General features: G+C 34.2%; 5 protein-coding genes across 6 annotated transcripts in view; 3 read left to right on the top strand and 2 right to left on the bottom strand.

The window, feature by feature from the left end:
* Nucleotides 1–22285: 22285 nt before the first annotated feature.
* On the top strand, nt 22286–36831 carry LOC101888175 (probable citrate synthase, mitochondrial). The gene is made up of 5 exons (XM_005177283.4): nt 22286–22425; nt 22681–22752; nt 34130–34288; nt 35280–35639; nt 35709–36831. The coding sequence occupies exons 2-5, from the start codon at nt 22708–22710 to the stop codon at nt 36537–36539; spliced, it is 1395 nt and encodes a 464-aa protein (XP_005177340.1). The 5' UTR covers nt 22286–22425; nt 22681–22707; the 3' UTR covers nt 36540–36831.
* A 1224-nt stretch (nt 36832–38055) lies between these two features.
* Nucleotides 38056–39532, top strand: LOC131802999 (cytochrome c oxidase assembly factor 7 homolog). Its single transcript, XM_059123863.1, has 3 exons — nt 38056–38271; nt 38393–38682; nt 38744–39532. Exons 1-3 carry the CDS (start codon nt 38172–38174, stop codon nt 39128–39130), a joined length of 777 nt encoding a protein of 258 aa, XP_058979846.1. The 5' UTR covers nt 38056–38171; the 3' UTR covers nt 39131–39532.
* Nucleotides 39533–40427: 895 nt separating this feature from the next.
* Nucleotides 40428–55373, bottom strand: LOC101888627 (sodium/potassium/calcium exchanger 3). 2 transcript variants are annotated; one of them, XM_005177286.4, is made up of 8 exons: nt 53818–55373; nt 43349–43522; nt 43087–43274; nt 42833–43019; nt 42662–42742; nt 41490–41978; nt 41325–41426; nt 40428–41258 (listed from the first exon to the last, which is right to left on the bottom strand). In XM_005177286.4, exons 1-8 carry the CDS (start codon nt 53849–53851, stop codon nt 40921–40923), a joined length of 1593 nt encoding a protein of 530 aa, XP_005177343.1. In that variant the 5' UTR covers nt 53852–55373; the 3' UTR covers nt 40428–40920. The 2 variants fall into 2 exon arrangements, with proteins under 2 accessions (XP_005177343.1, XP_005177344.1); XM_005177287.4 differs by lacking the exon at nt 42662–42742 and having other exon boundaries at nt 53818–55370.
* Nucleotides 55374–62536: 7163 nt separating this feature from the next.
* LOC101897896 (sodium/potassium/calcium exchanger 3-like) lies at nt 62537–64737 on the bottom strand. Its single transcript, XM_005177349.3, has 7 exons — nt 64598–64737; nt 64331–64534; nt 64081–64271; nt 63830–64016; nt 63124–63429; nt 62968–63069; nt 62537–62904 (listed from the first exon to the last, which is right to left on the bottom strand). The coding sequence occupies exons 1-7, from the start codon at nt 64635–64637 to the stop codon at nt 62561–62563; spliced, it is 1374 nt and encodes a 457-aa protein (XP_005177406.1). The 5' UTR covers nt 64638–64737; the 3' UTR covers nt 62537–62560.
* Nucleotides 64738–68262: 3525 nt separating this feature from the next.
* LOC101898062 (sodium/potassium/calcium exchanger 4-like) overlaps nt 68263–72089 on the top strand; it is a 4263-nt gene continuing 436 nt past the window's right edge. The window contains exons 1-6 of the mRNA XM_005177350.4: nt 68263–68526; nt 68601–68840; nt 69829–70164; nt 70275–70490; nt 70557–70754; nt 71558–72089. The exon at nt 71558–72089 is cut by the window's right edge and continues 436 nt beyond it. Coding sequence (XP_005177407.2) covers nt 68367–68526; nt 68601–68840; nt 69829–70164; nt 70275–70490; nt 70557–70754; nt 71558–71994 — 1587 coding nt within the window. The 5' untranslated portion in view covers nt 68263–68366 and the 3' untranslated portion in view covers nt 71995–72089. The remainder of the gene's footprint in view (nt 68527–68600; nt 68841–69828; nt 70165–70274; nt 70491–70556; nt 70755–71557) is intronic.

Raw genomic sequence — 72089 nt, 5'->3', positions numbered from 1 at the left:
ACTTGATTTGTCAATTATCAGAACAGCCTTCAGACAGAAATCATCGAAAAAATGTTTACAAAAAAAATGAGCTTGGATTTTTACTACGACGAAATTGAACACCTTTTTCATTCATAAAAAAAACTTTTTGTTTTTCTTTTGTATTTGTGGAGATTAGCGGAAGGTTATCAGTGAAGAACTTCAAGTACATGTACGTATGTTTGTTTGAATGTATGTAGGTATGTAGCTATGAATAATTGTAACATGGGCATTCAATCAAATATTTGTAACAACAAACATAAATGGTTACTACTCGTGTATGTATGTGTTTTTTTGCTTCGTGACATACATACGTACACATTCGTGGGGGGAGAGCTTACACATTAGGGATTGCAATGCAAATAGCCACATCAAACGCTAACATTACTTAGCCAAGCTAATTATAAGAGTTCGGAAAGATGTCGTACTGTAAAAAAAATCTATCGAAGATCAAACAAAAATGTTGGAATTCGGTTCGGAAGACAACAGCAACATATCAAAAATTTGATTTGAAAAATTTCGAGTCTTAGCTCTGGACATGCCCTCGTTTGAACAATTGCTAAGAATAATGTCCACTTTGTATTATGCTTTTTGTCTATTCTCACCAGTAAAGTAGTAGTTTATACATCAGGCTCGAGTCATATGTAGAGGGACCAAATTTTTACAATTTTTGAAGCCTACTTTTAGGTGCTCCTCACATTTTTATAATACTATACAGAAACGCTTTGTAATATAGTATATATTGATACATTTACAGTATAAGTATATTATGAAATATTTTAAAATATACAATTCATATGGTATATCATTTGCATTATATTTAATTAATGTGTGAGCCGCCTAAATGTATGCTATAAAAATGGTAAAATCTTAAAAATTCTCTATACATAATGTGTAAACTGGGACTGAGCAAGAATCCAGTAATTTTTCAAAAAAAAAATCGAAAAACCTTAATTTCGATTTTTTTTTTAACCCTTAAAGTATGCTCTTAAATTATTTTTAAATTTTTAATGTTTAAATTCCTGTATTTTTCACGACTAAATTTATACAATTTTTTTTTGGATTTCTCCAACTACCACTGTGTTTTTTTTTTCGCTTCGCTATAAAGTCCCGCTTGATCTTGATGTAGTCAAACTCATGCCTTCAAGGCCCTAGACGAATAGTTTGGCTCTTACCTGTTGATCACTGATTGAACTAAACACAATCTGAGTCGATTTTAAAAACCCTTACCCGATTTTAATTTTCCTACCCCACAATGATCGTTAGAATATCCCCATTTCCCCACCCCGAAATGGCATCCCTAATACCCACATATTTTAACATAGACCGATTTTTCTTTTTGGAATCTATGATTTCTTTACATTGCATATCTGTGGGTGAATGTGTGCGTATGTCGAAGTCGGTGTAGGCATTCATGTTTTTGTTTACATAAATTACATGGCATTCGTTTGACTTGGTGGCTGGCTGGATGGCTGTCTGGCAGTCGGTCGTGACTCCAAATAAAATGTTTACATGAACTACTTTTTTTTCACTGTCGTCACTGGTGTTTTGTCGCATTCATGTGTCATGTGTTGTTGCTGTTGTTGTTGTTGTTACGACTGGCGTTTGTAATTTACAAGTTTTGAGACATTTTTGGAATTCCATATTTCCTCTTCTTCTTCTTCTTCATCATCATTCTTATTGTTGTGCTACCATGACCGTCTGTAGGTATTTGTATTTGTGTCTGTCAAATGTAAATAGACATCAGACAGGGATGAAATGAAACTGATTAAAACATATGGATGGACCGGATCCCATTCAATTCAAATGAATGGAACTGAGAATTGAATATTTACACACACACATACATACACACATGTATGTGAGAAAGCTGACAAGCCAGAGGCAGAAATAGGTGCCTGATTTGTAACTGGGTTAGTTACATTTTCGAAGGTCCATTGGCCATTGGAGATTGTTTGGAGAGAGAGAGATCCAATAATGAGAAGTTCTTAAATATTCCAATATAAATTGGCTCAAATCCGAATGGTTTTTAAAAGGAATATTTTTAATTCTAAGATGATTGTTTGCAAAGGTTGTCTAAAAAGTGCCACAAAATTAATTCAATATGAAATTGAGAGAAACTCAATGATGACAAAATATTTGGATACCCAATTGTTTTGAAAAATATGACAAATTATTTAAAATATTTTTTTAGATTTTTATTTAAATAAGATTTACTTATTTTCTGTTGTAATATGTATATCTAAAACATTTGCATTTAAAATATGCGCTTCTCTTTAACTATTGTACCATGGGAATACCTTAAAAGTTTATTAGAATTAGATGTAAACACTAGGCTCTTATTTGATATTATCTCCAAAAAAAAATGTTGTAACACTGAAGAATGTTAAAGACAAACATAGACAAATGCCAAGTAATCTAAAAAGACATCTTAAAAATATTTGAAATATTCCAAAAATGTTATTTATTATCTTTTACAAACTTACATACACAGAGATGTACTTGCATAGATACTAATCTCACTAACATTAGGGTCTTTCGTAGAAAAAAAAAGTGGAACTAAATAAAACATTAACCCAAATACCAAAAAAATGGGACTAAATAAAACGTTTACCAAAAATACCACAAACTGGCAGTTAATTTAAGGTATTTAGACAAATATCCTTAGAGATCCTAAAGAGGTGAAATCATTAACAAGAAAATAAACAAAAAAAAAAATTAAAATGCATCGTTTCAAAACAATTAATTTTCTCAATAAAACATCTTACCTTTTTTCATCAAAACTTCGTTTTTATCTAGAAATTCATAAGGCAATAACACAAAAAACCAACGACAGCAATAATCCCTTTGACTTGAAGGTTTCCCGTTGAGGTTTCAGAGAATCTTCCCAGTACCCTTATCAACCAGCACAATTAGTCAATTTTTGATATTTAATTTAAGATAACATTCGATGAGACAACAGATGTTGATTAATTAACATTTTTAATCCTCTTTAGTGGTGATTTTGCGATAAAGTGATTTTCGGTGGACAAATTACACTGTGTGACAAAATTCAATTGTTTTATAATTCTAGGGAAAATTCAGCAGATTATGAAAGTAGATCTAAAAATACAGCACATGGTTTTAAAGCATAGATCGCAAAATAACCTAATTAGAGGGCTTAAGATCCTTCCTCTTCCATATTTTTTTGAACATTTTCGGAATAAGATTTCTTGTAATCCTAGCGTTTTAGGTATATAGTGTCTTCGGAAGTACAATAGATAACAGTACGATGATTATTTTGGTAGAAACTTTTAATCCTCAAGCGAGTCACCAAAGGGGTCTTTTTGGTCCTTTTTTCCAAGATTTGCTTAAAAACTCCCTTCAAACGGCATGGTGGCAAATAAAACATTTTACCAAATTATAGGTCATAAAATTCTACTACATCAAAAGTCTAAATCTTTAATAAACGTCAGGAATTTGTATTTCTTTAAAACACTTTTTTGTGTTAAAATAGTTTTATGTGAATTTATGCAAAATTCTCCCACAAAGCATCATTTCAGAAGGATAACGTCAAGGACAAAAGTATTCTTCAACAAATTTTTCTTCATAACATATGAAGAAAATATCTGCATCATTGTTGTCTAAAAATTCCAAAATATTTTAAATTTTTTTTTTTTTTTTTTTTGATAATTTTTTTCTCGCCCTTTTTTCGAGTTAATGCTTGAAAGTAGCATGGAAGTTCGTTGTAGCCATAAAGTGCCAAAAGAAGGAATATTCTACACAACTTTTTACGATAATTCTCATAATAAACCATACATCAAGGTTCAATAGTTATTAACAAAATGACGTATCAAATTTAAGTACTCCGAGTGGAAATTATGTTTTTATGAATTTGTTTCGCAAGAGAAAATCTCCTCATCTCTTCATTTTTTGGGAAAGGTATCAAAGGAAGAAATATTCTATGCTTCTCTGAACAAAAGAAATTTAAGAAATTTTTCATAATTTACAAGTTAGAACTTCGAGGCAGCTTTGATCTACAGATTTACAATACCTCAGATAAAGCTTATCTTGTTATATCCTAGATCAACCGTAAGAAAACGACTGCGAATAATAGTCTTTTAAGCTAACACAACTCATCACAGTTCTGACACAGGAAGAAAGCTCTAAGTCCCGTTGGTCGTCTGCAGAGGCTCCTCAATATACATGGTCATTCTATACGCAGGTATTTTTATATGGAAAATCTACTGAATGTCTTTTAATGGGCTATAGAGGATATTCTTTTGGCCTCGGCCATCAGACGAGTCCGAAATGTACCGACAATGTAAGCGAATGTTGGATGGGTCCGAGAAAAATACAATTTGTATTTTCTCTTAAATAATCTCTTTTTTGGACACATGGTTTTGAGCAGCGCTGATACAGAAGACCTCTATACAGCGAGAGAGAAAGAGGGAGAGATAGTATAGATAATCTATATGAGGATGATGCCTTATAGGTATTCTGTACATTGAAGATATTTTTTTACATCCTCTGTACTCTTCCTATACATAGAAGATCTTGGGTTGAGTTTTAGCAGATCTTATGAATTTGAAGGACCTATTATTTGTCTATTTGCGGATTTCTTATCTGTCTTCTTAACAGAGGACTTTCCAAGTTAATCTGTGTGTAGAATACCCATGCACATGGATTAACTTCGTTTGGTAGCCGCTAGATTTTAAATCTTTAAATTAGTTGGCCTCATCATTATATTACGTTCCCTTTTTAATTAACCACCAGAATTGTAATTCCAGGTGCTTTGAGTTTTTTTTTTTGTGGTCTTTTATTGTTAAATAGTTTATCGCTTTATTATTTTTATTAAAACAAAGGCCGGCGACGACAGGGAATGTCAACAATAATCCCTAATTTTATTACGGTCATTATTATTTGTAGCAGTATTGAATATAAATTTGGATTGTTTTTCTAAAATAATGTTCAATGACAAGTTGGGCCGATGTTGTTGCTCCTCGTAAAATAAGCCAAAGAAGAAGATGGAGATCGAAAAACAACAGCAACAAGCGATGTATTCATGTAGCTGTGGCAGGAGGTCTAATTTATGCCAACGTTATGTTCCGCATAAAAGTTATTTCATGTTCCAAATACAAACCATAAAATTCTGAACGAACAGCATTTATTTGGTAGCTGCCATGGCAAAACTATTTCAATTTTTTTGTTATTTTTGTTATTTTAACATTTTCAATTATGGGTGGTGTTGTTGAATTTTATTTTTGAGAAGTTGCACCTTAACCTCTAATATCCTTTTATGGCGAAATAAAAAATCAATTGCCCCAAATGTCGGGGATAAGGATCAGTCGTGTCGTCTTAAAACAGTTAACGGTTTCAGACCACCTTGGCCAATATTTATGGCCGAAACAAAGCAAAACCTTTTTCGTTTTTTTTTTCTTCTTCTTCGACCGGAATACACCTTAATTTTAAATGTTGTTATGTATATTATTACCAGAGAACCATAAAATTGGGAAATTTTTGACAGAATTTCATTAAAATATAATTATGGCGGTCCTCCATGTCTTTGGCCTTCCGTCAAATTCAAAGACAGGCGAACGAACCACAAAAAAACACTAACAACAAATTACAAAAAACCATAATAGCCGCTTTGATATTAGAAACTAAGTTGTTTAAAGGATCATTAAAGCCGACCGAAACCAAAGGAGCCGAAGATTAGCCGATACCACATCCATGGCATGTCCTGGCAAGGCAAGCCCGACTTCCAGCCAACCCCATGCAACTCAAATTGCCAAAGGAAAATTTAGGGATTAAACCAGTTAAACTCAAGAGTAGGTATTATCCTGGCCACAACGCTTGGAGGGAAGGATCAAAGGACTAACTAAAAGCCAGCATATGCTAAAAACAAACAGTTTTGCAAAAACAAATCCTTTACAACAACAACAACTGCACAGAACAAATGAAAGGAAAAATGTGTTTTGTGGGCACGCGTTTAAAACACACAACCGAGAACTGAGATCAGGCCAATCATTGGAGTACTTGTGTGTGTGTGTGTGTGTGTGTGTGTGTGTGTGTGTGTGTGTGCGTCTTGGGTTTGCAAGCCGGAGACTACTCCTTCAACTTGTGGCAGTGAATAAAAATTATGGACAGGTGCAAACTATTTTTTTTTTTTTTGGTTTGGGTAATTGCCAAAAACTGCAATTTCACAATGAAGAGAGTTTTATGAGCTGACTGAATGGCTGTCTGTCCATCTGTCTGTCTATCTGCTCGTCTATCTACTCGTCTGCTTGCTTCCTTATTATGATGATCTCCTCTGTAAATGTAACAAAAATATCTATGTGTGAGCTATAGTTTAAGTATTTGGTTAAGTGGATTTTGATAGACCATGGAAGACTTGGAATCTGATTGATTGATGACTGAATGGAAGATATGTTCATAGATGTGAACCACACTTACAAATTGGAAGATACAATTGTCTATTATGAAATGTTGTAGTCTTGGGACCAGCTGTTTTGCCAAAAACGATACATTGATAAATGACCCGCCTTATATTTAAAACCTTTTTGTAAAAATTATTCGATTCATGTTCTATGAAAAAATAGGGTAAAAAAATATATATAAAACGACAAAAAAATTAAAATCAATATTTTTTATTAAATATTTTCAGAGAACAGGAGCTCAATTCTTGTTCTATGGAAATATGAAATGAAAAATATTTAATCTTTAAAAAATTTTCCCATGACATTTCTATTTTTTAGAAAAAGTTATCATTTGAAAATTTCATAGAACAAGAATTGAGGCCCATGGATGCAAACCCCGGGGACCTACTTAAAAACCTACATTTTCTATTAGTTTGGTCTGAATTTTCTTATAAGCCTTAATTTAAAACTAATGGTAAAAACGGATAACTAATGGGAACATTAAGTGTAAGTAAATGAAATGGGGACTCAGAATATTGTATTTATTTATACCAATCCATTTTTTTACTTTATCGATTTCAAATGTTTCTTTTTTATAAAAATTCCTAAAGGCTAGATTCCACATTGTGTTAGTGTCATATGCAAACTGATTTTTTTTAACATTTTGTCATTACCAATTTTGAAGCAGAATTTTAGGCGTGCCCAATAACTTTTAAACTTAAACGAAGCTCTATACTTTTTAAAATATGTACTGACTCTTACATTTGTATTGCACATATATTATGAATTTTATAATGTTTACCACACTATAAAGCGTTTCCTTTCAGAAAACAAATTATTTGAATTGCCTTAAAGTATGCTTTAAAAATAGTAAACAGAAATGTTGAAAAGGTAGATTTACATAGGATCGTAACATTAAGTGTATCCTAGCCTAAACAGTCTAAAATGTAAAACAGAACCCTTTTAAGGTTTGAAGAACCAAAATTTCCGATTTTTAATGCTTTCCAAAGAATTTTCTACCCCCTTTTGAGAATTTACAACAATACAAAGTAGTGTATTTCGAATTCGACTACAACCTCTCCCATTCCACTTCCAAAGAATCCTTTTTCCCTTTTGGGAATTGTTTTTTTTTTTTTCATTTGCGTATTGCGTGCACATTTATCGTTCGATTTTATTATTTTTTTATTTTTCATTTTCCTTTAGACCCAAAAGTGATGAGCTGTTTGCTGTTGGCACACGGTCGCACCAAGCTAGGTGGCATTGTCGGCAGCTTCGGGATTATGAAGGTGATCGTTAATTTAACAATTCGTTTGTTTTTTGGAAATTTTTTTTTTTTATTGACCGAAAATAAATGAATGTTTGCATTAAAGCCAAGGCAACATAAAAGGATCATCGCGCTGCGACCAGTGTAGCCATAATGCTTGACATTATTGTCCTTATATCGCATTTGATCTTTACGAGTTTGTTTTTGTTTTTGCTCATATCCTTTGGCTTTGTGTGGCGAAGCAAAATAAAGATACGAGCAGACGAAAACACTTTCAAAAAAAGGGTGTCCCAACACTAGCCTGATCATGAGGCGTAAGATCATTGACTTTTGTCAGGCAAAGTCAGCGATACCCAGGGAACAGTGTTTCGAATACGAATAATTGTATTTTATAAATTAAGTATAAATTTGCACTCGGCGTATGCGCACTACTTCATCCTTTCAATTGGTTCTTAATTTCTGATACGGTTTCTTTTAGGGCATCAGTCATACCAAAAGTTATTTTTATTTACGTTCACCTTTGTTATTTTCAAAGTATACCCCTGGGCGCTCTTCTCAAAAGGAATGCTTTATTGTATAATCTAATACGGTGGAAGTATAGCATAATTATAAGCGTATTAAATATATTTTTTTATTTAATACATACTTTTAAATATAAAATTTGAAAAATTCACTTTACATATGACTCTAATATGGTTTGTAAACTAGCCTTTATAAACATAAGTTTATGAAATAGTATTGTTTAGATTAAAATAAAATTTTAAATATAAAATGTGAAAAAGCTACTTTACGTATGATGCTAACATGGTGTGTAAACTAGCCTTTATCCACTTTCCAGAATGCCACCATATTTGGCATTATAAATAAAAAATACTGAATTTAAGTTTTCCTAACTTTGTTAATAAAATATTTGTACTATGCCTAAAAGTATGCTATTTAATATGTATACATGTCAGATAACTAGATGGCGCTTCTTTCTTTTTTGCAACGTATTTTCTAGAACAGAATCCTTAGCCTATTTACCATCTTCAGATCAGTAGATACTATTATGAACTTTATTCACCCAATCTGTAGCAAAATTTTAAAGTAGCGGCGAAAAATGAGCACAGGCACGTTACAAAAAATTTGTTTGAAATTCCATAAATGATAGATTTTAATGATTTCCCCGGTGAAGATTATTTGAAGATTATGTGCATATTTTCCAACCGAATTATTGAGGTTAAGAAACGGGAAGCCAAGTGTGGTCTCAGACTCATAAAAGGAAATTTTTGTCGTAACTCGTCTAGTGGCTACGCCTTGTAGAGGAACTGGATATAGCTTGCTAAATATATTGGATAATGGGAAGGATGTTTATTACGGGTTTGGTACTATATTCCGCTTTGAGAGGCTCAATCTTCTTCACTACTTCAGAAGATATAGTGAAAAGGTTTCCCTTTGTGGATTTTGCGATTTGCTTAATGTCTTTCCGGTTCATTTTGACCACTTATCGCGTTGGCCCCTTAGACCTCAGGTGTTTTTCGAGTGTGAGCTTTGTTTTCTCTCTACCAGACTCAGAGGTAACGGTCTTTACTTGCCTCTATAGGCTGGGTTGACAATAAATTTCGGATGCTCCCTCAATCTTCAAATTGGTTGTATGATCGACAAATTTCATAAGAAATATCTGGTGGAGAATGCTGCTAACGATGGTTTGATGACTACAAAACTGACTGAGACGGATAAACGAAATTCTCCAATGCAGGATTATTAAGGATCTCCATTGTAAATTTTTCTTTTCAGCGATTTCGCTCATTGTAAATTTTAATTTGGGTTCGCGAGGAGCTTCCTCAGGATGTAGTAGAGACCGTCCCTCTAACAACTACCTGGGTATGCGTTCCTTAGGACTCAGAAAACTTCTAAGGGAGGATAATAGATATCCTTGCAAGGATGTGGCTTAAAAATCCTTATTTTTTAAATATTTTATTGAGGAGGGATACAAAATATATATTTTTGTGATACTTTCCGATTTGGCTTTAACCCAATCTCTTGGGTTGGGTTAAATATTAAATGGAAAATATTGTAACCCTGATTTTTATCTTCTAAAAAATGTTTACAATTATTTTTTTTTTTTTTTTTTGATTTTTACTATATACATGTGTCTGTATGTGTGTATACATTTTTTGACATGTCGTTCAAGTTGATTTTAAGAAAGTCATTATTTTCATATAATGCATAATTTTGAAATTAACGTAGGTTTGCACACAGGTACATTGTCCATGGGTTTCGATGGATGGTCGGATGGATGTGTGGAATTATCTCAACCTGCGGAATAAAGAAATTATTTTAATAGCTGTAATTTTATAATTATGCTTAAACAAACATCCTTTTTAAAGCTAATGGCCACTGATAAGATAAATCGGCAATTAAAATGAGTGGAAAATGTGGCCCCTTTTTCGCGCCGTTCAAGTGTGAAAAAGAACACAGGAGGAACAGCCTGTCTGCCTGCCTGCCTGCTAGCCTGTCAACCAACCAGCTAACCAGCTGGCTGGCAACAACAAAACTAAATGCGCAATAATGGCGATCACCAATCCAGTAACAAAAAAAAAATACAAACCAAATACGTACCTATATATATTCTATAAAACCAAAACAGCAACAACAACAACACGAACAAAAATAATAATACATTTAAAACATATCACGCAATTGCAAAAATTAATTCTCCCCCAAATAAACAAAAAGAAACAAAAGGGAGCAGAGCGAGTTGCTCTCTCATAAACTTTTAATAGCCACATCGAATCAAAGCCGGCTGTCTGATGTTCTTCTGCCGAATATTAACGAAGCAAAATATGAATATGAATAAATTCTCTCCCACACACACACCCGAACACTTGTTGTAGATAATTCTCCCCATGTGCGCAACAGTATATGTTCCCGTGTGAATGAACAATCTCTCGGATACAAAAAAAAACACCCACTTGTAGATACAAGTCATCTATGTGGTGCAAAAGCTTAAGTGATCACACACATAAGTATTGAAAAGTTCACATGATAAGCTTTTTTGTATAGAAACAATGGCAACGTAGTATTGGTGAGAGATAATGCACACCCACACACATGTGACGAATAGTCCCATAGTTTGAGATTGTGTGGGAGAATGTTAAGAGCTTTTCTTATCTACGATTGTTGCTAGAAGAGAATATGTCTTAGGGTGGCCAGATAGGGATTTCATTTGAATTTATTGATTTCTTTGTGAGAAAAAAATATTCAAATGCACAAAAACTTGGAAAAAGTTATGGCCTGTTCAAGAACCTACAAGAATCTACTAGTTTTTCAATTTTTTCTCGATACCATAAAGGAAAAATCGGCTATGGTAGTAAACATTTTTACATTCTTGCAGTTCTGGAACAGAGCATTAGTTGTCCTGCGACTGTAATCTTGTTTTCTGAAAACATAAATTGAAAAATATTTTCCATATAAATTCAAAAATTATTTCAGGCCTTTATTACATTTTCAACTCTATGGAGGGTATATTAAGCTTGTCATTCCGTTTGTAGCTCGAAATATACATTTTAGACCCCATAAGGTATATATATTCTTAATCAGCATAAAAGTCTATGTCGATTTAGCGATGTCCGTCCGTCTGTGGAAATCACTCTAGCTTCCGAACGAATTGAAGTAGATTGATAAAATTTTACTCAAATGTGTATTATGTCTGCAGGATTTTTGGTATTTTTAATGGGCCATGTAGGTCTACGTCTTCGTGTTACATTATTTACCGGAATTGTTTCAAATTTGGTATTTGAAGTTCGTAATGGATACTACATCCTAAGACAGAAAATGAGCCATGTAGGTCCACGTCATCGTATAGTCCCCATATAACGGTACCCCCGATATTCGGTATTTTGATGATTTCAGCGACATTTTTTACCGGAACTTTTTCAAATTTGGTATTTGAATTTCGTAATGAATACTACAGCCTATGACAGAAAGTTGTCTGTCCAGGTCCACGTCTTCGTGTAGCCCCCAAATAACGGTACCCCCCGATATTCGGTATTTTGATGATTTCAGCGACATTATTCACCGGAATTGTTTCAAATTACGCATTTGAAGTTCGTAATGGATGCTACAGCCTATGACAAAAATTGTCTGTGCAGGTCCACGTCTTCGTATAGCCCCCATATAATTCCCATGTAATACTTCGAAATACTCCTTAGCAGCGCAGAAGTCTATACCGATTTTGGCAAGCAATTCTGTGAAAATCGCAATAGAGCTCCCAATATTTCATATAAGAACTTTTAACGATTACTTAGACCAAACTGAGATGTATGGCAGTGAAAACATATAAGTTTGTCCACATTAGGGTAGAGTACCTCAAATATGGCCACCTCCAGATTTACTGTATTTCAAATGTTTTGAGCCACGATTATGATCGAATTTTAATTTGAATATCGGGTTCTCGTTGATTGATATAAGTCTCATGTAGCGGTTCCAACCTATTTTTAGATATTTTGGAAATCCCAGCCATTTTCCAAACGAATTGGCGAATTTGAAATCTTAACGGGCTTCTGATAAATCTATCATAACCAATAGAGTAGGGAGGATGGAAGCTTATATGATAAAAAAAACTCTAATGTAAAAATGCTATAATTTTTTGATTGACAGGACTACAATTTGGCATTTTTGATTCATAGAGAGTAGAAGAAATTTACTAAAACATATAAAATATTTTTCAAGGTTATGTGATATCACTCCCCGAATTTATGTATTAAGAATAAAAAAAATCAAATAAATAAATAAGTAAATAAATATATAATAATAATGATAATGATAATAATAATAATAATAATAATAATAATAATAATAATAATAATAATAATAATAATAATAATAATAATAATAATAATAATAATAATAATAATATGCAAATATTGGAATAAACACAAAAATTCAAATAAACTAAAAAATAATAAATATATAATATCACGCCTTTAAATCTCTAAGCCTTAATTAATTTTAAAATAAACAAATAAAAACTAAATAAATAATAAGCTCTCGATTATATGACATTAAATCCTGGGTTGAAGTCTGGGTACATAAGCAGCTTGAAGTCTTCGCATGGCATATTTTGTGACATAACGTAAAAGGAGGTCAGAATCGCACTCGAATCCTACCGTCGTTTTCCCCTATAATTTGACATATGACTTGACTTACCATGATGCCAAGCTGCCTATGTACTCTTGCCAGCACTTACAGGGTCTCCCTTACAAAAAGTAATCAAATTGAATTTATTTCTGCCTTCGACTGTTAATTTCAATTTGTATTATTCGGTCATGCCCTCCCAATTTTTTTAATGCAGTGAATTACGTTAACTCTCCCAAAATATCATAATTTCCGTCAACATTATACATTAAGATTAAAATTAATCAATTCAGTTGTTATGGTCGATGTAGACTTCACCAATCCAAAATGTATCCTTGAACTGAGTCAACAGCTCATTAATTACCGCGACAATGACAGCCACCTTCCTTAAGATGTCCGTAAAATACGACAATAATCTCCGCTCAACATGTAATTTATTTCAAATTAAAACTTAAGATATTCAATTTCCCCCCATTCGCTAGTTCATTGCCAATGTCCTTGAATTAAATCTTTAAATTGTCGATTGTTTTTTATTTATTTTGTTCATGATGATGTGAAAACGATGATGAGTTTTTCAACACCTTCTTTATTAATTAATTAAGCAATTTAAAGTTGCATTCAAAAATCCCAACTTAAAGAGGCGGCTGGACAGCGGAATAGATTGCAGACAGAAAAGCCAGCTAGCCAGCCAGCCAACCATCCGGCAAACAAACAAAGGAAAGAAAAATGAAAACATTTTCCATTTTGAATTGCACTCCATGGCCATAGTCGTCATAGCCATCCATAGTCATGCCATGGCAACGACAACGACAACAATGAGAAATGATGATGACGGCCAGGAATTAACCAATGGGCAGCAACATACAACCGAACGAACACTTGCATGCAACGCCGGCAAACAGACTTTGTTGCACAAACAAAAATAAAGGCAAAGCTCTTTTTTGATGAGAAAGCAATATGAAAACTAAAACAACAACAACAAGCAATGACAGCAAAAAAACAACAACAGCAACAATCAATTTAAATTTTGATCCCTGGCACAAAAAAGGTAGGGGGCAGACAAGCCATTGTTGCGCCAGAACAACAAAACGGCAACGCAGTATTAATGCAATTTATGAGTCCAGCAACAACAACAACAACAGCAGCACTAGTCGAAGTCAGCAACGAGCGAATGGCACAACAAGGAAGGCCTATCAAAACTCATCAAAGGCACTCTCACACATCATGAATGTGCATGTGTATGAGTGCATGTGTGTGTGTGTGTGTGTGTGTGCTGTTATGTACATTTACCTCCCACCCACATTTTTTTTTGCACAACATTTATGCTGCATTGGAGCCTGAAGTTGAATCTTCTCAGTTTTTGTTGGTTGCATGTAACCATCCCACTCAGACACACATACACACAACCGCCCACCCACACACAAATACAATACTCCATTGATTTACCACATATGCAAAAAAAAACGAAACAAAACAAATTACAAGGCAATGCTACGTTGCAAGTACGAAGAAGATATTTGGGCTGGGCAGACAATTGGACGATTGGATGGATGATGGAGAGGCAGGCAGACACCCGGAAAGAGACAGACCACTTTGGACTGCTACTAGTCGAGCAGAACTATAAAACCAAAGCAATATAGGGAATTTGAAAAACACCAAAGGCAGGCGACTACATGTGACACTACTTTCAATTAGAATTTTCTAAAAAATTGTCCGGTTTTTAGATGGAAAAATTCATTACGGCCCATTAGCAAATGATTAATTTCGGGCTATCTTGGATACTATGTATATATATTGAAACGAGCTAGGTTCAGAATGAAGGTCACCACCGACGTGTATTGAGATTTGAAATATTAGTCCCAGGACGTTTTAAAATCTTCAAAAAGTCTCGTAATTTTTTATTATTTCAAAAGTAGCGACACCTATTGATATAAAGTCAACAAATAGTTGTTTGAAGCAGATAACAATAAGAGCACCCTTTTCGGATAAACAGATACGAAATAAGTGTTTCATTTAAAACTGCAAGTCCAGATTCCAAAGGAGCTAAGGAGGAGCGATACGGAGAGACGTCCTTTGGTATTTATAACTCCTATTGGGGCCAAAAATTAGCTTGTCACGGAGGAGAAGGAGATTGTCTCGACAAAGTGACTAGTTCACATCAATATTTACCAATTGTATTGCATAATTTTAGGCGATTCCAAACAATGCTGTAACTTGAAAAAACATTACACTGTATAAACTATATAATACACAAAACCATATATACTTCATATATTCTACACTAATACTATAAATTTATTAATACCAAATTTGGAAATTGTGAGGAACGCCTAAAAATATGCTATGAAAATAGTAAAGATAAAACTTTGCATATGCAAAGCCATAAAACTATACAAATTGGACAAAATGCATACTGCCGTTTAATATCTCGATCGGTCAATGGGTGGCCAAAAAATGCATTAGAAACCTTACAGAAATATGTTATTCCGAAGTAGGCAAGAAATAGCAGAAACCAATAATAAAAGCTGCCTATATGATATTCATGTCCTCAAAACTCTATTCCTAGGCATTTCCGAGTAATTTTAATCGATAAAAATCAGCAAAACCCTTATAAAAGTATCAGCTTTATTAGATCATAACATAATGCTAAAGGCTAGAATACACACAATGTTAGGGTCACATGTAAAGCTTTTTTTCTATATTTATGGTAATCATTTTCATAACATACTTTAAGCCGCTTCATACAATTTGTTATATGACAGGAAATGCTTCGTAGTATAGTATAGTATAGTACAGTTTAGCATAATATATTATTGTATAGTGTAAAAACATATATAATATATGTATTTTATATAGAATTGAAAGCATATATTTTATATTGTTTTGGTCTTCATTTAAGTTTAAAAATTATTGGACGCTCTTAATAGTCTGTTAGAAAATTGATGATTATATAAAAAGGAATCACTTTACATATGACTCTAACACGATATGGAATCTGGCCTTGAGTCACGATATGGTAACATAACATATTTTTTCTACTACCAGCGCCATCTATTGAACCAAAACAACAATGAAGTGTCCCATCTTTATATATTACATGTCTTTGACGTGTGTTTCTAACATGATGTGTAAACTAGTCTTTTGGGGTAACACGTCTCTTATATAGCTCTTTGAGACATAACTTTAACAAATATCGTATCTTTACAACTCTCACAAGATACTCTCCTGAGGGAACATTATTTCTAAAGTAGTCCCCGTTTACTTTGGCGTAGGATATTCCATTGTCGCATCACACCGGACATTTCGTCCAATCGAAATCGAACTCAACCGTGTAAGCTTGCATTGTAGGTACAACATCTTCCTAGCAAACGTTTTGCACTGGTGAATTACCTTCAAGAATTTGCAACATGCAATGTTCGAAAGCCTTTCTATTTGCCTCTATCCCCAATCAAATTTCATCCAGAATTTGTCTTTGAACAACCGCCATCCAATCCTATTCAAATTTCAGATTGCATGTCCAAAAAAACGGCGACCATGCCATGGACAAAAGTACTCATGGCAAACATACCGACATGCAGACAAATGGGCCTGTCTGTGATGGTGGTAGTGGTGGTATTGTTCCATGCAGATGCCTAGTGAAATGTTGATGCACACCAACACTGGCAAATGTGGAAAATATGCACACTCAGCCACCCATTAACATGTATTCATGTACATACATATCTATGTATGTGTGTGTGTCCTTACAAATCCAAGCTGCAACACACAGCCAAACATATGACCATGTCCCATCTTTTACAACATACTCCATGCAACTCTAGCGGCCAGACATATGAAAAAATATGCACAATTTTTTTGTTCATGCAACAGGCAACCATCTAGTCTGTCATCCAGCCAGCCATCGGCAGCAATGCACACCACATTTGGTGGCATCAAGAGTCAACAGCAAACAAAAAAAAACTGTCTTTGAAATTAAAGCCTTTTGCAATGACCGGAAATGCTGGGAAGTTGGGAAATGGCGAAAATGCTTTATGTTTGCCAAATCCATCAACGCCATTTTTTTCCAATCTGTCACTAGACACCGAACATTGTTGTTGTTGCATCATTCTTTGTTTTAATTAAATCTTGCAAGACCATTCCATTACCAAAAAAAAAAAATAGAGGAATTGAAATGCCCTTTAATCTAAGTTGGAATAGAGTCAGGATATTACTTTGGTGAAAAAGACTACTCTCTGAGAGATATTAATCCAATCTGGATTCTAGAGTGTCAAAATCACATAACATTGCATTTCTTATATATTCATACTCATACAAATTAGAGGTTATGTTTCACCACTCCTTTAGGTCATTAATTAAGGATTTCTTCTGATTCTTCCAACTTTTCAGTAGTTTATTCATGAAAACATTTTAAAATGCATTTATTTTTAAGAATCAGTATTCAGTGGCTACGATTTTCCCTTTTCAGGGGTCTTTTCAAAAATGTGACTTTTATCATACAAATGTTGGTGCCCCTTTGAAAATTTGATGAGAAGGCTAGCCACTCTTAATTATCCCCCACTTCTATCTATCCTCATTTAACATATTGATCAATTAGAATTCCGACTGACAAATTGAACTTCACTGCAATTTAGGACTAGGTTACACATCATGGGAATATTTACCACAATTATCTTTAGCATTTTTATACCATACTTTTAGACGCTCCCTCGGTTTTTTGAAGAAATGCTTTATTGTACAGTACATTTATATTTATGGTATATGTATATTGTGTAAATTTAGTATAGCACCGGTGTACCCAGGATCCGGGCCCCCTCCCTCCGATATGGACAATTTTTAGTTATTTTTAGAACATTTTTGCCTGAAAGGTCTCATTTTTCTCATTTGGCGCCCAAGTTAATATAAATGTTTTAAATTTGTTGTGATCCCATACCCATTTTCGATTTGAGATAACTGCTTTGCCGGAAAGTAAGGAATGAAAAATTAGTAAAAACGACAATTCATCAAAATTGTATTATTATATACAAAGTTGTAAAACAAACGACATATTTGTGTGTGCTCTCTTTATTATACCCTCCATATATTAGCTTTGTCATTCCGTATGTAGCTCCTCGAAATATTAATGAAAGACCCTGAAAAGTATATACATTCTGGATCAGCGTAAAATTCTAAGCCGATTTAGGGATGTCCGTCTGACTCTCTGTCTGTTTTAATCAGGCTATCTTTCGAACAAAGTGAGATAGAAGGCTAAAATTTTGCATTTATGCGTAGTTTACCAGTAAGCAGGTTAAGTTCGTAAAGTTCGGTCCACGTTTTCGTATGGCCCCCATATAATTATATACCTCCTGATATTCGGTATATTCTTGATTTTAGCCACATTATTTATCGGAATAGTTTTAAATTTCGTATTTGAAGTTCTAAATGGGTTCAACAGCCTATGATGACAAAATTTTGTGTGCAGGTCCACATCTTCGTATAGCCCCCATATAACGGTTTTCATTTAAGTGGTAGTTTTTTTGAACATTTTCAAGTTTTTCCCAAATGGAGGAGGGTATTAAAAGAAAAAAACTTAGCTGATTTTTTATTTGTTTGGCCTTCAATGTTTACTAGATGTTCGGGTATGGCCACGGCGTTCAAGTGAAAACTTGTGAAAATAGCTCAATATTGTATTACATCAAGGCTCTGGAAGGCAACTACTATTAACACTTCTATTTTTCATTTCGCTCCAGTAGTGACACTCAAAGATCGCCTCAGCTGTTTCGTCTGGGCGTTCATGAACTGTCAGCCAGTCAGACATCACCTAACTCTTTAGATTGATTTGTTGTGGATAAAAGTCAAGGCCGATTTCATTTAGCGGATTTTACAGAGGTCATGTGCTTTCAACATACTCTTCATTGGCCAAATGTTTTTTTTTTCTGGAATGTTTCCAATTTCCTTGCTAGCTGTCTCATTTAAAGCTGTGGTTAATTTATCTTGTTAAGCAAAGCTAAGCTTAAGCGTGACGGGAGTGAAACCAAAGCAACATTTTATTTGGCTGCATCTGATCAGAGCAGACGTTTCCCAATCTTTCCGCATTTCCTTTTTTTGTTTTGTTGGTCTCAACTCATCATAGGCGCAGCTGAAACACGCATGTCCTCTGTTAAGTCAACAACAGACTCCCTTTTCTTTTTGAGAACACAAGCACGCACTATTGTCCCTTAGTGGTTGTTGGCGAATATTCATGTGTTCGATTTCATCCTGGTGTCCCATTTGGGAACACACGTTTGCACCCTCCTCACCAACCAACCAAACAAACAAACAACAACAATATAAAATTCCATATAGATCTAATAATTTTCTGTTGCCAAAACACACACACCGCTCTCACTCTCTCTTTCGCTGTCGTCCTCTCATCCAAAGTGACACATGCTTGCAGGCATTTGATTAAGATCCTGGGATCCGTAGAACTCTCTTTGTGGCCTGTATCGGACATTGACTACAATTCATCATTTTGAAACTCATTTCAATGTGTCGGGTGGATGGATATAGTTTTTGTTACAATTTACTGTAGTTGTTGTTGTTGTTGTTTGGCGTTTTTGGCACGCGTTATCCTTTGGCGAATTGAAATGAGAAACAGCTGCTCTTTGCTTTGCTTTGTCGAATGTCTGGCCAAATGCACGATTTTTGCAGCGAGGATTAAATGCGATATTCCCAACACTTTCAACATTGTCATTTGGGGAGGGCGACGAACGGTTGTTTTTTGAAAAGAAAAACAAAAATTAATTAGAGTTTTGAAATGATATATATTTTTGTACAAAGTAATTTAAGGATAAGCCAAGACATAATACTGGAAAGGGACATGCTCAACGATCCAATGTGTGACAGAGAGCAATAAATTTTAATCCCTACTCCCTGGGAGATATTAAAATAAGAAAGTGTATTTATTCAAAAACAAAAAATATAATGATATGTACAGCAGATCAATCTTAAGGAAGTATGGGAAATGAGCCCAAAATTTTGGGTAACAGACAGCTTGTGAAAATGATAAAAAACCAGGAGAGATGTTTTAAAATTAAATAATTGATGCGATCTTGTGGTTTTTTTATGTTCCCAAGGGAATTGCAGTTCTATAATCGACACTTCTTCAATGGGATTAAATTCTTGTTCCCAATCATTTTTTTTCATCAAGGCTTTCTAAAGGTTTCAAAAACCTAAACCGGCCAGGAAAAAAAGTCGAAGTGACCTTGAATATGAAAAGTTCTCCCAAGACTTGCTATTGCCTTGAAAGACATCTGGGTTTCGAAAAGTTGTTTTGATATCCTGCTTTAAACAATTGAAAATTGTTGCCGGTTCAATCAACAACAATGTATGTGTTCCACAACAATCAGGCGGAATCAACCTCTTTGTCCAAAACAGTAATCAAACAAATGTTTTTTTTTTTTAACAAAAAAAGAATAGCTATCAAATAACAATAGAATAGTTAGTTTAAACAATGAGAAATAGTTTTTCTGCCAAAAGGCATAATTGGACAAAAAGGGGTACGGCACCAACAACTGGTCATTGTCCACTCTCTTGAAACGGACCGTTATGGCCTATTGTTTACCCGACAACAAGAAAAAACTAGAAATGGACCACATTTGTTGACATGAATAATGGGTGCATGTTTTTCTTCAAGGATGTCCGAGAAAACTTTTCTAAATCTTCTTAAGTTTTCAAAGGACAAAACGTTTCATTGTTCCACAGGACAGATGTGTACAAATTTCATGTTTTCCAGATGAATCGAAATGTGATCCAGTTTTCTAGAAAAGGATGCTGCAGATGTTTCTTTTTCTCTTTGAAATTATTAGGGGACTTCTACTAAAAAATTCTTCAGCTATCATTGTTTATTATTAGCGGCATGGCAAAAAACTTGTATTTACTGACCACAGAGCCACTTTTATAAACAAATGTTGAAATAAGAAAATAATGAGATTTGATTTTTACTCGCTTCAAGGATATCTTGTTGTTTTGGAAAACCTTGAATCGAGTGGTAAAATTCCCTTTTGGCTGAATTGCAAATTAAACCAGAGTGTTTATTATTTATTGGCTATACACTTTATCGTCCTAAAAGAGATATAAACAAGAGTACAATCAGAGCTTGAAAGAAAAAAATGTTGTCGTCATCTTTTATAAATTTAATACATTCTTGATTTCCAATTCGTTCCGAAAAAACTTTATTTCGAACTATACTAAATTGTAATGCACAACATGAATAAATAACTATGGCGACATCTGTTGCAAATATTTTTCATTGCCATCTCTCTCAATTCCATTTATTCAATCACAGACACAAACGTCCGAAAGGCAATGCCATTCCTTATAGCAACCATTTGTCTCACATGGCAATTCTATTCCCTTGACAAGAAAATGGCAACTCTACAAAGTGGTTTTTGATTAGAGTAGAAACAAGGCTAAACAGCAATGACACTCGAATATCTGGGGTTATCGTTTACTCATTTATATATTCGACTATACTGTGTGGAACCTGCAAGAATCTTCTATTTTCGAATATTTTTTTTTTGATATTATAAAGGGGAAATCGGTTATTGTTGTCAAACCTTTGACATTCTTGCAGTGCTGGAACAGACCATTTGTACATCTAAGCAAAAGGTGTGTGATAGTTGGTCTGTTTTGTACTACGACCACCGATTTTCCCTTTATGATATTGAAAAATAAGAAATAAATAGATTTTTTGAAGGTCCTAAAAGAGAGCAAGTATCTCTCTGGCTTTCCGTTTCACTTGAAATTTTAGAGCATTAGGTTCTTTTCGAAGAGAGATGAACAAAAAAGCGTACGCCTTAGTTTATTTTCTGTTTATTCATTTATATATCTGGTTATACTGTTTGGCAGCAATATTCATTTTTTCATTGTTTGTAATAATAATTTTTTTTTTGTCTTTAAAAACTACTTGAAAGTGACGAGAATAACTAAATCAATGTGTATGTGGCAGCAAAATGCAACTCTGATTTACAATTAGTCCTGTGCAAACGGTATGTTAGTAAAATATATGGGATCTGAAAGTCGATTATGACGTTTGTAAAACAAATCCAAAGATCGATAGTCGATCTATATATCCCGTTGATAGTGGAAAATTCCTCGATTCCATTCAGAGATTCATGATCAGTTCCAGAACCTTGAAGATTCTACAAATGTTACTACGAAAACCGATTTTCCTTTACAATATTGAATAAAATTGTAAAAATGGTAGATATTTATCGGTTTTGCAAAAGAGTCATTATTCTTTGACATAAATAACAGGGGTATGAGCATTTTTGTTAAACAAAATGTAATCCTTTAAGGGACATTTTCATTTATAATTTTATAAATTAGTTTTGTTTTTATATTTCTTCTGTCGCATAATTTAAAATATGTATTTAATGTGAATTTACGCTGCTCTGAATCACCCGGTAATTTGTGAAAAATCGATGCTATCGATAACTTTACGCGAATGATTTTTCGCCATCAAAAAATCGATAAGTCGAAAGTCGACTTACGTATCCCTAATTCACATTTGGAACATTCATTCGCCTTTCGCGGGGTTCTTAACAACAAACAACGACGACCAACGGATCCGTGTGTTACGAGATTACGAGAGTGCGAGAGTGTATTGTTGTGAGTGCTTCCATTCTTTTTCTGCTCCGACCACCAAAGAAAGACCGAAAGAACAATTCCTTCCTTTTGACAGTTGTTGTTGCTTTTTGGTCTATAAATCAAAAACAAAAGCAAGCGTGTGCTATTAATTTCTATGAAAAAAAAAACTTGGAAAGGAAAGAAAAAATAGAAATCCTTTAATAAAAACTCTACGCGAATAAGTGAAAAGAACGTGATTTTGATTCCTTGTTCTCCTTTTCTTGTGTCTATTTGTAGGAAGTAAGATAAACCGATTCAAACACAATGTCGTTGTACCGTATTTCAACGCGTAAATTGCCAGAGGCTCAGGTGAGTTACAATAATTTCCCAAGTGTGTGTGTGTGTGTGTGTGAGTTAATGCGTGCAAAATCAGAAATTGCCAATGATTTAAGACTTGATGGCGGTGGTGTGATGTGCGTGTACACTACGATTAAATGCTTTGGAAGATTACTAGTCACGTTGTATAGAACCCCCGAAGATTAATAAAAAAAGACAATTCATTGCCGGTGCCACCACCATGTGTATTGATGTTCCAGAACTGTAGCATATTCTCCGATTTTTCCATTGAGCTGGAGTAAATCACCCCAGTAATGTAAACTTTGAACTCTCTTGAGTATTTCGAGAAAGTCATCGTCCCCTTGTTCGCTGCCTGCGTTCCCCTATTGTAGAAATCATTAACTTGAACAGCACAGTGAAAAGTAGGGTTAATCCAACTCTACTATATATTCCGTTGTCAATGTGGTGTGAGTGAGTTTGTGTGTGACACAAGTAAACCGAGATACGCGATTATGATGATGTGTAAACGTGGTTCAGTTTTTTTTTCTTCTTAAAACTAATTATGAATGTGAATTAGGTTTTGTAACAATTGTTTGGTAGTTAGGCTCATTGGCTGACCTCCTTGGGTTTTAGCCATGAAGAAATGTGTGACCAAAATGATAAGAGCCGTTCTCTACCATAGAACAAAAAAGTGGGAGAATAAGAGAGAGAGTGAGAGTTTTACTACTCTTCACTAGGGGTATAGCTTGCTCATTTGATGGTTTAGAAAAAAAAACTGCCGCCTGCTACTTTCTTTTATCATGCCTTTTTTACGCTTGCGTTGAAAAAATCTCATATCGTTTTTGTTGTTGTTGCTGTTCCATATAGTTTACCCACTGCCCCATTACATAACAAACAAAATTATAATTTTTGCATTGAAATTAGTTGCAATTTTATTTGTTAATATTTTGTGATGGATACAATTAACACGGCCAAGTAAATTGTTAATTTGTGGCGGCACGAATATGAATGACCTTATTTCGCTTTGTTGGCTAATGACAGGTGTCAATAATAAATGTGGGAAAAGAGGGATTATTGGGCTAACATTAAATATAAACTATAATGTTTAGGTAATTCTAATAAACTAATTATAGTTAGATTTGTGCTTCTTTAGATGAAAAAATACTTATCCTTGGCGAGTTGAGTTGTTCTCGGCTTTTTTTGATAGGTGTGTCTAGATGTTTATGTAACCACTGGCTGTTGATTGCCACACAAGTGTATTTGGAAATAATTGAAAACCGTATATGGCTAATTTTGGGTGGGTATTTTTGACAAAATAATTATATATTGTAATTAACATTTCTTAACTCTCCTGTCCCATAGTTGAAATTTGATTTCTTCAACTATGGAATTGTATCCTACTCCGGCTACTATTTTCAATGGAACCCCTTTTATTAAGTGACATGTTATTGAAGTTAAAAAAAGTGTTATAAAAACCGACCATACCCATTGTGTAATTAGGAGTAGTGTTTCAAATATTGAATTTTCCGTACGCCCTTAATCCTATAAAATCGAATACTTGCTTTAATTTAAACCTTTAACTAACGAGGTGGTGGTAAATTTATCCTCCCTTCAAATTTTCTTGAAATTCTCTCTTCTATTGAGATGAATAAAAGATTTGTTTAAATGAAAAAAATCTGTTTTTCTTTTACTTATCGTAATTTAAAATATACAAGTTTATATATATATATAAAAAAAATTATCAAAAAAAAAATTAAACATATAACATAACAATTTTTTTGTTGTAAAATTTCGAGGGGTAAAATTTACCGCCACGTTATAAAATATGTCACCTCACCAGTTAAAAGTTAACTAGGGCGATGGGGAACATATAGAAGTTCCAGCATTACCTGAACTGAATTAAATTTGCAAAGATGTTTCTAATACAGCTCATATAATAATATACGTTATGTAGCCGATATAGTGTGATATAAAACCTATGTATATATGATTTTCAGACTTGAGTGAAGGCAAAATTCAATTTTTTGTTGAAGTTAGTTGCATCTTGGGGGCATGCAATTTAGTGCACCTTTTCCTGAGGAGGTTATCACCTAGGTAGAAATCCATGAGAGTAATGAATTCTAAACAAATTTAAACATTTTTAGGGAATTTTGCTTAAAATCTCTTTTTGTCGATAAAGTTGCTTTTAAGTAAAAAAATAATAAAATCTTTAATAATACATAGGTACCTAAAAATATTTTAAGAACTCGCAAATTATTTCTTGAGACTATGGCGACATATTAGCATTTATTTTTAAACATTGCTCCACAAACATTTTTTGATTTGCCGTTTTCTCCTCTACTACACGCTTATACGATAAGGTGATTGAACTGCGCTAATAAAGATTACATTCAGATCTCGTTTGGAAACAAGAACGACTTTTAATATATCTACTTGGCTAATTTTGGAACACAAATTTCGCATTTATGTCTTTTGATAAAACAAAAACACATTTCTTCCAGTTTGAGTATAAAGGGGGTAGTCTTTTTTAGGAATAAAACATTAAGTTATTGAGTATTTGAAGAAATAATCTTTAATTAGAAGTATAACCAGAAGTTTTTACAATTTTTTTCCCATTTCAAATTCGTATATTCTTTATGAGGAGAACTGTTTCGTTGTGTGCTATTGTCTTACAAAACATCGTTTCGTTTTCTTTTTTTCAATTGTTTGGAGATTTGTTAACAAATTTTCAATTGTGACTCAATTGTGTAATGACATGGAACCCGACTGTGTGTTTCTTGTTAAAAAGACCTTCAAATTTATCCATATATTTCCTACATTTAGGAAACCGGTTTCAGTCATGTTCTTGAACTTTTTCATGTAATTCAAAATATCTGATTAGCTGTCGTATTTATTTTTACTGCACAAAATAGTTCGTTCGTCAGCAATAACTTAAATCATATTAAATTTATAGTTAGCTCCCTGTTGAAAATTTTCCAACAATCGCATTGGCACTCACAACTGAATAACAATGCTAAGTAGTAGGTATAATGTTTGATTTATATCAAAGCTAGCGAAAATAATCTAGATCTTTTTGAGGAGATTTTGCTTTTTATCTTAATGACTTTTGGTCATTGGCGTCAATTGGCACTGTTGTTATCTTTCCGCATGGAACGAATGATAAGCAAACACGCCAATGGATTTCAGACAATTTATTTCTTCAAATATTTTTAAGTAAATTGTGTGTTGGGAGTAGAACAAAGTAGCAACTCAGGTACATTTGCAATTGATAATTTGCATGTAATTTACTTATCCGACCGACTCCAGACACATAAAAGCGTTTTGTTGTTAATTTCGATCGAATTCAAAGTTCATTTGCTTTTAGCCTTCGTAGGTATTGTTTTTGTTAAAAATAAAAATCTTTTGGATGTAAAACATTCGTTATGACATCACCACCTCCACCACTACCATACATGTCGAATTGATGTTTTTTTTTGCTTGTTTAGATAAAACATTTTTAAGTGTTATTAACTAAAATCTGTTTTTATTTGGCCTGTTCTAGAAAAGCTTTTCTTTTTCTCTTTGAGTACAACAAATCAACACAGTTTTCCATCATTATTTAACCCTGTTGGGATAACACATTGCCACGCGAATTATTTATTTAAATATGCCATACATTCAATGCTATCTATCTCACAGCAAATTTTCCGGCATTATTTTCTACAGTGACGTAGAGAAATCAAGGAAAATGTTTGTATATTTTTTATGGAAACTGATAAGAGCCAAGAGAAGGAGGGGGAGGCATGTGTGTGGTTTGCCCAAACTACTCATGAACACAGATAATGACGTTTACATTGTGTCGGCGTGGACGTCATTAAAAGTCGCTACTAGTGCTATATATTTATTGCCAATTTAGTGCTAGTATTTATTATTTTTAACTTTTTTCTGGATATACATATATAGATAGTAAAGTTCCATTTAAGCGGATTCGTACCTGCAAATCGTGCTGCTAAATATTATTTTCTGATCTGATTTTTGTCTGCCAATTCCAAGTCTTAGGAAATAACCTTTGTTCGGAAATACAACCTTCAGATGCTGGTCCAGAGTTAGGGAGGTTTGTCTGTTGTCTTCCACCAAGCGATAAGGTTTAATTTATACACTTAAACAACCGTCAGACAGTAACTCGTGTTTTTTTTTCAAATCATGCGTTAAATCGCCATATTCCTGGCTAAAGGTGATAAGGCGCACATTGTCAGTGGCAACGCACTTAGTTTAACCTATACGGAAAGTTCCAAGTTTTTTTTTTAGTAATTAACCCCCTGATATTTGGAATAAATATTCTATTTAAGTTCAAAATCTAACTATTGAAATGCCCTTGGACAGGAGGTCCCTTCCCATATTTCTCTGATTCAAAACTTCAACTTGAACGCAAATTTAATAACAAAACAAATATACTCCCCAGAAGTACTTCAGCTGGTCCTCATTTGCTGTAGCGTCGACAAACTGTTTTGCTTTTTTTTTTTACATTTACAACTGTCTGGCCACCACATCTTTCCCCTTCCATATTAATGCACTTCCCTTGACGGGTGCAGAAACGTTCTTGCTGCCACTACAGTTTTGATGTGAGAGCAAGTGCGTGTTTATTTTGTGCGGGGTAAAGGGCGATCCAGTGTGCACCACATGGAGAAGTAGGAGGCAACTGGGTTTGCATATTCAATTAATTTGCGCGCCAGTGTTCCACTCACATTGATTACCACGTTATCAATAGTATGGAGGGAGCATACACACAAACTCACAGCGAGGCTTGACACTTTTTCCGCCTTTTTTCTTCGGAATTGAAATTTAATAATTCTAATCAAATTAAAACAGAAGACAACAATATGGGTCAATATCAGTGTGCTAACTGGAATTAACCGGAATGATGTGATTGAAAAGTTCGCAGTGTACATAGGATGACATTTGTTCGGCTTAATGAGATTGTAAAGAAGTTGTTGTTTTTTAGTGGAAGGGTGTATCAAAGGATGGGAAGATTTTTATACCATTTCGTTTTGATTGCAACGGTTATTGAACTATTTGGCTGGCTATTAGACATTAGCCTTTATAAAAGTTTTTGTACGCCACAATATACAACAACGACAATTCAGGAGACAAAGAAAATTCTATATGAAAATGTGATGTATGGCTTCGTGCGGCCAAATATTCGTATTGCTGGCGTCTAGTGGTATTTAATTCTAAAAATACTGAAAAAAAAAAACATTTTCATTTTCTTTTAAATGCCTTCTTTGTGTCTCTCTTACGTAAGATAGACACAATTTAAGCATCCAAAAAGCATATACATATCAACTGTATATATCATACCACTTGTGTTCTAGCGGGAGAGTGCGAGAATGAGCATGAAAATTGCGCACAAATCTGGTCAAAATCATCCCTCTTGCTATAATAACTTGTTTCAAATGGTTACTACTTTCTAATATTTTTGGAATATGTTTTCAATGATATTGGGGGCTACGAATGGAATGAATCAACCTTTGGTTATATCCAATTGTTTCATAAAATGTTTTCATTTATATGAGGTCCCTGAACTTGAAACTATTTCATTCAACTTTTGGAAGATAAGAGGTGATTGAACTAGAAATGATGGAAGCTGAAAAAGAGTCAATAGAAATCTTGTCATTCAACATTGATAGGAAAGTAGCAGAAAAAAACTCGCTTTTTTTATTTTTATTCTGTTAAAGTTTGTTCTCGTTATATATTTAGCATCCTCCGCTTTCCCCTTTCGTTACTTGCATTCATATATTGTTGAGAAAATAGAAATAATAACTGTAATTCATAAATCAATTTACTTAAAATCATATAACAATAAATAAGGAAGTTGAAAATATTTTATTTTCCCAGCACTTATTTATCATTAAATGTCAATGCTGTCATTCAGCCGGCAACAGTCATTAACGGCAGTTGCCATGCTCACGATATTGAAAAAAGTTTGAATGCGTTTATTATTGAAATTATTGCTATTGCATGTAGTTTACAGTTGCCAAGTAATCGGCTTTTCTATTGTTTGCTATCCATGAACAAGGGTATGCGATTTTTTAGGAAAACTTGAAGAAGATCGGTAAAAACTTTACTAAATGGGTTATTTTTAAATACATATACCATTCGAAGAAACTTCTTCAAATTGTGGTATTGGGTGCAATATAATTATTTTTTACTGATCAATGCCTCCACAAAATCTACAATTAACATGCATATAATCCCCTTTTATGACCCTTGCCAGATGACTTTTGGAATAATAAAACTAGTAGCAGCACTTGTAAATATTTCGATTAGAGTTCAATAGTTTTACTGCAATCAAGCTTATAAATGTATTAAGAATTTAGTGATAATTATCAGCCGCAGAGAAAATATCGACTGCTTTCCCAACAAAGTCACGGAACCGATAACAGATAAGCATGACGAAGAATTTGATAACGACGAATGTCAACCATGTTAACAAATACTCTTTTTTTTCTATTATCTGATAAATGGAAGTACTCTTCTCCAACAAAACAAACACAGAGACGCAAGAAAGGGTTCCAAATTGTTTGGATGATAAGATTTTCTAAAAGTAGCGCCAAATAAATTCCCCATTGAGTTGAGTTGACACACGCATATAACTCGAACAAAGAAGCAGGTATTATGTGATCATTTAATTATCAACGTCATGTGACTTCATTTCATTTTTTGCCATATCATTTTTCCACCGCCCTGATATGTGGGGGGAAAATTAACACAAAATAAATCAAAACTGCACACACTGAACGTATTTGAAAAGCTAATTTAATAAACGAATTTTGTTTGAATAAAAATAAGTATAACTCTGGTGTTTGTTTAAATAAAAAATATGGATAATTTAATTTATATTTTTTTTTTTGCAAACCTTTACTTTATTTTTCAATTGCATGTTTTTCTCTTTAATTTTGTCTTTCTAAAGAGTAATGCATATTCATTATTAACCTTGGGTGGGAAATAACAGATACTCGTGTTTCTAATGACATCATGTGATGGATGAAATATTTACTCTGAGTTGAAGTCGTCGTACACACATCTATTTCCCCTAAGATATACTTGCATAGAAAAAAAAAAACAGATGTGCCAAATGACTTGACAATAGGTGAAAAATTAAAAAAATGTGGATTTTATTGGGAATATAATTGAACCAATGATTATTCCAAAAATTATGAAATATTGTTCCAATAATAAATTGTAACTTGGTTGCAATCAGTGGGGTAATTAGTTGCATATATTCACTCGCTTCCGACTAGGCTTCTTCCCTTAATGTTTACCGTATCTGACACGATCGCTTGTGTAAATTTGCCGTTGAACCTTGACATATGTACACTCATAGCAACAAATACACTCAACCAGGAACTATATATAAATGTAGTACAGGTGAATGATATCGTGCTATTGCCGTGCTGATTGGCGGTATTAAGACTTTTCATTCTTAATAGGAAAATTTACATTTCTAATAGAAACAAATGATGATGGCAATCACCGTCCACGTCATCAGTCGGTTTCAAATTACAACTTGTTGCAATCGTTTAAGAGAACATTTCGCACATGTTCGAATGATGATACATGCCACCAGAAACGTTAGGAGGCATACATTAAAGCCTTGCGGTTGGTTTTCCATTCATTCGCCGCTAGCTAAGGTGTGATGTAAGTTGTGCTAAATACTGGCCGTTTTGCATATTCAATTACACCGCTGGCTTTTATCATTGCAGCTGATGTTGTTATCGTTGTTTTTGTATTTGGTTAACGCCTATCTTGTGAATTGTTCTATATTTATAATGATTTATAAGATAATCGTAAAGTGACGTAGAAGTCGACAGCCAATAAATTGATTTATCTAAAAATAATAGCATTTGTTTTATAAATCTTGTCACATTCGCGATCATTGAACGATAAATAATGTTAATTTATGCTGTGTTTAATTGATGGCAAGATATAGTGGAATTAGTTCAATCTACATTCTCATGGACCCCACCCCTCTTTTGGGGGTCTATTTCCGCATCGTTTTGGGTCATTGGCTTCAAAAACAATACATAAATGAAATAGTGATGTATATTTCGGCCACTTAAGAAGAAGGGGAAGAAAGTAGACGATTTCTATGCCAATAAATAGTCCTATTTACGCAGATCTGCAGTCACGATCCATAACAAGAAAAAAAGTCGAAATGTGAAAAAGAAACATCTCCATAAAAGTTTGAATATAGATCTAGAGACATATCCTTTTAATTTATTTTACCACATTGAAAAGTTAAGAAAAACGCAATGATTTACCCTCGTTAAAGCTGCATAATTGTTCATAAAATTTGTCTGATGGGCGTATTTTTTGTTCCAACTTTTAGCAGAATTTATGTCATTAACTCCCCCAGTCGCTGATTAATCAGAGCCACTGTTCAATCACATTGCAAATGAGACGACAACGCCACGTTTATTTAGCAATTTTCTCATGGCTTGCCTAATATTTGTATACATCAGGGCAAGGCAGAGAGCCTCAAAAATTTTTTGTGATTGTATGTGTTTTGAAATAAAAAAAATATTGCAAGTGTTTTTTGCCTCTCTTTACAGAGTGAGAAATAATTTATTATCTTTAAATTTAAAAATTTCTGTTTTCAAAACAACTTCGTTGGTAAAAAATTAATATTTTGACAGACAATTCGGAGACATATTTGTAGAATTATTTCAATTATGATTCATTTTAAAATTAAAAAAATATATAAGTTGACATTTTCAGAAATTTTATATAATTTTGATATTATTTTTGTTTAATAATTTCGGACATAACATGCTAACCATCTATGTTGACCCTTTAAAAATCCGATTCCAATTTCCACAGGCTGGCATACGCAAATAGTCGTAGAATTTTATGCTGACCAGAAACTCATATCCTGCGTTGAGTTCTAAAAGATTATTTCTATGAATTACAAATAGAATGATAAACATCGCATCTTGCTATTTTCCCTAAAATTGACTAAGAACTTACATATAATTTCATTAATGTCTCTAATTTGGAAAGACAATAAATTTGTCGATCAATATGAAATGAATTCATATTCCTAACATGTGAATTCGTATACAAATTCTGTCAAATTCAAAGAATTCAATCGAAAAAGATAATCTTAACAATTGTAATTTTTACAATTTCGGAAATATTTGTTTCAAATATGTAGTAAGATATATTTATGTGTTCCAATATTTCTTACGGTGTATTCATAAAAATGTCCGACAGCACCTTCGTCATCGACTGCTCGAACAAAACTAAATATTCTCCCAAAACCAATTTGACAGAAAATTCAAAACAATTTATTTTTTACAATTGTGTTGGTGAACACACAGATATCCCAAGGGATACTCTTTGCCTAGCCCTGGTATACATGTATGCATGGCACAATAAATTCAAGGTAGGGCAGAACTACCATATGATTTCAATTTTTTTATTTTTCTGGCTTAATATGTCAACTTCATTTGTTTATGTGTGCATATTCTTTTCAATAATAAAAAAATTGTTCAGAAAATATTCAAATTCGGGTGTTTTCAAAATGCTTATTGCAACATATGCATCGACAAAGTCTACAGTTTATGTCGCGAAATAAACCATAAGAGATATATAGAACATGATTTTGAAAATAAATGTTGACCTTTCATTCAATTTTCGCGGTTTTCAATTATTTGTTCAAAATTAATGCAACATGTTGTTTGATTTTTTATTGTTTTGATACTATTTCTGACATTACAAGCCAAACAGGTAGACCTCTATACTTGCAATTTTTTCAAAGTTGACCTACCTTCTCTTCATTGTACCATGCATGTATGTATGATTGTATGCATCCCAACATACCAAATTGACTTGAGAATAATATTTTAATAAGCTTTCAAAAATAAGCCTTAAGCTTGAGAAAATCTTGAGAATGTATTGAGAAATGCTTGTTTAACAATTATAGAATAATCGAAAGGGAACCCTTATTCATAAACTTATTCTTGTAATTGCAGAATAAGCTTACGAAAGTAATATTTTATAAAGCTTATTTTTTCAATGGTAAAAAATATTTATTTATTCATTTTTTAAGTATTTTACACATTTCATTCATTGATTGCCATCCCAGCTGTCACTGTCACTGCCACTGCCTTGATACCTAGATGCTTTCTTTCCCCTTATTTGAGCTTCTGTATCTCCTCCACTTATTCTTCACTTCTGTTGAATTCCTGCAACTTTTTGACGCCTCCATTCTGAAATGAGATTGTAATAATTTATACTACAGATTCCCAGATTTATTATTCATCATTACCTTAGAGTTTCGTCCGGAAATGGGTCCTAAATTCGCGTGATTTTTATTTTAACCAAAGAAAATAATTTTTTGTTGACAATTTTCACAAAAAAATCAAAACAAACTTGTCAACAAAGGACAGATTTGAGAAAAGTTTGTGCAAAAAAGTGTTTCTCAAGCATTGTTGAAAAATTCTTATGATAAACTATTTTCATAATATTATTCTCAAGCTGTATTGTATTTTTGGTATGTTGGGATGGTACAATGAATACAAGGTAGGCTAACTTTGAAAAAATTACAAGTATGGAGGTCTACCTGTTTGGCTTGTAATGTCGGAATTACTATCAAAACAATAAAAAAGCAAACAACTTGTTGCATTGATTTTGAATAAATAATTTAAAACCGCGAAAACTGAATGAAAATCAAAATTTCTTTTCAAAATCATGTACTATATATCTCTTATAGTTTATTTCGCGACAAAAACTGTAGATTTTGTCGATGCATACGTCGCAATAAGCATTTTGAAAACACCCAAATTTGAATATTTTCTGAACAATTTTTTTATTATTGAAAAGAATACACACACATAAACAAATTAAGTTGACATATTAAGCCAGGAAAATAAAAAAATTAAAATCATATGGTAGTTCTGCCCTACCTTAAATTCATTGTACCATGATTGTATGTATGTATAAGATAAGCCATTGCCTCAAGTCATGCTCAATATTATGACACCTTTTATTTCTGTTATCAGTCTCAAAACCCAAAGAAAATTCCCTATGGAATATTATGGCTTATCGTTTTTATTTTCTTTTTGAATGAAAGCACTTTGAAGGCCTGTAACGGACGGACGGACGCGTCATTCCAATATTGACAAAGCGTGACAAGTGAATTATTACAACCAAGCAAGTGTGATTAGACAATAAACACACAAGCACTCAAACATATATGAGTATTTACAACTGTCTGTAAAGTATTCTAAACTAAAAAAACTGAGAAAATTTAACAATTATCTAATCTGACGCACACACACACACACAACGTCACACCAATTTGGAATAAAACCTATTTGAATTTTATCATATACTTTATCTCATTTTTTCTTCCCATATTTTATTTCAGAAATTGAATGCCTTCTTGGCCCAATATGCCCGTTTCTTCACTGCCGATTCCGGTTTGCGTGAAGTCTTAGCCCAGAAAATTCCCGCTGAACAGGAACGCGTCAAGAGCTTCAGGAAGCAATATGGCTCCTTCAAGATGGGTGAAACTACCATCGACATGGTGAGTAAAATATGTCTCTCGCATTAAATAAATTTTGTTCATAAAAAACCAAGAATAATGACGTCAGCAGTTCCTCCATCAAGTTGATAACTATTCAAAAGAAATTGTAAAATTATGATTACGTAATACAAATGGATATGAATAATACTCTGCTGTTTGTCTGTTTCTATTGAAATATCCTTCAATGGAAATGTTACTGGAATTGTTATTATTATCGCGCCCTTCCTTTGTCATCTAATGAATATTTGTTTTTTTACATAAAAATTCATTTTCACTTCAGATGGCCGGTGCTTCTTATGCATTTTCTTTCGATGTTGGAAACAACAACAAACGAATCATGATATTATGGCCAAATGCCAAGCGATTAAATAATAGACAGGGGAATGACGACGACAACAGCAGCAGAAGCAGAATATCATGAAATTGTTAAATTTTCTTTAATTTTCTTTCAACTGAAATGCCGGTTTCCTCCTCCCCCTTTCCACACACTGCTACTATAAGGCGGCGGTACTTCTAAAATTAAATGTGCATTTTCTGCTTTTCGTGTTCTAAATAATTTTCATGTGATTACACAACGATTCACTTTCTTGTTGTTTACTTCGAAAGACATTGGGAAAGGGGAAATGGTCGCATGATGAATGCACAGACTTTGTTTCAAGTCGATTGACTTATATTTTTATGCATTTTTTGTTGTGAGTTTTCACAACAACCACCCTCCCCCACTCAAAAGAACTGCATATTGATTTTCGGTTATGTCATTTTTTCTTCTTCTCTTTACAATAATTGCATAATGAAAAAAAGAAAAACAAAACACGAAATGACATTCCGCTTGTTTGTGCCAGTTTTTTTTTGCTAAATTGTATTACAATGAATTGTGGAACCACCAGGTGGACACAATTTGTCCCAAAATGTAACACATTTTTAGGTCATATATACAACAATAACAAAGTAGCAAATTAGCTTAACCCAAGATATGCCCTAATACTTGCAGATGTATGGTGGTATGCGTGGCATTAAAGCCTTGGTTACCGAAACTTCAGTCTTGGATGCTGATGAGGGTATCCGCTTCCGCGGCCTTTCCATTCCTGAATGCCAAAAGGTATTGCCCGCTGCTGAAGGTGGCGCTGAACCCTTGCCTGAAGGTCTCTTCTGGCTCTTGATGACCGGTGATGTTCCCACCAAGGCTCAGGTCAAGCAGTTGTCTCGCGAATGGGCTGAACGTGCTGCCCTGCCCCAACATGTTGTCACCATGTTGAACAATTTCCCCACCACCTTGCACCCCATGTCCCAATTTTCGGCTGCCATCACTGCCTTGAACCACGACAGTAAATTCGCCAAGGCCTACTCAGAGGTAAGTGCAGAACGACGAGACCGTTCCACATGATTTATTAATGGTTTGTCTGGATTTTTCTCTCTGCAGGGTGTTCACAAGTCCAAGTACTGGGAATACGTCTACGAGGACAGCATGGACTTGATTGCCAAATTGCCTGTCGTTGCTGCCACCATCTACTGCAACACCTACCGCAATGGCAAGGGCTCCAAGACCATCGATCCCAATTTGGATTGGTCCGCCAACTTCGTCAAGATGTTGGGCTATGACGATCCCCAATTCACCGAATTGATGCGTCTCTACTTGACCATCCACAGTGACCACGAAGGTGGCAACGTATCCGCTCACACTGTTCACTTGGTTGGCTCCGCCTTGAGCGACCCCTACCTCTCCTTCGCCGCCGGCATGAACGGTTTGGCCGGTCCCTTGCACGGTTTGGCCAACCAAGAAGTCTTGGTTTGGTTGCGCAAATTGCAAAGGGAAGCCGGTAACAATCCCTCTGAGGAACAACTCAAGGACTACATCTGGAAGACCCTCAAGTCCGGCCAAGTCGTTCCCGGCTACGGTCACGCTGTACTCCGCAAAACAGATCCCCGCTATACCTGCCAACGCGAGTTCGCCCTCAAGCATCTGCCCAACGACGAACTCTTCCAATTGGTCTCCAAGATCTACAAGGTCGTGCCACCAATCCTCACCGAAACCGGCAAGGTTAAGAACCCCTGGCCCAATGTAGATGCTCACTCCGGTGTCCTGTTGCAATACTACGGCATGAAGGAAATGAACTACTACACTGTCTTGTTCGGCGTCTCCCGCGCTCTCGGTGTGTTGGCCTCCCTCATTTGGGATCGTGCTTTGGGCTTGCCCATCGAACGCCCCAAGTCCTTGTCCACAGACATGCTCATGAAGATGGTTAAGAAGTAAATTATTAACAAATACCGTACACAGTAATAAAACCAAAAACTATTTCTAAAAACAACAACAAATATATCTGTCAAATCTGGAGGAACTCGTCAAAAGTATTCGAAAGCATACACTGATTTCGAATTATTTTGATTGTATTGCCATGATGCGAGGATATATAACTAGAGAAGAAACCACAACAAAACAACAACAAAACACATTTACTTAACGAATTAATGCTTAATTAATTTTAATTTAATTTAAATAATACAACAAACAAACAACAAAAATAAAAACCCTAAAATAAACCAAACATGTTGTGAATATTATTTGTTTATACAAAAGAGAAAATAATAGTAGTAAATCAAAACGGTTATACTCAAAAACTGTCCTTTAGCTGTAATCAGATTCAATATTTTGGATTTCCTCATAAACAATGTATTATTATTTTTTTTTTTTTTTTCAATTATCAAAGCATAATGCGATAGGTGGGTGACCTATCTCACACCTAAAATATCTAGAACAATAATCTACCAAATGAAATTATTCAAATATTTTGAATAAAAACAAGTTTGTAGTGTTCATCGTTGTAATGAAAACGAAACGTGTAGTTGGAATTTTGAAAACAATAAAGTAATTGAAAAGAAATACTATCTTAAAATTAAATGACATTTATTCATGTATCAAGTTGACAATACACTCATTATATAGAGTTAAAATCTATTATTTATGACAAGTATTGATATTCCATAACGTAAAGATGTTTTGGACAAGTTGAAATTTACTTGATTATGGCATTTCCAGCGGTGTATTAATAGTACAATGGAAGGTCACGTATTGTGTTCAAAATAAATAAATAAAAACTGAATAACACAATTTGTTTTATGACTATAGTGGGTTTACATTTTTCCAGTACCAGTAATTGGGGAAACTTGTTAGAATTGGGCTTCAGATTTACATTGCAAACTATTCTTTTTTTTTTTTACTTTAATAAATTTTTCAAAAAGGTTATTACTAGTTATCTCACAGTTTTAAATCGGCATCACAAAATAAAATACGATAGAAACCTTGTATAGGCCGTGGTATAGTTATTTGAAATTCTAGGCTGTTTTGAAAGTGTAAAAATGGCCCTTATTCTATATGTCGTTGGGGATTCGTTATTCTAAGTCTCAATATTGTCATTTGTTAGGGTTTTTGGTATTCTGTAAGAAAATTTGACGATGACATTGACTTGTATTGGAAAAATCCAAAATAAAATATTAAATTTAAAGCATTTTAATAAATAAGTTGGAGAGTTGACGGCGTTGTCGTCGTCAAGTAGAAGAAGGGTGAATATCTCTCAATCAATTCCTGAAACCCAAAGAATCCCCTGTAATTTTTTCTCAATGTGAGCAGTACAGCATTACAAGCTCAAATGTATCTATAGCACCCTAGTCAATTGTTTTCTGTGTCAAAAGTAGATTGTTAATACCCTATACAAGTTCAATTGTTCATCTGCATATCCCTACCTGTTGACAACTTTTCAAACTGTAGAACCCTTAATATCCACTATGAGCGCCGTTTTTGTGTGATTGGTTGGCTTTGTATTTATATAATAATAAAAAATAAAAAAGTAACAATTAAGCCGGACAACATCAATATCGGGAACAAAATATGGCCTACGATCTAAAAAAAGAGTCCGACGTTAAGGAGTACATAGACAAACTTGGAGTGGAGTACCGCTTCGGGTGTTATTCTGAAAAGAAACCGGAAGGTGGGAAGAGTTTTAGTTTAGTTTGTAAAGATTGCAGATTCTAACCTCCTTGTTTCTTAAAAAAAGTTAATAACACATTGCCAGAACTCTGGAATTAATTTTGTGCCTTTTCTTGTTGTAGTCTGTCATTTACTGGGTGACTATTTGGAGGGCATCAAAAAAGATTTCGAGAAAGCCTCTAAGGTATACAAATCGACATGTGACGATTATGGTTACGCAAAATCCTGCTTTAAATTCGGCAACTATAGCTTCTTGGGTAAGGGAAAGAGCGGAAGCAAAGGAGACCCTAAAGCCGCCTTTAGTTACTACGAAAAGGGTTGCAATTTGAATGATTCTGATTCCTGTCTGCACTCTGGTCTTTTGTTGGTGTCCCGTTCTATGCCAAAGGAAATCGATAGAGATGTCCAGAAAGTAAGTAATATGGAGAATGAATACATTCCATACGATCAGTGAAACATTTACGTTTTTCCAGGGTTTGACTTACCTGACAAAGAGTTGTGATATGAACAATGCCACAGCATGTTTTTACTTGTCTGGAATGCACATTTCGGGTGTCCAAAGTAAACCCGAAGAATACAATCCCCATGCACCACCAACAACCCAGAAACCTGTCAAGGACAGCGATTATATTGTACAAAAGGACATGAAAAAGGCATTTGAGTTTGCGTTTAAGGCATGCGAACTACGCAATATGTATGCTTGCGCCAATCTAAGTCAAATGTATGCGCGCGGTGATGGCACCGAAAAGAATGAAAAGGAAGCAGAAAAGTACAAGAAGCTTGCCATCGAAATGCAAGAAGAAATCAAGAAACAACAGCAGACTCTACAATTCCAACAAGGCCTAAAGAATCCGCAATAATATTGCAATGCAACATTGTTATACTGATGCCAATGAAGAGCTATACCTTGGAGGCAGCATACAATTGTGTTTACTTAAGCAATGTATATACCCAACGTTTTATTTCCAGGCTTTCCTTATGACGCCTTCTTCGAGTACGAAGTTAAGATATCCTCTGCAACTATTTTTCAGTTGTTATAGTTTGAATTTTGAATTGACGACGGTACAATATGATTAGTTTTATTTGTTACGTTTTTCTTTTTCTCTTCAGATCCCACGTATTAAGATAAAGTAATTTTTTTTTACAATAAAAGATATAGTTCTTTTGTTAAATTTTTAGTTATTTGCATTAGATCATATATAAATAAACGTATATATTTTTGAAAATGACAAGTAATAAAGGAAAACAATCGAAAAAATGCATTGCTATTTATTTTCTTAAATGAGTGGAATCGTGAGAGCAATCGTCTGAAGAAATATTAACTTATTTAGCTTTTTTGCAATTGTCTTGTATGAGCTGTTCACAATATTTTGCAGACGTTCCTGCATCCTTCAAAAGAATAAAAATATATATATTTTAAAATGAGTTAGTGTGGTGAAACAAGGGCCAAATTTTCTCATTCCATATTGAACATTTTTCAATAGATTTTAATTTTAATAGTTTATCTTGATTTAATTTTAAATTTTGATAGAAAAGTCTTAATATCGAATGTTAAGAGTTGAAGGTACTTATTCCTAAACTTTATTTCTATCGCAATTTTTTCGATGATAGAATTTGACCCCTGTCCTTTTAACTTCTGGAATATTGTATTTTTATACAATATGAATGCTACTACAGGGAAAAAGTTACAAAAAAAATTTGGAAAGTAACGTTAATGGCTATGCTACAATAATTTTTATGGAGAATCAAATATAACTTAAATGTGGATTTATATAATAGAAGCGTTAATAATATTAAAATCTGGAGTTTTTACTGAAAATTGTACTGTACGCCTTTCCATTTTAAATATATTTTTGTGTTCTCTCCGCAAAAATAGCGTTTTTGGAAGAAAAAACTTCCTAACAAATTCCAATGGGATTCAGCAAAGAATTAATTAAAAAATATATAAATACTTTTCTTGCAGTCTCTTCATAAATAAAACCAATTTCTTTTTTAAAATCTGTTTTTATTCAATATTTAAATTAAAAATCTTATAAAATAAATTAAATTTCTTTAAATTGTTTATATTTAACGCAAAAATGTTTATACATTATATTTCTCGAGAAATGTTTGCAAATTTAAAATGTTCCTTACACGATGACACGAACTGAGTGTTTGTTTTTGGGGCGGTCTATATATTATTTAATATGCATTCATGTATTTTTTATAATAAATGATAAATTTCGAGACAGGTGCATAATCAGGACATCTGCGAAGACAAGAAAAAAGTTGTTGGTACAACAAGATCCCAAGATGGAATAATAATAATACTTAAAATAGACTTAAACAATGATTCTCTTTCGGTTTTTAGATTAGAATTATATCTTTGTTGGTGTTGGTGTTGTGTGGGTTTAGGTTTGGGTGCGCGTTACGTGAAATTCCTGTTCGATGACCTTAAACATCATTTGTTGTAAGGACTTGCTCTTCTGCTGATTGTGTGTTATGCGTTCTACAGATGATTTGGTTCTTCTTCTTTTTGTTGTTGTTGTTGTTGCAAATAAATGGACTTAAATCGATTTTGTTTTAACTGATATCTTAACTTAACAAAACGACATTAGCATTAGTATCTGCACACTCCGAGCTGCCATGTTCAGAGCATTGTGGAAGCTTTTCACGATCTGCCACATGTTGGTAAATTCACCCGGAAGAAGACGTTCAATTCGATCAAGGAGGCAAACACCAGAAATACCAAATATATCACCAGACAGGCCGTGCCCACTTTTCGATCCAGTTTAAATTTGTTGCAGGAGAAGGTCAAATACAAAAGAAACAGGGTGGAGAGCAATGTTATGGCAGAATATTCCAAGCCAGCGGAATTAATGCCAACATAATTTTGACCTGGCTGTATGGGGAAGAAGACAGCTTTGATGAGCCATGGTACACCCAAACACAGTAGGATATCAAAGGTGTTGGAGCCAATTGAGTTGCAAATACCCATGGAGCCATGACCTGGACGAGAGAAAACCAGTTATCAGTGTTATGAATATGAGCAAATGTCAAATGTTAGTAAAATACCTCGTTTGGCTACAATGACACTGGAAACCGCTTCGGGCACACTTGTACCGGCCGCCAAGAATGTAATTCCCATAACTGAGTCCGGAATCTTTAAAGTATCGCCTGAAATAGGGGAAGGAAGAATTTTAGATTTTTTAGTGTTTTCTTCTCTTGCGTCACGCTTACCAATTATTGTTATCATCCATGCAACCACATACGACAGCGATCCAATCCAAACTATGCACATCACAAATGTCAGTGGAAAGATTTTATTGTTCTTGGCTTTTTTACAATCCGGTATGGCAATGCGGAATAGCAAATGTATTGGCCAAATAATAATCCATGTGAACTGGGCAAAGCAGCTCTTGCCCCAAGGATATGTTAGCAGGGAATAGCCCTCTTCCTCCTCCTCGCCATTTGTTGAGGCTGTATCATTGGCTGTAGCAGTAGGAGCTTCAACATCTGTGTTTTCTGGTGTTGTTGCCGGTGGAGACTTCACAACACAACCGGAATTATTTGTAGACACCGTGGAAATGGTGGTGGTTATGGTGTTACTTATACAGGTGGTGGCGATGGCCGGTGTTGTGGATGTCGGTGCTTTGGCTGATTCGTTGTTCACCCCACCGTTCAATTGAATTGTAGATAAGTTGTGACATATGCGATTCTCCACAATTTCTAAATGGGGAAGGGAAAAGAATTAGCCAAATATGCTAAAGTAAATAACATCAACGACATAGACAAAGGCGTGGCATGACGTGAAAGGCGCCGAACAAACAGGAAGTAAACATAGAATAGAACATTACACGTGTGAGCATATTTACAAGTGGATATTAGGGATATTAGTGTGATGGATAGGCAAAATTCGAACTGGTGACATTCTCAGAAAATCTCTTGTTTGTTTCAGAAAAGCAGCGAATTATTGAAAATAGTTAGAGAAGACAATCTGACGTTTGAAAAACATATCTCTTGGAATGTTTTTATGCGATAATAGTGATAGAGAACAGGTAGAGGGGGAGGGCAATAAATATGCAGTAGGTGAGCCTTTTTTTTGTTGCGGAAATTAGAAGAATCTAGTAGTAGGTTGGTAAAGAGAGAAAGGTGTAATTACACAAAAAATTGAAGGGAACTTTAAATGAAAATGTAGTTTATTTAAATAAATTTTCATTAAAAGCTTCCTTGTGTTTCGAGATCTAATCACGACATACATTTAAAGATTAGCTTATATAATTAAATTGCAATTTTACAATTAATGCCATGGCTAGAACTCAGTTAACAAGAATTTTGTTTGTTACACGAAAAGCTATGGAACAAAACAGGAGTAGGGATTAGGCAAAAGTTTAAATCATATTTAAGTAAACCTGGTTCTTTGTCATTGCTGTTCTTGGTCTGTATACTACAATTGGAGGAGCGGCTGCGTGAACGAGCTTGTTTAACACCACCTGTTTCCATGTTTTTTTTTTTAATTTTTCATTACAACAAAATCATCAATATCAGCAACCAGAATTATCGATTAAAATTTCCATGCTTACCCTTGGCACATTTTTGAAAGGTCTTGTCAAAATACATAACGGCTAAATAGACGGCATAGAGAGACACCAAAATCAAGGCCTCGTACCATTCAACTCGCTCATCGTGCATTACACAAATCAAAACGGCCACGGTAAATCCATAAGCTATGCTGTCGCGTGTCAATGGCCACCAGTCCAAGGGTATTGTCTGCAAGATGAATGCATTTCCGAGAATAATTTCCAATTATAATATTTCATGTAAAATTAGAGCTTACCATTCCGGCTCCAATGCCGCAACAGGCCGCCACTGCCAATATATTAAAGACAGCTGAGCCCACAATGGTGCCCACACCAATGTCACCCTCTGTAATAAATGTACCTATCACATTTACAAAAAGTTCTGGAGCTGAAGTGGCAGCAGCCATGAATGTGGCTCCCGCAACATCATTGGACATATTAAGGGCTGAAAAGATGGGATTTACGAAAAAAGATTAGAAGATGGTTTCTTTGGCATTGCAAGAGGTTGGCCGGTTTTACCTGCACATATTTTTTCCACGGCGGGCACAAAATATTCATCACATACTACAGCTAAGGCTACGAATAAATATAAACTGGCTATAACATGAAGTACAACAGCACCCGACTGTCTCTGGGCCTCGGTGAATAAATCCCGTGGAAAATCATCTATAGCAGGCTGTGTACAATTTATATCTAAGGGAGGTGGGGGGGAGAAAAAAGAAGGATTAATAAAAAATGCGTTAATTTCGAATGGGTAATTCAAAAAATATTTTGCGCTTAAACCTGGATTATCATAATAGATCGATCGATATTTTTTAAATTGACATATTTGAAGGCAGCTCTTTTCCAGAACCTGGCGCAATTGACATCCTTATAATTTGTTTTTATTTTTCTAAATCTGGTTCCTTAAAAACTTTCCTTCTTGCTCAGAGAGTAAGGTAGTTATATTCTCTTTTACAAGACAACTGTGCTGTAAAATGCAAACAGTCAACATTCCTGAGTAACCAATCAGCTGATTAACCGAAAAAAAAACAATTTGTGCGCCATAATAGAAACAAAGGATAAACAATGTTGTTTTTTAAGAGAAAAAACAGAAAGTTTTATTAAAAATAGTTTTATGAAACATAGTTTTGTAAAATAATTTAATTTTAAGAAAGACAAGTGACTGCAAGAAGAAAATTACCCGGCAAAAATTTGCAAACACTCACAACACTCTCTCGAATCGTTATCTACTGCAGAACATGTCTGTTAACAGACGACTCCCAGTTAGAATTTGGGAAATTGGTGTGTTCGATATCCCAATAATTTGTATAAATTATTACAAAATTTGAATACGTTTAAAATCTATTTGACATATAAGACTCTAGTACAGAGTTGTATTTTTCCTCGTTCCCTTGGAGTTAAATAAAGTTTCAGGCGATTCTACTAGTTTAGTGTGTTTTTGGATTATGTGATTGATTTTGAGGTTTGATCATGGTAGAATTAAGAAGGTAAAGCCATGCAATCATACGTTTAATTTTTTTTAAATTATTCATTTGACATTGACATTCATTGTAAACACAGAAATCAGAGATGGGAAACTGTATTTTATTCGGTGAAATTTGACAAGGTAAATTACAGAAAATGCAGAGATGGCCAGTCTTTTTTGAAATGACGTTACGTTCTTAATTTTACCATGGGTTTGATATTTTTCTTAACTATTTCCTATTGAGCTCATTTCAAATGAGCATTCCCAGCTCTGCATTCTTTGTAACTTGCCTTGTCAAATTTAGCAGCATTGAAAATCGGCTCCCATTTCTGATTTCTGTATACCTAATGAATAAACCATGACTTATATAAGCTCGACCAGCAACCCCATCTAACAACTAAGTTTGCTGTCAAAAAACATATTGTGAATTTAAACTCAAAGAGAGTTTAACAATAGTGCAAGAACAACATAGTTTAGTGTCAAATTGTTATTAAAAGTAGTCTTCTTGTCCCACCTTATATATTCTTTGGAATAAACATTTTGAGAATAAAATGTTGTAAAATTTGGAAAAAATTGTTAACAATTAATTGCACGGACAAACCCCTAAGGCTGCAAATATATAAAAAGCTTGAAGTCATGGCTAGGCATATTAATGCCAAATTATAATGAAAAACGATGGCAGGATTTTAGTGCGGCTCTGTAATTCCTTTGTGAAATGTCACAAAATAGGCCGTGCCATGACTTCAAGCTTCTTATGTACTTAGCCCTTAAGTTCTACCGTAATTCATATTTTCAATTTAAATTAGTTCAATGAATTATTTATTAGTGGTATTTTACAAAATTCTGGCGAATCCAACGAACAAATGATTAAAGGGTTTTTTGTGAACTGTGATGGAATTTACCAGTCTTCGGCAATGGTCCTTATTAAGTTTTTCAATATTGGTCTGTCTAAAACTAGCGTCTTTTTACATATGCTTAAGTAATAAATAGCCCAATTTACAAAATTAAAACGGAAATCGGATCATGGGTCGTATGCGTATTGCAAATATTGATCATACGCACAGGTGTACCGCATATTCATCCTTTTGCAATCGACGACAAAAACTAATTTATCGAAATGTCATTTAAATGTTTAAATTTGGCGGCAAACTGTTTAAATTCTTCAATTCTTCTAAATTGGAACAAATGCCGACTTAACAGAGCAAAAAAAAAAACCCTGACTTGTCAGCTACTAAAAAATGACGACAACACAATAAACAAACTTAAATTATATCTATTATAAAGCGGCGGTACTACTTTTACACAATTTAAAATTAGAAAAAAAGAAAACAACAGCAACAACAACATTGCAAACAATTTTAATTGATTTAGAAAAAATGGAAAGAGAAAAAAAAATGAAAATTAAAAACGCAACTTAAAAATAATTTCAATAGCAATGATTGCCAAGAACAATAACAAATTTGTTTCAAGATTGAACGAAAAAATACAACAACAACAACAAGAAGAACAATAGCAGCAACATCAAGCCAAATGATAAACGGAAGCTATAAACTAAGTATTCAATGCGGCAATAAACAATGAGCGATAAAGATCTTACATTTCCACCAGAGAAGATATCCAAATCTAGCGAACGAAACGAAATATTATGGATAATTAAATGCTGTTGAGCCTCGCCGATGCGAGGCAGATAAAGTCAGAATGCGGATTTTCTCTAATGTTTTGGCTTTTGACATTCGTTGTGAAAGCACACCGACACAGACACACACACCCCCACTCTTACTCTCAAGTAAAAACACAAAAAAGAAACAACAACAAAACAAAAAGACCGCCTTTGAAACACCCTGTGTCTCTGTGTTTGTTCGTTTGTTCGTTCAACGGTCAAGTAAAATGCTTTCTCTCTCAATTAAATGATTCTTAAATTGCTTAATTAAGTCTGAAAAAATAAGTAACAATAAAATAAAATCGCAAACTACTGGCTACTGAGAGACATACGGACAGACAGATAGACAGGCAGGCTGGATGGATGGCCTGGCCAACAAACAGAAATCACGAACCTCTACTCTGGTGCGAACACATTTCCACATACGCACACATACATACACACCTACATTTGTAGATTTATTTGACTTTGCAATACGCGCGGAATTGAATTGAAATGTTTGCCTACTAATGTGAGAGAACTCTGAGTGTGCGTGTGTGTGTGTGACGATTATTGTCTCTTTTCTCTTTACACATTGTTATGGGGGAAGAAAATCTGTTGTTGGTGTTGTTAGGTTACGGAGCGTTTGTTTATGATGAGAATTCGATGGCAAATTGATTTTGAAATTCTAACAATTGATTTGAGAACAAAAACAAAAAACGTATGCATTTCGAAAATATTTGCATACAAGTTTAGTTATTATTTTGCAAAAATACAGTGACATTGACATAAGCTCATAGTAAATGCCCTTTCTTAAATGGAACCTTGAAAAATGATTGACGTTTGGGGTATTGTGCTTTTATTATTTCCATTTTTTGAAAGATAATCGGTGAGATTTACGAAATTTAAATGCCATTATCACTGTCCAATATTATTTCAGAAAATTGCTACTGATAATGTCGGGGACACGTGGGAAATTAGACATATTAAGGTTTTGTTTTTTCCCATGCCCTCCTTTACGGATTGTTTCGGTGTTTTTTATTCATTTTTGAATGATCTAAAAATTGGAAATAATTGAGCATAGCGGGGCTTGCGGTCGTGGTTAAATCAGGGAAGTTAAAAATGAATCTGAATATGTGAAAATACTTTGATTTGCTTAAAAGAAATCTTCGTAAGTCGCATGGCAGCCATCTTTTATACAGGGTGAGATGAAAGAACTGCAACCAACTTCAGACAGCTGTCATAAGCCACTTGTCCGACAGTTGTGAAAATTATTCCAAATTATTCCAAAATAGACTCAAAAGAGCTAAAGAGTTACTTCGCTTGGCCGAAAGTGGTGAACTGCCGAATTTGGTTTACTCCAATGAAAAAACATTCATTGTCCAGCAGTTTGTAAACAAACAAAATGGTCATGTTTACCTGCCAAAAAGGACAGCTGAAAATGTGCACCTTCGGTTGGCCACCAGAACTCAAGCGTCTGCCATGGTGATGGTGTGGGCCGCCATAATAGCCGATGGTCACTCTCCGCTCTTATTAATCGACCGTGGCATCAGAATAAATGCCGAATATTATCGCGAAAATATTCTGGAGAGAGTATTAAAGTCTTGGGCACGCAAACATTTTGGCCACAGACCTTGGACATTCCAACAGGACCCAGCACCATCGCACTCAGCACACGCCACCCAAGAATGGTTACAAAATGAGGTTCCTCGCTCCATATCCAGGGAATGGATTCTTGTTCTATGAAAATATGAAATGAAAAATATTTCCTTTATAAAATTTTTCATTTGACATTTCTTTCCTTTATAAAAAAATTTGGAAAAAATGTAAAAACTATGGCGTCTGACTTTGTTGCAGTTTTTTTTATCTCGCCCTGTAGTGTTCACATCCGCTACATAAAACTTATACAGTTCTATAATAAAATACATTCTTTAGTAGTTCCCAAAAGATGTGCTTATTCAAAGGACTTCGACAGATTTTTTGATATTTGAATGGTTTTACCACATTTATCAAAGATTTGTCTGTAAATGATTAATTTAACTTCGTTTTAGTCCACTTTTAGGCTAAGCTTCCATGTAATGATATTCAATAGAGAATTTAAATAAATGAATTTATCTTTAGGAACGATATTTGGTATTTCAAGTTCGTATTTTAATGATAGAACATTTTTCATTATTTCAATGGTGCAGGGTACAACAAGTTTGGCCCATTCTAACTCATGTTTCTTCTTGTTTTATCCCAAAAAATACCTCATTTGGTTGCAGATTTCGATACAGAGAGGGATAACTATCACTTTTTCAATAATTTTCCCATCTCCGATTAAGAATTTCTTCACTCATAAGCAAAAACAAAAAAATAAATTCAAATCTGTAACATCCAATTGATGATTTATTTATCTTTTTGATTTAAAAAACAATATGACGATAGTCTTGCGTGCCTCATCAAATTAGGCTAAACGAAATTTAGCGTTGAGAATTATTGAATAATGATTGCGATAAATGCGATGTCATCTGACTAATGATCATAAAAATATCATTTAAATTAATTTAATTTACAATTAATTATTTATAGTTGATATATAAAATAACATCAAATGAAAAACAAATCAAAAAACAAAATTCTAAAAAGGTCGATATAAAATATTGAATAGGTGTAGTTTTTCTTTGAAATGCAGTGATGCTCTCTGCATAAAACCGTGCCGTAAAAAGTTTCGAAAAAATATGGTCGAAAAAATATCAATTTCTTCTCCTTTTTTGAAATTTTCTGACATTTACTATTCAATATTCATACAGCAATAATTGATTGATCATACGCCAGGTGGTACACAGCTTTAGCATTTGTCTTATTGAACATGTAACACACATACTCCTACATAAGAAATATCCTCAACCTTATTCCAAGTCCAAAATTGACGTCATAACTATCAACGTCATCATCATCGTAATATACATCCATACATACGAACAAATTTGTTTTATTAATTTTACATTTTCTTGTACTCTTCAAATGTATTTCTTTCGTTTTAATTCTCTTTGATAAGTTCATTTATCCACTTTTCTTGTATACCGACAAAATCCACTTGAATCACTCTATGGCTTCAGATGATGATGATGATGCTGATGATCGTTGATATTTTATTCTAAATTGCTTTGGGTGTGATGTTCTTAATCATCACATCACATCACTTTGTTGTTGTTGCTGCTGCTGTTGTATTTTGCTCTTGATGCCGTTAGCAGTTGACTGCCATTATTATTTATTATCTTTTACATACTCATCGTTCGCTTCGAGATCTATGGACCACAACCTATGATCATCTTTAATTTAAACTCGTATTATCGCGCTTCTAGTTAAGGCATTTACTCTACTTTACGGATCTTTCATGGTTTTCTATGAGCACACACATACACACACACACACACGTACACTCATATGTGCACAGAGATTGTATGTAATCTTTCAGACGTTTGTGATTTCATTTGCCGTATGTGTGTGTGTATGGGTGAATCTCTGCTGCGTGGTGAGTTCCTAAGCCGTGGATAATCACCACCTGCGGATCTGTTTTTTTTTTCTTTTTTCTCGTAAAGAGCAATTTCATTTGCTTTCTCAGTCCGCAGACTCTGATGAGATAAATGATTTTTATTTGGTTCCTTTCTTCAAATTTGTTGTGCAATCATTGTTTATTGTTAGACACAAATCATTTGCATAAAAAGGTGCTCAGTTTCATTTAAGAAAAAAAAAACGTATTCGAAAGAGAGAAATCATTTATCTTCTAAGCTGGAAATCGTTGAGATTTAGGATGAAGTTATGTAGAGTTTTGGAAGAATTTAGTTTATAAAGAATACGAAATGCATTGGAATTAGAAGAGTAAGGGGTAAGGAAGATTGAAAAACCAGGAAAGAAATCTGTTATTTGTTGATACATCATTGAAAAACAGTTTTAACGACGTGAGAAGAAGTAAATATTTAAAACCGGACCCATTTTTATGAAGAAGAAGTCTGCAAATTCTCTTATTTGTTTTCCTTTTCAATCGACGCGAAGAATATGAGAAGAAATGAGAAATTCTATTTTTCGTAGGAATGAAAAAGTGTTGTTGTTTCCTTTGTTAATATATCCTACATTAATTCTTGACACGTATCATCACCAAATTTCAGCCTATTTGATCTGATATTACAATTTTTGGGCGCAAAAAAAGATTGGGTGAAGATTTGTGTGGGAGCTATATCCAAATCTGAACAGATTCCTATATTCCTTTAGCGAAGGTATTTCTATGCTGCATCTGATAGTTGCCACCAAATATTGTTGTTTGTGGAGAGTATTTTACGGGTGTGAGGGAGTAAAATACAAAATTGGATGAAACACATATATGGTACGTATAGCTATATCTTCACCGAATTTGATACAATTTCTTCCAGGCTAAATTTGTGATAATGTGCCAAAATCCATTCAATTTTGGTTTATGTTAACCACTTGAAATCGAGCAAAGATATATATGGGAGCTATATTCTCATTTGAGCCGATCTCAATAAAATTTGGCAAAAGTATTTCTGAGATGTATTTGACATATATTTCCCCGAGTATCGTTGTTACAGGGTGCATATTACGGCTGCGGAGGACAAAAATAACAAATCGAATGGACAATATACATGAGAGCTATAGCTATATCTTAACCGATTTCGATCAATTTTGACATGCTTATTTCTAGGCTCAATTTGGTCGTATATGCCAAATTCCATCCTATTTGGGCTTATATTACACATTTGGTGAACAATAAAAGGCAAATAAGAAATAGATGTATATGGGAGCTATACCTAAATTTTGACTGATTATTTCCAATTTCAATAGGATTCGTCCTTGGGTCAAAGAAATGATTTGTGCAAAATTTTATCTGGATCGAGCAATAAATGCGACCTGGGGCTGGATTCTTGTTCTATGAAAATATGAAATGAAAAATATTTTCTTTATAAAATTTTTCATTTGACATTTCTTTCCTTTATAAAACTTTTCATTTCACATTTTCATAGAACAAGAATTGAGGACCTGTACTTTGTTTATAAATACATGGTCAGACGGACGGATGGAATAAATCGACTCAGAATGTGATTCTATGCAGATCATCAAAAGGAACAATGGGTTTATCTCGTTTCCTTTTCCATGTTACAAACAAATGTACAAAGGTGTAATACCCTGAACCTTGTGGTGTAGGGTATAAAAATAAGCCCTTATCAGAAAGCACCAACAATAGCAAGAGTATTCACAAATGCGTTTGAGTGTATATTGTTTTGAATACAAAAATAAAATAATTTTAAATTTTTTCGAATTCAATTGCAAGAGAAATTCATATTTTTTAAGTTAAGAAATGGTACAATTTTGGTATAAAACTGTATAGTCCAAAAATCGTAGATTAATTTTTGTGGAATTTTCCATTCATGGCTTGTGGGTTTCCCATTATAAGAATTTTGGTAAAAAATGTAAAAAAAAAATTAAAAAATAATTGTTGCATACTTAAATGTTTATTTGACACTATAAAACTCCGGTACAGAGTTGCATTTCTCCTAGTTTCTTGAAGTTGAGCAACCTTTCTGATTGAGTCATGGGAATAGATAAAGGACTAGTTGTACTATAAAAGCTTCTATTGGTCTGTAGCATGGTACAATGAAGAGAAGGTAGGCCAACTTTGAGAAAATTGCAAGTATAGAGGTCTACCTGTTTGGCTTGTAATGTCAGAATTAGTATCAAAACAATAAAAAATCAAACAACTTGTTGCATTTATTTTGAATAAATAATTGAAAAACGCGATAACTGAATGAAAGATCAACATTTCTTTTCAAAATCGTGTACTATATATCTCTAAAGGATTATTTCGCTACAAAAACTCTAGATGTTGTCGATACATACGTTGAAATAAACATTTTGAACCCGAATTTGAATATTTTCTGAACAATTTTGTTGTTATTGAAAAGAAAACACATAGATAAACAAATAAAGATGACATATTAAGCCAAGAAAATAAAAAAATTAAAATCATATGGTATCATAGCCCTACCTTGATATCATTGTACCATGGTCTGTAGTAGTTTTACTACGACAACCGATTTTCCCTTTATGATATCGAAGAAAATGGTAAAAGCAGGAGATTCTTACAGGTATTGGAACAGAGCATATGTCACTCGCCTCCACATGAATGTTTGAAATGAAATGACACAGAACATTTGCACGTTTCTCTGTTTTTCTTTTTTTTTAGCTACAGTTTACCCCTTTTAATTACAAATGAGCAAAATGGAAAAATTAAAGCAAAATCAAAAACAGATTTGTCTGGCATGGCTCGTTTTAATTTGAATGGTGGCGATGGTGGCATGCGACGGTGTTGATTGAAACGCCGATCGCCACCGACGCTACAAACATTTCCAAGTATGGCATCAAATCTAAACAAAAACAATGAAATGGGTATCATTTGCTGTTTTGAAAAATAGTTTATAACAGAGATTCCAGTTTCAGTTGGTCAACTGAAAACCGGCAGTCCGGTATTTATTTTTGTTTAGATATTCCACATTATTTGTTTTTGGCGCCCAATAGTATACAAAAAGACACTAGGGAGAAATAACCACCAGATTCGATAAAAAAAATCGAAATATGGATATCCAGAACTGCAAATTTTACTAAGATAACCGATTTTTCAAAATTAGCAGATTCTTGCAGGTTCTGGAACAGACCAACAATAAATACCATTTAAAAGTAAAATGCTCCTGAGCAACTGCTTTGCCGCCGCTATGTCTGTGATTATCACTTTAGCGTTTAATCAGATTAATGTTGATAACTATAATCAATGCCTACAATTGAATATCGATAACTCCATTTTTGGCATGTTGATAATAACAATATTAAGCTAAGTAGGAAAAAGACTTGAAGGGTCCGAGACAATCTGCAGGTGTTCTACCGAAGAAAAAAAAATAATCTGGGACAACTGATGGATAAAATAAACAACCTCTTTAATATGATATGACATATATATTATGTACAAATTTGTCCTTTTTTTATATAAAAACAAAAAAAATGCAAAACTAATAAATTCTTGCAGGTTCTGGAGCAGAGTAATATGCAGTTTGCGTTTATTGTTTTGAAGAATAAGGGAAACAATTTTAAATTATTCACTCGTATCAAAAAATACACATTTTCAATAGGGAAGACATTTTAGAGTTCTGAGATGAAATAATATTTTAATCCTATCATGAATTTAAATTTGTGAAAACCCCAGCATTCTTTTCATGTTTTTTTTTTCAAATCTAAATATTTGTCAAAAATAAGTAAATAATCCACACAAATAATCATATACTTTAAAATTCTACTTGGCAGAATTAAAACCCTCTACAGAGTTGCATTTTTCTTAATTTATTTGTAGTTAAACCTTTTAAACTTTTTGGTTGTGGTTTTTAGATTTTTGGGGTTTTAATTGTTCACAAAAAAAATTAAATCAAAATTTGAATAAGAAAGTTTTCATTCAATAGTTTAGACTACGGTCTACGACCCGGAAGGTCTCGAGTACTGTCATTGCGACAGCAACTTTAATCTATCTGCAATTTTATAACAGCGCGATGCAGTTCGCAAGAAACGAAGCATACTATAATTATGTACATATATTTTAAAGCTCCAGGTAAATATTTCAATAGCTTCGATTTAATTTTCCAAAAAATAAAAATTAATTATAATTGATTTCTAGGTGAGGTAAGGGAAATCCAGTAAAAATTGAACAATTAAATATTGCAATTAATATTTTTTGTAGTTTGTTGTGTAGATATTTAGAACTTTTTTGGTGCTCCAAACTCTGTTCTTGTTGTTGCATTTATATATAGAAAATATAACTTATGTTTAGCTGGCAGGATATACCATTTGTGTCACTTAAACCCCAGTAATCTTCCATTTTGCCGTGGAATGGATGGCTGTCTGAGCGTCTGCGGTAATGGAGTTTTTGTTGTTGGTTTTTTGTTGGTGGGGATAAAAAAAATAAACAGCAATCTTTTTAAACGGTTTTCATTTAATGTTTTGATTTTTCCGAATATTTAGCACAACAAAATTAAATGTAACAAATGGAAAAAAACCTCCAAACCCCGTCTGTTGTTCGAGTTCGAGGTTTTTTGTTGTTTCCCAATTTCAATTGGTTTTTATGTTGTTTTTTTAAAGGCTTGTTATTTTGTTTTGTTTCTGTTTTTTTTTTAATTCACTTTTCACTTGTTGTTGTGATTTATTGTAAATTTTGTTTTTTTTTTTTTTTTGCTGTTCGATTAACCGAAGATCGTAAGCGCGATCGTAGTTACGTTGGTTGATATTTTGAACACCGCTCGTCAGAAACTGTGCTCAGCCTCAAAAAATGTGCTCATCACACATATGACAATTGCGACAACGGCAGCCACGTTCGCTCCCCACAGCAAAACACACACATACACTCACGCACATACACACACACTCGGCGAATTTAAAGGCGACCGACTCTATGACAAATTGTCGATTTTCTTATTCTTTTGGGGAAAATAGAACAGGCGTTATTTAACCACTACATGGGCAGCGCGCACACACACACATACAATGACAGCGGTGGCAGAGCAAGCCAGCATCATTTTCCTTAGTGTGAGTGCGAATTCTCGTTGTTGAACAAATGAGATGCGGCGATCATCAACGGCAGCCGCATTCTAAACAAAAACAAAAGTGACGACCAGAATCGGATGTAGGACCGTCTTCACCGGGGTGTAGCTTAAGATCTGTTTCTTCTTATGCTGGGGAATTGCGCGAATCATGGATGGTATGGACGAAAGACGCTCACGAAACCGGGATTATTCGGTGGAAAAATCGAATGTAACTGTTTCTCCGGCACGAAGACGGCGGTCTAGTTGAAAGAAACGCTCAGTTTCCGTTGTTGTGGCGAATTTAATTATTGCGTTTTTTAGCCGTAGATTTTTTTCTGTCGATTTTCTATTCGTACGTCACTGTCGGCGGAATATCAAAAGCGTTGTGTCGCTGATATTTTTAATTGGTTGATCTTGAAATTTCATTCTTAGCTTCGATGTAAGCGGCAAACTTTTGCTTTTTGTAGGTTATGTAGGCATTTGCAAAGGAAACGCTTTCAAAACACACGAAATTTGGCTTGATTGTGGTGTTCTGTTACCGCTGTATTTTCGCGAACTGAATTCTCTTAAGCTGGGAGCTAATGCCTGAAGCTCAGACACAAAAACAGCAACGACGCTGACAATTTGATGCCAGTCGGTGAAAATGTGACGAAAAGTACTCTGGCCGGTGGCAATGATGACAATGAGGAATGTACATGACCAGAGCGGGGCAGGGCATTGGGGTCAGATTCAAAATGATGATTATGTGTGAGCATTAGAGTAATTTGTGCGAGCGGCTGAGTGCAATATGATCACGCTCAATCGTCACTGTGTTGGTGTTGGTGAAATAATTTGAAATGTGTGATGATTGCTGGAGATCGCTTTTTATTGCTGTCGCTGTTGGCGATGATGGTGGTGAGTTTTTCCAAAACTTAAAAACGTAGCAAACTTATTGTACAAATTGAATAAAAACATCTTTTTTTTTAGAGAATTTTAATATGTAGGTGTGTGTGTGTGTTTTTGGTCAGTTTTAATGCGGGTCAAATGCTGCTTAGATTCTGTTCTATTTGTGGGCATTGTGTTTTCAATGCTCACGTAATTGTGACATATTCCAGAAGTAATTGATGATCGATTGGCCAGAAATTTGTAAATGTGGGTCATTTGTATACGAATTGAGAAAAGAAGAGAACAACTCTCTTTTTAACTCTCACCTACTTTCATTATGGATCTCATTTCTCATTCATTTTAATTTTTTCTCTCTCCAAACTAAACCCCTCATTTGAAACAGCAGCCAAACAGTTTATTTCATTTGAAATCTTTTAAGGGATGCTATTTTTTTTATTAATCGGTAGAATATAATTGTCTAAATAACTTGTCATTTCTGGAAATATATTTCTCAAGGGAGTACAATTTTCAATTCCAATTTTCATAACCTCAGCCATATGGCTAGTGAGAATATATAACATTTGATAGGGCCAAAGCGTGCCTCATCAAAAAAAAAAAAGGTTTTAGACCCTGAGTCTCTTTAGCCAAATCCGTTTCAGGACACTTGGAGTTGATCTAGCAATGTACGTCCGTCTGGCTGGCTGGTGCTCACTCTCGAAGGGAGTATCCGATTTGGTTCAAACTTGGTGCATCGTAATATTATTGTCAAAATTAGCTCGAGTTCGGAGATGGGCAATATCGGTCCTCTCCTTCTTGTAACTCCCTTACAAAAAAGAGAGAGAATAATCTGATTTTACTCCAATTTTGCAAATCCTAATATTTGCAACGTGGTCAGGTACGAAAATGGACAATATCGGTCCACTGCAGCAAGTACCTCCCCCCACAAACGGTCAAAATTTGGAATAATTACAACTTATATAAAATGTAATGTAAGAGTCCAATTGTCTCCAACACAGATCACAATATTTTTTTTTAATCTAAGGTCTTGTGTGGAGATGGAATATATCGGTCTACTCCTTCTGGTACATCCCCCACAAAGGGTCAAAATTTTGAATATTCAAGAAGCTCATAAAACGCGAAATTAATATCCGATTCCATTCATACTTGGTACATCTCAATATTTCCATAAACAAAAGACCTGTTATAAAGATGGTAGAGATCGGACAGGGTTCAAAGTTTGGAATTACCAAAATTATAAAATAAAAAAAAATCGAAATAAGCATCCGGTTCTCTTCAAATTACACACATCACAATATTAATATTAACCCAAGGTCTGGTATGAAGATTGAATATATTGGTTCACTTCTTCTGGTATCTCCCCCACAAAGGGTCAGCATTTTGTATATTCATGAAGCAGATAAAACGCGAAATTAACATCCGATTCCATTCAGACTTGGCAAATCTTAATATTTTTATCAGCACAAGATCTGTTATAAAGATGGTAGAGATCGGACCATTTCTGCTGGTACCTGTCCCACATAGGGTTCAAAATTTTTAAAAACTAAACTCTCAAAGAAAGCGAAATAAGCGTCCATCTCTCTTCAAATATGCCACATACATCTGTCGGCAAAACCGACTGATACTATTTTACTTGTTTTATATTAGTTTTTTAATAACCCCCTAGAATATTTCAGTTCCCAAAATATCTGTTCTTACGCTTTCACATTTTCTTCGCCACACTTTACCCCCACTGCCATGGAATTGTATAAATGTATGATCTGAACATTTGTACGACTACAACTCATACCGTGTGTATGTGTGTGTGCATGTATCTGTGCAATATTATCACTTAAAATTTCTTTCTTTTCACAAATCATTTTTCTACTTTAATTTGAATACAATGGGACACCGTGTGTCCTATACGAGAGAATAATTCAAATGTAATCGTTTGTTTGTCATTAAACGACGACAACAACATCATCGGTCACATACCGACCGCATAATGCCCGCAGCACCTTTGCCATCTCCTCCTCCTGGGAGTAAAACTTAGTGGCTATGGTGGCGAATGTTTTTGTGGGGTTTACTTTAAGGAGCTCCAGCCACCATTCGGAATCAAACGTGCGCTGCTGGTTGATACAAAATAACATTTGGATTCTACACTGCCGTCTTCGTCCGTACAGCCAGCTTAGATACATTAAATCACAATCAATGCTGTGCAAGGTATGGTTGGTGGCTAGCTTGGTGTGGGTGATGGGTGCTTGGCATGTATGTCTGTGTGCGTGTGTGTGTATTATTATTTTTTCGTTTGGAAAAAAGCTAAATTTTCATTGTTGGAAAAAAGACGACAATGACAAGGAAAAAAGTTTGAGTTTCTCTCCTCCTATCCTCCACTCCGTAAAGGCAGGGCAACTGGACAAAAGTGTATCTTTAGAAGATTAAAGTGACAAAGTGAATTAAGTAAGATTTGGTGGTGGTGGTGGTGGTGGTGATGGCGATGGTGGCTGTCGCTGCTGTTGTTGTGGCATTCGTCTTCGACATCTTCTCTATTTGAGATATTCGTATGAATAAATATATCACAATATATGTAGGTATATATGTACATCTGGTCAATCATATAAATCGGTTGTCGCCAGTAGAAACTGACTTTTATTGTTGCCCCGCACACATACACACACATGCCCACACACCTACACATGAAATAAATAAATTTCATTTAATTCTCCATTGAAGTGAATATTTGTGGTGCATAAGCACTTTTATATGGAAAGAAAATGTAAATAGAAAATTCAAAAAAAAAAAAATAATAATAATAATAAATAAATAAAAAATTATTGAGCTCTTTTTATTTTTATCCACTTTTACTTCTGGCATGCATATATAGAGGTGTTTTTGCAGGGTTATTATGTATTTATTCGTTTGTTTTCAAAAACAATTAGTTATGGATGATTCAAGAAGAAGTTGTAGGTGTTGGTATCTGACATAAGTCTGCTAAAAATATTAAAACGTATCACATTTGGATTTTATATCAGCTACTTGACTTATTTTATATGAAACTAGCTGAACCCGGTGCGCTTCGCTACCCCTTTTGATTTTATATGCATTCAAAATTTTATTTACGAATATATGTTGGATAAAGAAAAACAAATTTAAAAATTAAAAAAAATATTGCACTAATTTAATGCGTTAATAAACAAAATCATTACAAAAGCAGTAACATGACATGCATACACGAAGGGTTTGTCCTTTGGATTTATTTATTTCATAGCAAATACCAAGCGTGCAGGAAACTGCAATTTTTTTAAGTAGAGTGGCATTTCTATTGCAAGTAGTGAATTCAAGATAGCAACATACTTCGCCGTAATAAGCGTATTTCAAATAAATTGTTGTGTTGTTTTTTAGTGTTAGCCTAAGGCGTTGTGGGTCAATGGTTCTTATTAAAATCATATCCCAATCTGATCCGATTTAAATATAATTTAAAAAAAATTACTTTTACACCAAACTCCGCCACACCTTTCATATTTAATTGAAATTGGTGCGTCAAATATGTGAAATCGGCCGAGAATATATATATGGGAGCTATATCCAAATCTTAACTAATTTCCAATTAATTTATCACATTTATTATTATAACAAAATTCCGCCACACATTCTGAATTTCATTGGAATCGGTCATATATATCGTGTTTGGTGCATAATATGTATGAAATCGGCCGAAATATATATGTTAGCTATATCCAAACCTCAACTGATTTCAATATAATTGTGCAATTTTTGCTGGTGCCAGATTTTGTCTCTCTCGCTTTGGGTGCATCAAATATGTGAAATCGGCTGAGTATATATGGAGCTATAATCACATCTGAGCGTATTTGAATATAATTTGTCAAATGTGCATCAAATATGTGAAATCGGCGGATAATATATATGGGAGCTATATCCAAATCTGAACCGATTTTAATATAATTTGACTAATTTATTTTCTAATCAAAATCCCGTTACATATTCCAAAATTCTTGGAAATCGAACATACATATCGTGTATGGTGCATAAAATACATGAAATCGGTCGAAAATATATATGAGAGCTATATCCAAATCTGAACCGATTTTAATATAATTTGACAAATGTATATTTGTTTTAATTTCCGCTACACATTTCAAATTTCATTGAAATTAGAGATACATAGCGTGTTTGGTGCATCAAATACATGAAATCGGTCGAAAATATATATGGGAGCTATATCCAAATCTGAACCGATTTCAATATAATTTGGGAAATAAATTTTTTTAGATAAAATCTATCACACGTTTCAAATTTCATTGAAATTGGGGATACATAGCGTGTTTGGTGCATCAAATGCTTGAAATCGGCCGAAAATATATATGGGAGCTATATCCAAATCTGAACCGATTTCAATATAATTTGACAAATTTATTTTCGGATCAAATCCCGTCACATATTCCAAATTTCATTGGAATCGAACATTCATATTGTGTTTGAGGCATCAAATGAACGAAATCGGTCGAAAATATATATGGGAGCTATATCCAAATCTGAACCGATTACAATATAATTTAGCAAACTTATTTTTGTTCCAAATTCCGTTACACATTCCAAATTTGGAGACTGTATCTTTAACCGATCAATAGATATGTGCATATAAAATCTAAATTTTTGGGAGGTACCTCCGATTCTGATGCTATATCTCCAGTTCCAAGTGGAAATTCAAACATGTATATAGCCTATGTTACTTTCAGGCGATGTTGCAGTATATATGGAAATTTTCAGAAAAATCTATTCAGCAGTTTTCGAGTCCATAAATTACAAACAAACAAACAAACAAACGTACAAACATTTTCCTCTTTTATAGATATAAAGAAGAAGATAGAAGAAGATATTTGATAATATTTCGAAAAGTTCACGTTTTATGAGAGTTATAATTTTTTTTAGTTCAAATTTTATATGCGTTATAATTAAATTTTGATCCTTTGTGGGGGAGGTACCAGAAGGAGTGGTCCATTATCTCCCATCTTCACACCAAATTTTGCTTAAGTAGAAGTACTGGGATGTGTGAAATTTGAATCGGAATCGGATGCTTATTTCGGGTATAATGATCTTCATGGTTATTCTAAATGTTAACACTTTGTGGGGGAGGTACCAGAAGGAGTGGACCGACATATTCCATCTTTACATCTAATCTTTTTATACCCTACACCACAAGGTGGTCAGGGTATTATGTCTTTGTGCATTTGTTTGTAACAGGCAGAAGGAAACGAGATAGACCCATAGTTCCTTTTGATGATCTGCATAGAATCACATTCTGAGTCGATTTATGCATGTCCGTCCGTCCGTCTGTCCGTCCGTCCGTCTGTCCGTCCGTCTGTCCGTCCGTCTGTCCGTCCGTCTGTCCGTCCGTCTGTCCATGTATTTTTGTAAACAAAGTACAGGTCGCATTTATTGCCCGATCCAGATGAAATTTTGCAAAGATCTTTTGTTTGGCCCAAGGACGAACCCTATTGAAATTGGAGATAATCGGTCAAAATTTAGATATAGCTCCCATATATATCTTCGTCCGATTTGCCTTTTGTTGTGCACCAAACGTGTAATATCAGCCCGAATTGTATGGAATTTTGCATATACACCCAAATTAGGCCTGAAAATATGTAAGCCAAATTTGATCGAAATCGGTTCAGATATAGCTATAGCTCCCATATATATTGTTCATCCGATTTGTTGTATTTGTTACCCACAGCCGTAATATGCACTCCGTAACAACGATATTCAAGGAAATATATCAAATACAGCTCAGAAATATATTTGCCAAATTTTATCGAGATCGGTTTCGATTTGGATATAGCTCCCATATATATCTTTATCCGATTTCAAATTAATTCTGCATCAAATAAGCAATACAAGTCCGAATTTAAAAGATACAAATGCTTCGGCATATTAAGTCCTTTGAACTTTAAATTATAATTATATTCATAGCGTGTATGATTGAATTCTCCCATAAAAACTTTTAATTGTGTTGCGCAGCTCTACTAAATTAGCAAAGTGGTGTAGGGTATCATAAGGTCGGCCCCGCCCGACTTTAAGGCTTTCTTTACTGGTTTTTAGTAGAAATACTGCAATGTGCGAAAATTGGAGCGAATCGGGTGTGTATTTCGCACTTTATAAGAGTTGTAATTATTCCAAATGTTGACCCTTTGTGTGGGAGGTACATGTTGGAACGGACCGATTTGATCCATTTTCGCACCTGACCTAGAACTGATAAAAATATTGGGATTTCCACAAAATTGGATGATCATTTCGTGTTTTATGCGGTAAATTTTGTTGAACTTTTGTGCCAGAAGAAGTGGACCAATTTTTTCCATTTCCGAACTAAATCTAAGTTTTTGAACCAAATCAGACACTCCCTCCGAGAGTTATCACGTGCACCAGCCAGCCAGACAGAGAGACGGACGGACATCTCTAGATCGACTTTAAATGTCCTGAAACAGATTTGGTCCAAAGAGACCTAGGGTCTAAAACCGTTATTTCGATGAGACACGTTTTTGCCGTATCAAGTGGTATATATACCTTCTGTAGCCATATGGCTGACGGTATAAAAAGTTCACAATCTGAATAGGATCTGTATATGGAATCTAAAAAAATCTCAATTTTTGTAGAATGTGGATCAGACAGTCATACACTTTGACTCTGATGAGTTTCAATGGACATATCCTTCAATTCTTTAATTTAAAGTAATCCATACCGATATCAGTTCAGGACAGATTAACGAGATTCATGCTGTCCCTATCTACTATCTGGCGAAACCACAGTCAAGGGAACGGGCTTGGAATAATTAGAGGGCAAAGAAGACCATGTTGAGCTTGAGTCCTCTTTGTAATTGTTGTAAATAACTTTGAATTTGATGTAAACCAAAACCTAAATAACACATTATGTTGCATACCTTTAGGAGTTACTCATTAATATTCTGATAATTTATCAAGAGCAAGATGGCTAACTCCCGAAGCAAATAAGCTGATTTCCAACAAAGATTTTGAAGTGCATTCTTCTACCTTCCGGAAATATGCATGCGATCTTCTCAAATTTGCCTAGGAAAACACAACCTTCCGAAAATTTTTATATATAATCTGTTTTACTTCTCACGATTTATGTGGACAATGGGGTACAATGTGACTACCAAAAACGTACATTTCCAGTGTTATAGCCAAAACAATATAGATTAAATATGACAAGAGACATATGATCGCAACACCAAAGCCCAACTGGAATCTTGTAATCAAAAATGATCCATACAATATGAAACATGTGGACACTAAAATGACGGTAGAGTGGAATATACTCGCCGAATTTATGGCCACTGCATGGTGTTGTGCACTGCTACTGGACATGAAGATGGTTTTGAAAAGCCATGGAACACTCAAGCAAAAGGAAATATTGAAATTGTTCGAGCCCACAGCATTGCAAACGGCCATGGAACCATAACCTAAAGAAAAATCAAAGTAAATTGGATGATACTTGAAAAGATCTATAGACCAAATCTGAGTACCTTTCTTGGTCACAATAACACTTGATATTGCCTCTGGGATACTGGTACCAATTGCCAGAATTGTTATGCCCATTATCGAATCGGGAATTTGCAAATAATAACCTAATCCAAAAATTTCCTATATTTTTATATAAAAGTGATATTTCCACGCCTTACCAACGACGGTCAGCATCCAGGATATTAAATAGGTTAAAAGGGAAATCCACACAATGGACATAACCAAACCCAAGAGATAACATTTACGTTGCGAATGCCTTCGAACATTTGGTATGGTGAGAAACATTAACACCTCCAAAGGATACGAGATACACCAAATGAGTTTTGCCCAGCTGTTCTCATCGATTGGCCAGTGACAGAAATTGAATGGTTTCTCCTCGGAATTATCCGGGTCAAGCATTGCCAAAAAGTCTTGTACCGGTCCACGGGGTATAAAACACACACATGGGCATGATTTTTCGGGATCTAGGGGGTTAGAGTTGAGAAAACATGAAGGGGTTTTCAGCGGGATGGGGGTTTATATAACTAAGGACCTTTTTAAATATAACAAATTCCAATAAAGGTGAGAATACATAAAGAGCTTTTTTGACTGGCTTAAGTCATCGGCTGGCTTCTCCGTAGAGGAAGAAAGGATATTTATTTAGACTTAGTTCGATTTTGGCTCAAAGGCCAACGGACCCTTTGTTCTTTTGCGAAGAAGCCAGCCGATGACTTAAGCCAGTCAAAAAGGCGTTTTATGTATTTTCAACTTAAGAACCAACATTCCAAATAGGTTTTTAAAATTTTGAATTAAGTCCCAAAATAATCAGAAATAAGTACCCTAAGATTTTTAATAGTTATTCAGATTTATTTGTTTACGTATTACCTCTAATTTGCTTTTGCAAAACCCCATCCAATGACAAGTTGATGATGTTGCTTAGGAAGCAGAAAAAGAGTATTGCAGCTTCATACCAAAATATATAACCATCAAACATAAATACAGCCAGGAGAATAATATTTAAGGTATTCCAAAGCAAGTCACGGGTGAGAGGCCACCAATCCAAGGAGAAGCCCTAAAAGAGAGAAAAACAATTAAAATAACTGCCAACAATGTGTCCTTAATTTAATGCCACCTACCACCATGCCAGCCGAAAAGCCACAAAATGCAGTGATAGCCAAGCTATTGAAGGTCGAAGAACCAACAATGGTACCAATACCCATGTCACCCTCAGTCAAAAAAGTGGCATAGAAATTCACAAAGAACTCTGGTGCAGACGTAGCCACGGCAAGAAATGTGGCTCCAGCCACATCGTAGGACATACCCAATTCTACGGAAATAACATCTTCATTTTCAAGATTTAATTCAAAATCCGAATTTCCAACTTACTATAGCACAATCTCTCCACGGACGGTACACAATATTCATCACAGACAATGGCCACGCCCAGAAACAGATACATGTTTATTACAAAACATATCAGGACATAATCGTAGCGGATACCCTCCTCGGTAAACCAATTGGGAAAGGCATCTATTCCACTGATGGTACAATTTTCAATGTTGTCATGATTTCGATGGAAAAACGTGAGGACTTTGAGGAGACAAACATATATATAAAACTGGAATCATGGATCTACCGATAGGAATCACTTACTCAAAGAAACATCGCCCTCATTGTGTTTTGTGAAAGCCATACGCAAAAATTTTATTAAATAATTTATTTATTCGATAATATTTATTGCTAATGACAATTTCGAAGAAATCGGAATACACTCAGAGAAAAAAGTTGGCACAAGGTCCATATAAGGTCAGCCAAGAAGACTACTTTTGACAATAAATTTAGTAGTTTTCGCACTATTAGGTCTATTCCAGAACTGCAAGAATGTAAACGTTTTTACAAGGATATCAAAAAAAATGCAAAACTAGTAGATTCTTGCAGGTTCTGAAACAGAGCAAATATGTCTTTTGACCGCAAACTCAGTTGTCAGATGGGCTTACTGGCCGACCTTCTGATCTGTTCCAGAATCTACAAAAATCTACCAGTTTTGCATTTTTTTCCATACCAAAAATGGAAAATCGGTTATCGTAGTAAAAACGAATAAATTTTCGCAGGTCAGGCCATGGGTAGGCAAATATTAATGGATTTTGTTTGAACCTTGTGAAAGATTGAAACTCGCTCTGAGAGAAAAACTCTTTTCTCCGACTGTGAGGTAACGGAAAACTAGTAAAAATGTCAAAAATATAAGGTAAATATTCAAAATAAACATATCAATTAGAAGTTGGCAAAAATTGGAAATAATTTTTGAAAGGGTGAACTTTTTTCCAGAGAAGTAGTGAAAGATAACGCCATATTTGTTGCAGTAAAAGAAAAAGTTTTAGATTCTTGCACGTCAAGGAATAAAGTTATTCTTCATTGCCCAATGAAGTCAATTTAAAGTCAAGCAACTTCGCTTATAAGAGTTAAATTCAGAGCATACTTTAAGGCGCAAAGCGTTCAGTAATTTAAAAAAGAAAACCGTCAGGATTTAAATAATTTTTTGATTTTCTAGCGTTTGTAGAATCAAGGAAGTAAAGTCATGCAATTATATGTTTACATTTTTTTTCAAAAATTATTTATTTGACAACATCTCATTGTCAAAATTTGTATATATAAATTCATGGTACATACACAAATCAGAGATGGGAACCTGTTTTTATGTAGTGAAATGTGACAAGGTAAATTACAGAAAATGCAGAGATGGGAATGCTTTTTTGAAATGACTTTACCTTCTACATTTTACCATGCATATGCAAATTATCAAAAGAAAAGGGGATAAATATGAGTCCAGTGATTTATTTGATCTATTGAAATATAGCTAGCTTTTACTATTAGGTCAGCTTATAGATTATTGTGCAGTTTGCTTGAGTGTAAAAGGAAGGCCTCCATTCAACTGTAAATCCCCCTAAGCACTTGACCCATGCTATAAGTGTGAATTTTTCTTTTGCGCACACTTCGAGCCCTTGAACATTTCCCATTGTCTTTTCGACGATTTTATTGATTTTGTTTTGCTTTGTTTTTTGTTTTCTTCTACAGTTTGCTTTTTGGTTATCTGCGACAGTTTTAAGATGGCATTTGGTGATTAATTTCATTTGGACGATTGATATTCACTACTGATGTCATTGAATTTCTTAATTGACGTCATTCCCACACACAGGTGCGGCAAGTGTGACTGCTTCGACGAAAGGGAGGGCGAAGAGAGGCAATTTCCACAATAAAATATATATATGTTTATTCCAGCAATTTCAAGTATGTATGTTGGTTATCAACGATTTTGATTTATATCCCGATTAAATTTTAATATTTTGTTTTTGGTTCATTCCTCAATTATTTTGAAACACAATTTCAACTGACCGCTGTTCGAAAGATATGGTAATTTCATATTAATTAAGTCCACAGACAATGCCATTGATGCGACGGGTACTTTTCTTTGATTGCGCCAAGAGGGAATTACTTTTCGAATTTAGATTTGAAGTTGATTTTAGATATGAAGTGGTAATATCGGACCTGGAATTTTCGGCAAGGGGATTCCTGATGGGTCTGGACATGTGAAAGGCATGTGAAACCAACCATGACTAATTAGAAAGGTGGTAGCTATCAGAGCCAAAGGGATTAGTTGTTGGAACATGGCTAACTGTTTTGAAGAAGATTGTCATTTCGAGATTATTAAAGATATCAATGATCATTAAAATAAATAATAAAAATAATGAAAAAATGCCATTGTAAGAAACACACAAATAAATAAATGAAAAAAAAGAAATCTTCTAAAAATTACTCTTACAGTACGTTTACATATAAATTAATACATAAATTATTAGCCACTGGATTTGTATTAAAATAATCATATCCATTACATATGCTTTAAATAAATTAATTGATTACCGCAAACGCATTTGAATTAGGTCGTACTTACTGTTTATTATTTTATCGCCCTTGGGCGCCAGAATCTTGAATCTTGAGAAGTTTTGATTGAAAAGTGACATTTCACTCAATATAGGCGCGCAAATCTATGAAAGTAGTATTGACAATTTATGATTTAGATAAATACATGGTAGAAGAATACAGGTAGTCGCATCGACACAGCCGCTGGGACAATGAACTGTCAAAACAATTTTGGAATTGAAAATTTTCCATGAAATATGATTGAAAATTGTAAAATCTTTTGAAAAATTCATGTGATAATAACCTACGATTGGCTTCGTATAAGAAAGCATATAAAAATCTACTTATTTTTGATAACATTTTTAAAAAAATTGACAAAGGCGTAGAAGCAACTACCTTTATTCTCCTACCATGGATAAATAAAGGAACATAACAGACAGGTCTTAACTTTGACGATTCCTCCAAAATTTTCCATCCGTCGGCTGGGTTTGATAAAAGTATTTCAAAGTCTTTGAGCATATTTTTTTTAATGATTGAAATCATTTTTTGTTTAGTTTCTTTTTCCATTCAAGTTCAGTAGATTTACATAAAATATGTTCTTCCCGAAAACCAATAAATTTTCTCTTCATTCAAAATGCCGAGGCTTATCTTAAAAATGTTTGTTCAATTTTTTTTTTTCTTTTCTAAAAATAAATAAAATATTTTGCAAAAACCCAAATCTTTTGGGTCGTAGTCAAATTTGCTGGACATAAACTACGTTTTTATGGACATGTAGCCTTTGATTTGATTAGTTTCACTACTGATAAGGGCCTCCCCCTACTAACACCCCAAAAGATTGATTTATAAACAGGTTTCAAATTTAGCTCCAAATATTAGGCAAACATATTTATGTTTGCAAACGTAAATATTTATGCCAAACATTTACTAAAATATCAAACAGAACTGGAAAAATTTAATTTTGTGAAAGGAATTCCAAATTTGAAAAAAATGGTGTCGGCAAAGATTTGGGCTAGGAACTTAACAAATCAGGGCAAATTTAAGACATAAAAGTGAAGAATATTCCATTTAGTCAAGTTGCTAAGCAACAATTTTGTCATTCTGGAAGATTCCATATTGCAGGTATATCCAAGACTTTTAATATTCCCATTAAAACAAATCTACCCATAACCCAAGAACCAATACCTGCTACTCAAAACTACCTGCTGTCAGAATTCGATTCCTAAACACAACAGCCAGAAAACACACACATTTTTGGAAATTTTCCATCAAATGTGTAATTCTGTAACGCGACTTATCAATTATTTGTCATTCGATGGGAGTTTGTTTTCCTTCCAGAGGAACGCACACAGCAATTGTTTTCCCTGAAAATAAAAACAACAAAAATCACATGCGTACATAAGAGACTGCAATTGGCACAAGGGCTTGCAGTCGCCGTCAAGCAGGCATTTAGTGACGCACGAACTTCTTCCGATAGAGGTAGCCGCTGCAGCAGCATAAATTCCAAATGACGTTGTCGAATCGATCCAATATCCATTCCAAATGGAAATTAACGAAAATCATATTCAAATTGAGAATGGTGTTGATATTGGGAATATTAACTCTTTTCTATTTACGTTTTCTGTTGATGGAAAACGCGGTGAAAAATTTCGATGAAAATGAAAATTGTATGACTTGTTTGTTGTTGTGTGGTTTGAAAGTGTTTCTTTAAAAAAAATGTATCTGTTTACAAATTCTACAGCATGGATCGAAACACGGTATAGCCGTAAAATCTTATCTGTGGATTATTGGCCCCATGAATCGAATGTAGGCAATTGTACTCCTCCCGCTATTTTGGAATTCCCCTCGGACGGCTTAACGCGGGACCAACGCATCCATGGCTGGATAATTCTACACATTCTGGTGGTTTTCTATGGTTTTTGGTTTCTGGCTGCAATATGTGATGATTACATGGTGCCAAGTATTGAGCAGATCTGTTCGAGTAAGTGAAGTTGGTATTGGGTTTGAAATATGAATGAGAAGGAAAATTAATGTCCAGTCATGGTACAATAACAGGAAGTAGAATAAATGCTCTGTTTCAGAACCTGCAAAAATCTATTAGTTTTGCAATTTTTCAAAATCATGAAAGGAAAATCGGCTATAGTAATAAAATGTTCTACATTCTTACAGTTCCGGAACAGACCAAAAGCTATCACTTATTTTTTTTTGGTCTCTAAGTCTATTACTTTCAGTAATGTGTGTATATATGTGTATGTTTCAAACTCATAGTCTGTTCCAGAATTGCAAGAATGTGAAACTTTTCATTACGATTACAGATTTTGTCTTTATAATATCGAAAAAATTGCAAAACTTGTAGATTCTTGCAGGTTCTGGAATAGAGTATCAGTTGTAATATATTTATAATTTTTTTGATACACTGTTTTCTTCCGATACTAATTTCAATTTTGTGGAAAACCTCTAAAATTGCACTCATATTTCCGTTTTCTCCAATATTTAATTCGAGCCTATTTTTGGAACAACATTTATTTACTCTCCCAATGGTTAATCCCTACACATTTAAAAAGAAGTAAACAATTAGAAAAGTATTTAAATGAAATCGGAAGCATTTATTTCATTTATTAAAAAATACAATTGACTTTGACATATTTTATGATTTCTTACTGTGCCCTTACCAAGAGTAAGCAAAAGAGCGAGGTGTTTAAATCTCGCTCTGAGAGAACTACTGTGAAGAGAAAGTATGAACACGGAAAGCAAGTTAAAATATCAAAACAAAATGGCATCACAAGATGACTCCACTTTAATACTTTTATACGATAAAAATAAAACGAAGAAATGCTGGCGAATAAGAAATGTCCTCAGTGCATTTATCAGACGTTTTTTGTGACCTCCTATACCCTATTTATTATTTATTTATTTATTTAAATTTTTACTCGATTTTTACTAAAACCCCATTTTTTTCTCTTTTACAGATTTTAAAATAGACGAAGATGTAATCGGGGCCACAATCATGGCAGCTGCTGTCTCTAGCCCAGAACTCTTTATGAATTTCGTGGGTACCTTCATAACCAAGGGAGACATTGGTGTGAGTGCTATTGTGGGTTCGGCTGTGTTTAATATCCTGGCTGTGCCAGCATGTTGTGGTCTATTTGCCCTTAGCTATTTGAAATTGGATTGGTGGCCCATAACTCGTGATTGTGTTGTATATCTTTTGGCCGTCTTAACGCTACTCGGTATCCTAAGAGACGGCAAGGTGATGTGGTATGAGGCCATTGGATTAATTGTTGCCTATTTCGTTTATATGTTGAGTAAGTGTGTAACCATGAAAACGTATTGAAATGTACGAAGAGCTATTACAATTGGCATTTGCTCTAACTGAGAATCACAATTCTCACATTTTTTTGTTTACTTCCTCAAGTGATGTATCACAATCGAAAAATATCCCAAACGGCTAAAAAACTTCTACTCAAATGTGGCCTTCATACTGCCCAATATCGGGAAGTTACAGAATTCACGCCACTGCTAACGAAAAACGAGTCCAAATTTAGTCTAGCAACTGAGGCGTATGTATCCCTTGAAAGGGGTCTGCATTCATCCCACTTAATGTTGTACCTGGAGCAACAAGAGAAACAAGGTATGTTCCAATCTAAAATTAAAAAAATATTATCGAATAACTGAAATAATTTTTGTTCTTCTAAAGAAAACATCCGTTCCCCCTGGTCTTGTGAAGGATACTCCAAAGTGGAATTTATTTTCCGTTGGCCAATAACATTTATTCTATGGTCGACCGTGCCGAATTGCCGGCAACGAAATGCTCTGCGGTATTTAACCTTTGTTTTGGCCATTGTTTGGACGGGTATTATGTCATATGTGGTAGCATTTGCCATAACCATTATAGGTAAGTGTTATAAAAAGTTGCCCCTGTTTCACATTTCATTTCAAATGTTATCGCTTTACACACCCCCAAAGAGAGAATGCAACCAATAGAATTCGAGAGATTTAACTTTATTGCTTATTAAGTTTTAAGATATTTTTTTTTCTTTCGTATTTATAACCTGCAATTTAAATTGTATGGAACTTGAAGAGTTTTATGGATGCGCATTTGATTATTATGTAGGAAAGGTTTTCAAGGGCATTCACATAACCTTTCCATACATTTTGCACTAATTCAGTCAATATTGTCTTAATCTAAAACTGTCCAAACTGTATCTCTCAATACACACTTTTTTTACTGGACCTTTGTGTAAGTTTTTCATAAAGCATAAGACATCTGCTGGCTTTTTTCTTCAAAAAAAACAAAGGATTTTTAAGCCGACTTAAGGTGAGAATACATAAAAAGCTGGCTTAAGTCATCGGCTGGTTTCTTCGTAGAAATTAGTCGTATTTGGTTTCTTCGTATTAAATTAGTTTCAGGTTGACTTAGTTCGATTTTGGCCCTATGTTTCTTTGTTATTTTTCGAAGAAGCCAGTCGATGACTTAAGCCAGTCAAAAAAGCATTTTATGTATTCTCACCCATAATTTGAACTAGGGTACCCTTTTATCTTCGTTCTTTTACGAAAAACCCATTCGGTGTCTTATGCGAGAAAAATATACTTCCATATATTCCCACCTTTAACACATATACATGTCTGCCAATTCAAATTCTATTTTTTGTTTTTATTTGACCTTGTAAAATTTTTTTTCAATTGATCTCTCTTTAGGTGACACCTTACACATTCCCGACTCTGTGTTGGGCCTTACCATATTGGCTGCCGGTGTAAGTATACCGGAAGCAATTTGCAGCATCATCGTCACACGACAAGGCCAGGCATCGAAAGGTCTCAGTAACTCGCTCGGTTCGAATACATTTGACATCTTACTTTGCTTGGGTCTACCGTGGTTTGTCAAATCCTATTTTCTGCCCGACAATCCACAAGAATTTTCGATAATTTTAAATGCCGAGGGATTAACATTTACCGGTGTTGCCCTATTGACATCACTGCTGGCATTGTACCTGATTTTTGCTCTCAATAAATTCACATTAAACCGGAGAGTAGGTCTAACCTGTCTGGTACTGTATATTGTAATAATAACTCTAACTACTCTAATGCAGTTGAATGTATTTTTCCCCGTTAATTTGCCAGTTTGTCCGCATTAGTTTTAGAGACAATTGATGAAAACGTGTGTGATTTCGTAATTGGTAATTTAATATAGCTTTAAGAAACGAGTATAAGCAGGTTTACACATATGGAA

The sequence above is a fragment of the Musca domestica genome, unplaced genomic scaffold, assembly GCF_030504385.1.
Source record: "Musca domestica strain aabys unplaced genomic scaffold, Musca_domestica.polishedcontigs.V.1.1 252, whole genome shotgun sequence".
Taxonomy (NCBI): domain Eukaryota; kingdom Metazoa; phylum Arthropoda; class Insecta; order Diptera; family Muscidae; genus Musca; species Musca domestica.
Note: the sequence above shows the minus strand (reverse complement) of the source record. Positions and strands in the feature narration are given on the sequence as shown.

Coding starts and splice junctions, on each gene's coding strand:
- LOC101897896 (XM_005177349.3), bottom strand. CDS start 64,637: ATGGCTTTCACAAAACACAATGAGGGCGATGTTTCTTTGA. Junction 64,017..64,080: donor GCTTTTCGGCTGGCATGGTG/GTAGGTGGCATT, acceptor TCTCTCTTTTAG/GGCTTCTCCTTGGATTGGTG. Junction 63,430..63,829: donor TTTGCAAAAGCAAATTAGAG/GTAATACGTAAA, acceptor CTAACCCCCTAG/ATCCCGAAAAATCATGCCCA.
- LOC131802999 (XM_059123863.1), top strand. CDS start 38,172: ATGGCCTACGATCTAAAAAAAGAGTCCGACGTTAAGGAGTACATAGAC. Junction 38,272..38,392: donor TTCTGAAAAGAAACCGGAAG/GTGGGAAGAGTT, acceptor TTCTTGTTGTAG/TCTGTCATTTACTGGGTGAC. Junction 38,683..38,743: donor TCGATAGAGATGTCCAGAAA/GTAAGTAATATG, acceptor ACGTTTTTCCAG/GGTTTGACTTACCTGACAAA.
- LOC101888627 (XM_005177286.4), bottom strand. CDS start 53,851: ATGGAAGATTACTGGGGTTTAAGTGACACAAATG. Junction 43,523..53,817: donor GGGTTTAAGTGACACAAATG/GTATATCCTGCC, acceptor CACCTCCCTTAG/ATATAAATTGTACACAGCCT. Junction 42,743..42,832: donor CTTTCAAAAATGTGCCAAGG/GTAAGCATGGAA, acceptor ACATGGAAACAG/GTGGTGTTAAACAAGCTCGT.
- LOC101888175 (XM_005177283.4), top strand. CDS start 22,708: ATGTCGTTGTACCGTATTTCAACGCGTAAATTGCCAGAGGCTCAG. Junction 34,289..35,279: donor GTGAAACTACCATCGACATG/GTGAGTAAAATA, acceptor TAATACTTGCAG/ATGTATGGTGGTATGCGTGG. Junction 35,640..35,708: donor TCGCCAAGGCCTACTCAGAG/GTAAGTGCAGAA, acceptor TTCTCTCTGCAG/GGTGTTCACAAGTCCAAGTA.